Below are 60,948 nucleotides of genomic sequence, written 5' to 3'. Positions count from 1 at the left end.
GGCACGGGGTCAGTACTAGTACAATATCCTTGTTCCTGTCAGCTGCTTTATTGCATAAGTAGAATTGAGGATCTGTCTAAAGATACTTCCTCTTGTGAGACTGTAGACATTTTAAGACTGTAGGACTAAGGGAGGGGATTCAGTTTCTTTTGTCAGAAGACAGCTACTAAGTAGCTGTTTTGCATGATTAATGGTTAATAGATGGATGGTTAATCACAAGTGCTCTGCATTATAGGGAAACCTGTACTTATGGCCACCTGCTATCTGCAGTCACCAGTGTTAATAACTGGTGAAATCTCAGTCCCTATGAAATTTCCTATGTTTTATGTAACACTTCACTCTCTAATAGGCAGCCACCTGCCTAACACACTCCTGGCCACCTGTAGACCTGTCCAGCTGTGTAAATTGCATTGCAATCAGCCTGCTAAGGCAGCTGGAAAGGTAAGCCACTTTGTGAATTATTTTGTAACACATTTTAAATTCTTTGACTTTTAAATTGCAAACATTGTTATTGTATTTGACCTTTTAAATATTTTGTTCTAAAACTTACAGGAGTGTGTTAGCAATAGATATATGGACCACCTGTTACATTGGCCAAAAAATCTGGAGTCCCTATCGTGTCCATTATTAACATGTTTCACCGTAATCCATTAATGGCGTCTCTGGCCAAATTCCCAGCAGATATATCTCTGAGGTTAGACACAATGACAAGCTTATGATTTCAAAAATGTATGTTTCAAGCATTCTGTGGGCATTCTATACTGCGGTGCAAACCCAGCACATGTGCTAGTATGAACTTTTTCTCTTGGCAGCTTATCCAGCACAAGTGATTAATTGGTCAATACATCATTCAGCTTCACTGGAGTGTACAATCTGAACACTATTCCCTACAGCCATTGTGGGATCTGAAACAAGGGGCAGCTGCACTAAACGTAATAGGGCTAAATCTTTTGCTGGAGGAGGGCCCCACTTTCCCCTCGCTGTCTTGGAACCAATTACAGGGATAACGTTTTGGTTTAATCAGATTTGAAGGTACAATTTGTCTCTCTTCTTCATTTGGTTATAACTCTTATTTTACTTGGCTCTCTAGTATGGGTCTTTGTACATTCATCCTGTTTCTACTGTCTTCATGACACTAAAAACAAGAAAATTGCCTTTGGTATCCACATGTACAGTAGTTGGATCCATCACTTTGAAAACATTCAGCTGACTAATGTAGTTACTCATTGAATATCTGGATTAAAATATGCAGTTCATGGCTAATTTTATTGCAAATTATGTTTCAGAATATATACAGTAGTTAAACAATGACTATTTATTTGCAAAACCTGGACGCTTAAGACATTTAAAATGCAAGCTCAGTCAAAGTTTTCTCTGTAATTGCTTCATTCATTTTTCTAAGGTTAACTTGGCCCTAGTTAAACTGCAAAAGAAAAACAACTTTTAATCTTATATGTTGGTGCCTCTGATATTACTGAAACGGAGCACAAGAGGCAAGCAATGCGTATGCAGAACAGATGTTGTACTATTGACCTTCACTCATCGAAAGCTTATTACTAGATTGTTCTTACAGGCACTAGAGTTTCACAGACCATGCAACTGGGTGACAACCGCTGCCAGGAAACCTGACTCCTTCAGAAAAGATCTGAACTCATTTTGAAAAGGAAAATGTTGCTTAAGGTGGCTTTTAATATTTGATACCCATAGAATTATTCTCTGCACTTCTTGCTGATCCGTTACTAGATGAAATTCAAGGTATGAGCTACTATTCAAAGAGATCAGAAAGAACTACAATTGCTTTACAAACTACCTTACCACATCCACCATACCACACTTACCCAGATCCTATGGGCCAGATTGTGATCTCAGCTATAGGGTTGCACAAAACAGAACACCCATGCCCTGCATTCACTCCATGCCCCCTCCCCCCATCATTTGCTTTCTCTGCCCTCATTCACTCATTCATTTTCACCGGCCTGGCTCAGACGACAAGGATGCAAGAGGATAGACCTGGGGGTTCAGAGTAAGAAACAGGGCTCCAGGCTGAGTCAGGTGGTTAGGATGTGAGAGGAGGTATGGGCTCTAGACTGAGGTATGATTTTCAGGGTGAGCTCAAAATGAGGGGTTCAGGGTACAGAAGGTTGGGGGTTCAGGCTGGGAGTGCAGGCTCTGATGTAGGGCTGGGTCTAAGGGGTTCAGAGTGAGGGGTAGTGTTGTGGTGGATGTGAGGACTCTTGCAGGGGCGTGCACACTTTGAGTTGGGGCTAGGGATGATGGGTTTGGGATGTGGGAGTGATGAAGGCTGGGACAAGGGGTTCAGAGGGTGGAGGGGGATCAGGCCTGGGACAGGGATTTGGGGCACCTCGTGAAACGAGGTGTACCGGTAGTTCGGAATAGGCACCCTAGTCCGAACTACCTAGTTCGAGCCCCGTGTAGCCGCGCTACACGGGGTTCGAAGCAGCGGGGATTTAAAAATGGCAGCTCCCCGCTTATGCTAATGAAGCCCGGGAAATTCAAATCCCGGGCTTCATTAGCAAGTGCGGTATGCCTACATTACCCTCCTAGTTCGAACTAGGAGGGTAGTGTAGACATACCCTTAGTCACTTACATCCCTAGTTCAGAGGGTAGGAGGGGAGTCAGGGCTGGAGCTGGGGCAGCAGGATGGGCACTGGGAGGCTCAAAGGTGCAGACTCTGGATGGCACTTACCTCAAGCAGCTCCCAGAAGCAACAGCATGTCCACCCTCCTGCTTCTATGTGGAAGTACAGCCATATGGCTCTGTACACTGCCCAGTCTGCAGGCATCACCTCTGCAGCTCCCACTGGTTGCAATTCCTGGCCAATAAAAACTGCAGGGATGGTGTAGGAGGTGGAGGTGGCTTGCGGAGCCCCCAGCTGTCCCTACCCATAGAAACCAGAGGGTGGACATGCTGACAGGTGCTACACAGTGGAAAGGCTAGCGGGAGTCCTGTCAGCTCTGCTGTGCAGTGTGGCCAACCAGAGAGTCAAAATCCTAGTCAGCACCACCAGGATCCCTTTTTGATTGGGGGGGTTCATTGAAAACTGGACACCTCATCACCCTACTCACTTACATTGATGTAAATGTAGAATAACTCCACATTTAAGCTGATATAGGTGACCTTTGAAATAAGTATTCCAACAGCGATGCTTTTGAGTACTGGAGGTAGAGTAATCTCAGTGGCAGGCCCACATTACCAGAATCTCTTCCCAGCATGATCCTTGACAAAGGCAGCAAAAAGCTCCTTTTTGCCCTGTTCTTCCCAGCAGATTAAGGTCTGGTTTCTCAGCTCACTGGTGAATCTGTGGAGAGCAAAACAACATGTCTCCCTTTATGATTTATAAGAAACCAGTCCATTACGATAAAGCCTTTTTATGTCTACAGATGTTAATTGGAAGTGCTAGGTTAAATTGCTGCTCTAAATGTTATGAAATTATTGGGATTATGTCAGACATGTTTATTGCTCATTAACATGCAAAATTTTCCAATGAATAATAATCATCATTTGAAATTAATATCTAGATAGCTTGGAGCCAGGCTTGCTTATTGGGGGAGAGCAAGAGGGAATCTGCCCTGGGACCTGGTGATTCAAAAGGGCACAGGGATCCTGGCCGTCGTCATTGTGACAGCACTGGTGATTGGAGCCCTGGGCCTTTTAAAACACTGCTGGAGCCCTGCTAAGAGTTAACAGGGGGGCATGTTGTAGTACAGATGGCACTGAGTGCTGGTTGCCCTAGCCCCTCCCCTTCTTCCTAAGGACCTGCACCTTCTGGGAGTGCTGAGCTAACCCATCCACTTTGCCCAGGCGCCCAGCAATTCTGTTGTCTCCCCTTCATGGAACCCTTTATTGGAGGTCAGATCATGAAATCTTTAGTCAGTCCTTACAATGTCTCTGATAGTGCAAAACTGTACATATTAAAACTAGATATAACTTTGTTCTGGTTTATTCAGACCAGAGTTGTACTTCAATAGCAGTTTTGTTTGAGTAAGGATAGAGTGAAGCCTATGGCCAAAATATTAAATCTCATTAGTTAGTGAGGGTGCCTCAACTTTTGGTTGCCAAATTTGGGACCTTTTGAAGGGACCTTATTTCCAGAAAGTGTCAAGCTACATATGCTTTGAAAATCAGATCCATTTGAGGTGTCTCAAGTTGGCCACTGAAGACCACTGGTCACTTTTGAAAATCTTGACACATGTGATCTGGCCCTTTGACATCTAGGATCTGAAAATCTTGACATATAGGATTTCAGTTTATAACTGTATCAACACTCCATCCACAAGCCAATACATTGCTTGATTACAGACTGTGTCAGTACATACATGCTGAAAACTCACACAAAGGGGAGAGAAATGGGGATGGCAGTCCTTAGTTTGCCATAAAACTCCACCCAAAAAACTTTGCCCCAGCCACACTAACTGTATAAATCTTTAGGTATTGTCACCAAAAAATAACACTGCAGACAGTTCAATCAATTTTTCCCTAAAAAAGCAGTTTTCAGCAAAATACTGACAATAAAGATAGAGTTAGCAGACAATGTGCAAAAGAAAAAAAAGAAACTCCAAAGAAAACATTTCCCCAAAGATATAATTGGCACATATAAACAGCCAATAATCCAACACTGTGTAGCCTAATCTCTGGCTAGTTTCAATTGGTTAGTGATGCTTGGCAAATTTCAGGGTGGAGCCCTAAAAGACCTAAACTGATAGACAGAAATGTGGTTTTTTTTTTAAATCACTGACAATCAAATCCTCAAGCTGTCATGGGTTTGAACAACTGGAGGACTTTACAATTGTTCATGATGAAACAGGGAGCCAGTGAAGAAGCTTCATGACTGATGTAATATATGTTCATTTCTAAAGGGGTCAGAGACCACTCACGCGGCGGCTGCATTCTGAACCAAATGCGTTTTCTGTAATGATGATGCTGGCAGAACTGCTAGCAACAAATTATGATAATCCAGGCGAAATGTTATTAAATCATGTATAACTGTTTTCAGATCAGCAAGGGGCCTGGCCAGATTTAATCCAAGCAATGCTTGTGAGATAGTAAAAAAGTGTTGCCCTCTTGGGGGGGAGGAATAGCTCAGTGGTTTGAGCAGTGACCTGCTAAACCCAGCATTGTAAATTCAATCCTTGCAGAGGCTATTTAGGGATTTGGGGCAAAAATTTGTCAGGGATGGTACTTGGTCCTGCTGTGAAGGCAGGGGACTGGACTCAATGACCTTTCAAGGTCCCTTCTAGTTCTAGGAGATAGACAATCTCCATTATAAAAGTTTCAATAGCATTTTAATATGTTGGGCTTTGAGATCTCTTTTGACAAGCATAGCTTCCTGACTCTTCATAGATGTAGATTATGGGAGTAATCGATCATCTATGAAATTGGTTTTTAAGTAACTAATGATTGCTTTTAAGGGTAAACAAAAAAATCCTCAGTTCTGCTTAAACTCAGATCTAGCCCTCAGAATTCCCTCTGCCTTGAAACAACTTAAACATAATGGTCTGACAAAGGAGTGATACAAAAGAAAAATGTAAAGAAGTGATGTGTTATGTTCTTAGAGGTTCCACAGTTAAAGTGACACCTTCAATTTCAAAATTATACTTCTCTCTGCAAATGTTTTACCCACAATTGCTATAAATAACACCTAGGGTCTTCATAAAAGAAAGAGAATAGAGAAATATATTTTTCTTTTGACAAAGTATTCTGCATTGCCATTTTCATGGTTTCCACTGATTCTCACATAGGTCTTGAGCCTGCAACCACTTATGCACCTGGTTCACTTTGCACACATCGAGTAGTCCCATGTAGTCCAATAGGACTATTTATGTGGCACAAACTAAGCTGTGTGTAAATGCTTCACGGGATCAGTGCCTTTGTCATATCCCCTGTTGTTTATGCACATCACACAGCAGTGGGGGATAGAAAAACTTCTTTTAAAATAGTAAAATTGTGCCCATACAGCATGAAAATCAGCAGGAAGATCAGGCAGCAGCTGTAGTATCTGAAACTACTTTAAATCTCTTTTGTATTTGACGAAATTTAAAGTTGATGGTATGTCTTTTAGAAATTTGACTGCTAAAGTGTATTGTCAATCACAATTATCACTACAGATTGAATCTCTCTAGTCTAGCACTCACTGGTCTGGTGGCATCTGTGGCCCAGCATGATTTTAGTTAGCTAGATGGCCATTTTTCCTGGGTGTGGCTAAGTTTCCCACAGGCTCATAAAGATTGTTTACAGCCACCAGTCTGGGCTCTGTGTTCTGTGCTGTTATTTAGCTCTAGTTTACCCCAAATGTCTCCCAAGAGCCCAGCAAGCAGTGGAAGTGTTGGTAATGCTGCTGCTAGACAATATTGACCTTCCATTATTCAGTAAATTCTATGATTAGGCACCAGTCAGGTCCTGAGGATGCCGGATTAGAGAGGTTTAACCTATACATTATGGCTAGACAACTGACTAGATTATCTTCAGATAGTGACCAGAGAAAACCTGTGTAGTATTTTCCAAAACAGCAAGTGCTTCCTATAATGGAAGATATGTAAACCCTACTGACATTGACAATAAACTAAAACACAACCTTATACCGTATTTTCCGGCGTATAGGGCGACTGGGCGTATAAGACGACCCCCTATCTTTTTAATTAAAAGATAGGGTTTCATCTTACACCCCAGCGCCCCGCCGCCTCCTTTGCTCCCGGTGTCCCTGGTCTGCTGGAGATGGTCCCCAGCAGACCAGAGGCACCGGGAGCAAAGCCGCCAGGAGCGCCTGGGCTCCCCCCCCCCCCCCCGCCGGAGCCCCTCCGCGGTTTTGAAAGCCTCGGGGGAAGCCGGCGGCGGGGCATCCCAGGCGCGCATAGGCTGCCCGCCCGCCGGAGCCCCTCCGCGGCTTTGAAAGCCTCGGGGGAAACCGGCGGGGGGGGCATCCCAGGCGCGCATGGGCTGCCCCCCCGCCGGAGCCCCTCCGCGGCTTTGAAAGCCTCGGGGGAAGCCGGCGGCGGGGCATCCCAGGCGCGCATGGGCTGCCCCCCCCCGCCGGAGCCCCTCCGCGGCTTTGAAAGCCTCGGGGGAGCTCCGGCGGGGGGGCAGCCCATGCGCGCCTGGGATGCCCCGCCGCCGGCTTCCCCCGAGGCTTTCAAAGCCGCGGAGGAGCTCCGGCGGGGGGGCAGCCCATGCGCGCCTGGGATGCCCCGCCGCCAGCTTCCCCCGAGGCTTTCAAAGCCGCGGAGGGGCTCCGGCGGCGGGGCATCCGGCGTACAAGACGACCCCCGATTTTTGGGGGATGTTTTTTAACTTCAGAGGTCGTCTTGTACGCCGGAATATACGGTAATTTGCACAGTTTCAAAAACACCTATGACACATTTCAGTGCTGGATACCACATGTAGTAACCTTGTAAATGAGCAAAAACTAGATTTTATGGTTTGGTGACTGGCACCAAAATGTAAACAAGCACACAAACTAAAGAAAATGTAGCCAGACATGAACCCCATCTTGTTTCTCCCCCCCCAGAGAGCAAGAGAAAGGCAGTCAGCCTTTGATGCCCTGGGAACGCAGGTGTGCTGCCTGTCCCTGACTCTACCATAAACAGAAACCAGACAGTAAATGGGCTAGCTGACGACCCGGGGCCTCCCGTCGCCCTGATGGCTAGTATCAGTAATTGACATGCCTGCACTGTCCCAGGAGAGGAATCTTAGCCCATCACATACCAGAGGTGCCCATTGTCTGCATTTTCCCAGGTGTGAATTATGCTTTGCACCCTTCGTGGGAAATTTGTCATTCAAAGCCATTTTTCCTAATTGGCCACTTGAGACCAGGAAGAAGCCTACGTGACCCAAGGGGTATAAAAAGGGTTTAGTAGCCCACCCTATTTGAGCTCCAATCATCTACACCTGCTGGCAGGTATTGATTGTCTCCTGAGGTCTGTGGGACTCCCAACCTCGCCCTACTTCTTCCCGAGGGATTGAGAGAAAGACGCTGGCCACGCCAAGTCTGGAACGCAGGGGTGAGAATATATACCTGCTAGGTGTCTATTTTGCATGCATTTAATAAGAGCTCAGAGAACCAAAAGGGTTTCATGGTACCTGTAAGTGACTTATTAGTGTAATTTCTGTCCTGTCCTTTGTAGTGGCTGTGTTATCTGTAACACAGCAGTAGCATTTAACAGCTAAGTTTACCCTGTAACAATAAAATAGTAACTGTTAAGCTTTAACCTGACTCCTTCAGTTGCTGTAACAGAACCAAGCACAATTCTAAAAGAACTTCAGCTGGTCATAAGGGACAAGTATAGGAAGAGCTTGGGTGTTTTGGATTGTGTCACTCCCAGGTGACAGATCCGTTGGGGCATCTCTCAGTCTTTCCTGGACTGCCTGCTGCAAAGGGGTCCTGTATCCTAGCAGCTAAAATCGGAGGTGTAATAAGCTCTTCCTATAAACTCGGGGCGTCTGAGAGCCTGTTGGCTGCCCTCTGCGATGGGACCCTGGTCCTAGCAGTAAAGTCACAGACGTTAAACTCTTTTTCGGGGTGCCCTCCAGCCTCCTAGGCTGCCCACTGCGACGAGACCTTGCATCTCAGCAGTTGAAGACTTGGGTGTAACACACACGCACACACTGCCCTGACCATCGGCTGACAGAAGTAAAACTTAAACTACGCCTATGCAGTCCCTGAGGGCATGTCTACACAGTAAGGTAAAGTTGAATTAAGCTACGCAACTTCAGCTATGTTAATTGCATAGCTTAAGTCGAAATAGCTTAATTTGGCTTTTAGCACTGTCTACACAGCAGGAAGTCAAAAGAAGAACGCTCTTCCTTTGATTTCCCTTTGACTTCCCTTATTTCATGTAATATGAGGGTTACAGGAGTCGGAGTAAGAAGTTTTCCAACTTGCCATTATTTTGAAATAATGTAGATGCGCTCTTTGTTATTTTGGAATAAAGTCAATTATTCCAAAATAATGCTGCTGTATAGACGTACCCTGAGTGATCAAAATACTCTTTCACATGAAGACCTCAAACATGGGTATCCTCAGAAACGTGTTAGAGAATCTCAGCCTTTTATTTTTTAAAACACAAATTGCTTGCTTTCCCCATCACAAAGATCGCTTTGATACTGATAGGCATGGCTGATACGAGAAATAAAGTGGAATCAATTTCTGCAAAGAGAAGTGTGATGAGGGAATTGAGAGATACACCTCCATGCACTGCAAACTTTTATTTAGATACACAGGTATGTGTGCACACACACAATGTAAATAAGTAATTTATAGCAAAACACTTAAAGAATCAGCTCATTCAAACCAATTTTGGCTGCCCCTCTAAGGGTGTGTTGACACTGCATTCTTAGCTTAAAATAAGATATGCAATTTGCGCCATGCAAATTGCATATCCTATTTTGATTCTTTTTCAAAATAGGCTATTTCAAAATTTGGTGTGTCCATATAGTGCCAAATTTTGAAATAAAACACTATTTCAAGACATCCCTTATCCCTCTTGCAACAAGGTTTACAGGGATGCTGAAATAGGACATCCGCTATATTTTGCAATAGCGTACGCATTCAAAGGATGCAGGATAGCTATTTTGGGATACCTCTTTTCTCCCAAAATAGCATTGCAGTGTAGATGTATCTAAGTGACAATTTGCTAATGGTGGATAGGATACATTTGGGTAGCAAATTTTGGTAGCAAAATTTGTTCTACGTATCCAGACTTAGAATGTCTTCTTTCCTGCTTGCTTTTCCTGTCAGGTCATGGAGGGGGAGGGGGGAAGAGAGAGGCGGGAAGAGGGGAAAGAGAGAGACAGCATGTGAGTGTGCACAGGCCCTTAGAATTGTTCTCAGTCTTTGCCTCCCATTGCCCAAACTCCTCTGCTTTCAACTGACAGAGAAAGCAAGCAGAGGTGTGGACATGTTAAAGGGTTTGTGGCACAATATTAGCCACCAGGCAGGTGTCTGGGTTTGGGAAATAGGGCCATGAAATTTCCACATTTGCAAGTTATTTTAGCTTGTTTATTTGGTCAGTGTCTGTCTATACAGTGGGCAGCTTGTGTTTGTCTCAGGGTATTTGGGCTTGTTAATCTGATCAGTGCCAGTCCATTCCTGGCTTCTCTGTCCACCTGCTGACTCCCTAGGTGCTGCCCTTCTGATGCTCTGTCCATCTGTTAAGAATTTTCCAACAAAACACATTAAATAAATCATTTTTAGCTTGTCTTTGTGTGTGTGAGGAGGGGAGAGGAAGCCTTGATCCTCAGATTTCTGAAATAATAATTCATCAAGTATAATACATAATAATTAATAAATATCCCTTTAGAAATTATTCTGCTGATCTCTGATTTTATCTTTTGTTGACTTACTAGCTATTCAGAGAATGCGTAAGTCACTCAAAATGCAGCATCTCGAGATTCAGATTCTGTATTTTTCAGAAGTCATTTTATTATTTGTTGAAATGTTATCCTGATATCAGGAGTCAGAAGCAAATCGTCAGAGTGTGTGAGTGTCACAATATCTGACCAGTCATTGCAGAAAGAAATTCGGACATAGAATCTAACAAAATCTTCTACTTAAATATCACTTGTTTGTTAAAGAAGACAATAACTTATAGAACTGGTTAGAAATTTTGTTTCCTGGGTTGAAAAAATGCAGTTTGGGTTTTCTTGCTTCTCTGATGCAAAAATTAAAAAAGTTTGAGGCAATCAGACACTTTATTAACATTGCTGTTTAGCTGAAAAGCAGTGGGGGAAAAGTTTAGAGGGGATTTTTTTGACCAGTCCTAATAAGTCGGGTGTTTGGGGCAACAAACCTGAGAGGCTGAAATGAGGGATCAAATTTGGGTTAGATATAAATCTTGGCAGAGGACACTAGTAGTTTAGTCTACATATGTTCAAAGGAAGTAACTCAAATACAAGGAGGCCTAGCCCTCTTTTCCCCACATCTTTTGGCAGAAGGGAATATGGGGATGGAGAGTGTAAGGAAGGCAGGAATTCTCAAATACGGTATAGGCTGGTGAAACAACTCATGAGTATACTGCTCCATTGCAATCAGCCTGTCAAAGACATTGTGGAGGGTGGGGGGAACCAGGGAGCAAGGCTTGACAGTTGCTGGAGGCAGTGTTGATTCACATGTCGCTTGGAAATGGTGCTAGCCTTTGGGGATCTCTCAGAAACATGTGGTTTGTGTAGACTGAAAATTAATGGGCAGTTCCAAGGTAGAGCAATCCCAGTCTCTCTAGCTCCTTTTGAATGATGTTCAGAAACTCTTTAAAGAAATAGACCTTCAGCTGGTGTAAATTAATATAATCAACATCAATGGAGCTATGCTGATTTACACCAGCCCCTTGGAATGTAAAGGCACTGTGTTTCCAGTCTTTTCTATGAGACTAACCCGTATAGAGACCAGTACAGTCTACTGTGTAATAAAAGGCTAATGCAGTTTTATCTTCACATTGCACATGCAGAGGCTGTAATTTGTTTAAATTATGCTATTACCTATAAAGTATCAGTAAGTTCCAGACAGTTGTAAGACAAAAACTTAGCTTAGTTGATGAATGAATTCAGAAATCCCTTAACATGGGTCCCAGAGAGGAAGTAATATGATTAAAATGGAGTTCTAATTCATCTGACAAAACTGGAGACAATAAGACCTGAACAAAACCCAAAGGATGCTGAGACTCCTAACCTAAATCATAGATCAGTGTTTTTAAAACTGTGGTAAGTTAATACTCTTTTTGAGCAATTAATCTCTGTTTACCAACATGCTCATCAGAGAGAGCAAGTAAACAAAATACTGTAGAAAATTCCTCAAAGCTAAAGGAAAATCAATCCCTGCCAGTAGCTATTATGATTATTTTATTTTTTTCACATTGGGACTGAAAGGGAAATTGTATGTGTAAGTCAATCAGTTTCCTCCAAAAAGTTTTTATTTTATAACAGCGTTACAAGAGAAGAGATGATACAAATATAGCATCCAGTTGAGGGTGGAGTTGAGGTCATTGCTACAACAGAAATTGTATCAGGATCTGCCTCAAGATACTTCTATGTTGCCAACTTTTTTATCTCTTGACATTTGCTGTAGACTGACAAGATAGCAATGTGAAAACTTGGGTTGGGGTGGTTGGTAAAAGGTGGCTAAATAAGAAAAAGCTCCAAATATTGGGACTGTTCCTATACAATTGGGATATCTAGTCACCCTATTTCATCTTTTTTCTTTAACCCTAGCTCCTGAAGTCCTGAGATTTTTTTTTATTTTAGAAAAAAGTTTCTAAATTTCTAAAAACAAATCTCATGATTTAGGTCACTCTCATGAATTGAGAGCAATGAGTGAATCACATACTTATGTACTTTGCTGAACTAGAGCTAGAATGTTAAACAAATTGTAGCTTACTACCAAAACAGAGTTGAGAAGAATAAACTTTTTTTTTGCTGTTACTAATATGAGAGAGGTAAAATGCTCTATTAAAATGTATCTAAATTTACAGTTTTGTATTCCTCAGCAAAGGTAAGCAATAATGATACTGTACACATCAGATCATTTATTTTATATTGTAAAAAGCAATTATCTCAAGAAATATCTTCCAAATGTTAAAGTTATTCTTACAGAAATAACTATAATTATTGATATTTATCTTCTTATAAGAGCTTTTGCTAAGAAAGAAGCACAAAATGTAATAAGTAGGATCTTCTCTAACTACTGCAGTATATCTGCCTTATTGTCAGAACATGAAACCTTCATGTAAGATGGATTTGCCAAACAGAAGTAGACTACAAAACCTGAAATCATGTACATCACTTGATAATGACCTTGTTTTCTCTCATATAAAGCAGAGAGTTACTAGTGTTTCCATACTGTAAATCAACTTAACCTCTCATGAAACAAAGAAAAGGGACCTTTTAGATTTGCATTGTGTTATCTATCTAGAACATTTTTTTTAAATGGCTCACAGCAAAACTCTCAGAAGTGGCAATGTGAGCTATTGCATACAGCAGCTATTTCTGTATAGAGCTACTGCAGCCCAGAGGGCTTACAAAAGGGCTTTGATCATTTAGTGCTTTTGAGTTGCAAAAGCTTTCTCCTACCTAATACTTTTGTAACTGATAACTGTTTCATGGTTTCTCCTTTTCTGAATGATGATCATATATAGCTGAATGTCTGAGGGTAAATGGATTAGTTTGTGATATTTCCTTTAGATCTGAAAATATCATTGATTTGCATAAAAATAAGTCTACATTTCACATAATGGAAGACACACATCAGAATGTGTGTTGTCCATATTTGTGGACTCTTATCATAAAAACATCCAGATCTTTTAACCGGGCACTAAATATAACTTTAAAGTAATGCTAATTCAGGAGAAAAAAAAAACAGTACGCATCATCTGTCGACAGTTTGATACTCTGTGATATGTGTAACCAATTGTTCTTATTTACATTAATTTGCATTGTGAAAAGCAATTTTACAGTTTCAGTCAGGCTTAATAGGCAATTTGCAACTCAGCGCCTAATGGCATAGTTACTTAAGCCTGCCCCAGGGGTGCTTTCCAGACTTGATATGAGACTAAACCTTTTAAATGTTCAATTGAACATCTTAAAAAGTCAAAAAGTCTTTAGCTATTAGACCTGGTTTGTACTTGCCTTGTCATATTTAATACTATTGCCAGAGATGCCCTTTGATTCAGATTCCATTTTGTTCCACATTGCAGAAGTGCTGATTTGATTCTGCAAAACATGGTGACACAAATGAAATATGTAATCCCTTCCCAAGATATATTAATGAAACAAGGAGGTGTTAGGTAACATTGCACTGGCATTATTTACAGTAGTATGTCTGGAGTGGAAGAGGGCTACTACCTTCATTTTATGTCTATGACTATTCTCTAAGACAGATGAAAACATAGTTGTATACTTTCATATTTTTGAATGTATAAACTTCTCCCATAGGTATGATAAAACCACATGCTAATAAGTCTGAATACAAGCAAATGAGCTAGATTCTACACTCACTTGAACAAATTTTAACTCGGTGATAGTCCATTAGGCCTGAAGTTTTTTAACCAAACCAAACCAAACTGGAGAATCCCAACTAATGAGTATTCCTGAATATTTGATCAATGTGTGGGGAGCAGCAGAGGTCATGTCATATCATTTCTAGAGCACTATTTCACAGGCACTTTTTGTCTTCCACAAATTACAATCCAAGCTCATCAGGATTCCAAAAGTATGGTATTGCTCCTGGAGAAGTACTTCTGGAAATGGCAACAAGCAAGATACTGTATTGAACCCTGCAGATGCTGATATCTGTTAGTCTAGCAGATTAGGAGTGTTTGAGTAACATGAAATCCCAAAAGCTGTACCATTGTAAGAAGGAATGTAATGTACTGAATATATTTCCTTAGCCTGGTTATAAATAACAAGTGGGAATCAGTGGATGCCTGGAATAAAGTTTGATATTCTAAGGTTATCACTGTAAGTGACATATTTCATGGGATTAACGGTATTTACCTATCATGAATCAAGTGAAATGATCGTCAATACTGATTTTTAATAAAAAGAGATAAAGCCTTGTTCTCTTTTCACCATAATGGTGTTAATTATAATTGAAGTTATTGGATATTCGGGACTATACATGTGCTTAAAATTTATCTGCTTACACGTACTTGGCTGAATCAAAGCCATTATTAATGTTCTAGATCAAAACCATTCTCCTTCATATTCTGTAGTTGCAGGCTAATTGATTCCCAACAACTTTTCAGATCTTTTGGGGTATTTTTTTCTTAACTGTCTTGATATCTCCACTATGGAACTTATGACAGGATTAAGAAAAGCAATATAAGTGTGTAGGGTATTGTTAAACTTAAAAATCAACAAATAGTCTGGTAGCATTTTAAAGACTAACAAAACATGTAGATGGTATCATGAACTTTTGTGGGCACAGTCTACTTCTTCAGATGACCAGAGTGTTGGATGTCCAGAACTAAAATAAATAGGGTAGAACGGGGGTGGGAGGGAGGAAGAAAAAATAGGAGGAGGGGGGAAACAAGAAGAGGCAGTAGGTATAAAAATATAAAGGGGAAAGAGGAGCTAGAATGTAACAGGAAAAACAAATAGTCTATAAGCACCTAGAATAGTGATAGAAATGTAGCAGTGTTAGTCTGGTGTAGCTGAAACAAAAACCAGGAGGATGTAGCACTTTCAAGACTAACAAGATGGTTTATTAGGTGATGAACCTTCATGGGCCAGACCCACTTCAGGTCCTGCCCAGGAAAGCTCATCACCTAATAAACCATCTTGTTAGTCTTTAAAGTGCTACAGAGTCCTGCTTTTTGTATAAGCACCTAAAGACTGGATAGTCAAAAGAGGCAGATAAGAACCATTAGCAGGCAATTAGAGAAAAAGAGAACTAATACCAGATACTATACAAACAAAGAACCATTGGAACCTTCATTGTTTGGTAGGTTGATAATGTCCCAGCCATCAGATATCTTTACTTAAACCATTAACATGAGAATCAAGCTTGTGAATGAATTGTTGTGAATTCCAGCCCTTCCCTGTGTGTTAGGCTTGTGGAATTGGTCTGTAATAAAACAGCCACTTGAAGACCTGTTATGAATGCCCAAGAAGATTGAAGTGTTCCCCAACAGGTTTTTATATGTTCCCTTTATGGATATCTGATTTGTGTCCATTAATTATTTCCCATAAGGACTGTCCAGTTTGTCCAATCTATATTGCAGTGGGACATTGCTGGCATTTGATGGCATAGATTACATTCCTGGATGTGCAGTTAAATGAACCTCTGATTTGGTAGTTTATATGGTTGGCTCCAGTAATGAATTTGCTTGAATAGATATGTGAGCAGAGTTGGCATCTGGGCTGATTGCCGGGCTGGGTTCCTGGATGTTTATGATGTAGCTGTGTAGCATGGTTACTGAAGAGAATTTGTTTCAGGTTGGGGGGTTGTCTGTAAGTGAGAATAGGCCTTTCCCCCAAGGTCTCTGAGGGTATGTCTAGACTGCATCCCTCTGTCAGCAGAGGGATGCAGATTAGGCAGGTCGACATTGCAAATGAGGCAGGGATTTAAATATCCCGTGCCTAATTTTCATAAAATGGCTGCCACGTTTTGCTGACTCAGCACTTTGTCTGCAAAAAGCAGCAGTCTAAAGGGGGATCTGTTGAGAAAGAAAGCCTTTTTCAAAACAGATCCTGTAAACTTCCTTGCAGGAGGCATAAGGCATCTGTCGAAAAAGGCTTTCTTTCTTGACAGATCCCACTCTAGACTGCCCTTTTTTGTGGACAAAATGCGGAGTCGTCAAAACATGGTGGTCATTTTTATGCAAATTAGGCACTGGATATTTAAATCCCTGCCTCATTTGCAATGTCGACCTGCCTAATCTGCATCCCTCTGCTGTCAGAGAGATGCAGTCTAGACATACCCAGAGAGTGAGGGATAATTTTCCTAGGTTGTAGATTGTGGATAATGCATTGGAGGGGTTTAAGTTGTGGTAATGACAGGTGGAATTCTGTTATTTTCTCTTTTGGCCCTGTCTTGAAGTAGTTCATGTCTGAGTACTTTTTTGGCTCTGTCAATCTGTTTTTTTACTTCTCCAGGTGGGTATTTCAGTTTTAGGCATGTTGTATTTCTGCCTCTGAGGTGTAGAGCTATCACAAAAGATACACTGATTGCTGTTTTCTAAAATAGAACACTGTGCCATGCTCAAAATAATGGAACACCGTTACCCCTTGTTTCAGTTTCCTTTATTTCTGTAAGAAGAGTGTTATTTCAAAAGATGTCAAAATTCACTTCACAGTTGTATACAAGAGAGGTTCCAAATAAAAAATACTAGAGCTATGTGCTACAGGCATATCTAGTATTTGCAGCACTATGCAGCAAATGGAAAGATACAGTTAAGGAAAGTTGTATATCAAATCACCCCAAGATATAATGAAAAAAGCCTTTTATCTGTAATGAAGGCAACACATGCTAGTTTGTGAATATTCCATTAAGCTTGGGAAAAATAAAATAAAACAAAGCTCCTATGTTGGTCTTCAATAAGACCTGGCTTATAGTCCATCTGAATTTTGCATTGCAGTTGGTGTATACATTGAGCAGCAATCTGGTGGTTCCTGTGTATGTATCTGTGAAAATCAATGGGATAGCTTAATTTAGTTGTTTTTTATTTAAGTTGGTCATTGGTATAGCATCTCAGTGTTGCATAAAATTATAGAGCACAAAAGCACAGAACCCAAAAGATGTCATAAACTGAAAAGAGTCTTTTGAAATGACATATTAAGGGTGTTTCTCTACTTTATCTGCATTGGCAGCTATCTCAATTTCTTATCAAAGAGTAACCTGCAAAACAAATTATATTTTTCAACGTTATATCCTGAAAATAACAATTATGGTTATACACTATGTTCAATGTATTCTGCAATTCCATGGCTACATAATTTACCTCCTTGTTGCAGAACTGTGCTCCAGAAGATAAACTTTCATCTACTTCACTTATCTTAATAGGATGTTGAAGTCAGAAACCTTGATGGTTTAAAAGTCATCACTGTTAACCATTTTGTTACCAGTTATTTTAGCGGAAGCATCTAACAATCCTGAACAACCTCCTGTGTTTGACTGGTAGCATATTCCCTGCAGTTTTTTATTCTGCTGCTGGAACCTCATCCTTCCAGTAATAGCTTCTGTGAGGGAGTTATGTTCTATGCAAAATCAAAGTACAAGGAAAACTTGTAAAATTCAAAGAGAAGATAAATACAATATCAAAACAGAGAGTTTATTTTTCTGGTGTAGTATTTCATCTTTCATTCAATACAAACATCAGTTTGGGAAAAAATGGACTGGCATGTTATAGAAATGAGGTGACTTTGCTGAAGAATTTAGAGCACATGGTACCTTGATTGCATATGATAGATCCAATGCCCCAGGAAAATGTTCATGAGGGATTTGAAAATACAGTCTGAATGCACATATACAATTTATAAATGCAGACAGAGAAAATTGACTGAAAAGATAATGATTACATTCTTCATGCAAAATATTTCTGAATAAAACACAGGAAAATTATCTTTTAAATGGTCATTTAATTTGTTCATTACTAAGATTTTACGCCCATAACACAGTTGGATAAAATCATTTTCTCTTATAAACTGCTAGTGTTTAATTGTTGTTACATAATGCTACAGAGATAAGGGCCAAATCTAATCCTTTTGTTAACATGCACAATTTTTTAAAACTAGGATTTAATCTGGTTCTCAATCATTTGTTATATAAAACCTTATTTCAAACAGTATACAGATTTCCCATATAAATAGTGTTCTCTATAAAATTCATACTGATAATGTAGCATATTCATTACAGCATCCAGAATAAGTCAGCAAATGAATTTTTCCATTAATCACTTGCCTGTATAATAATGACCTTCATGCTTAGATCTGAGTGGTCAGCAATGACAGCCTGATAGGCCACACCAAAACAGATTAATTTTTAATCCTAAAAAAACACCATAAATCTAATTGTGGAAGGAATGGAGTTCCATGAAGAATAAGCATAGCATGCAAACAGAAAACTATTGATAGAGGTTGTTGCTAGAAATAAACAACTGTGGAAGAGTGGTTGGACATACACATCAGTGAGATATACAAGGAACCAACAAACCCCTCAATCTGACAAAGCAAAGCCATCTGAGATTTGGCTCTACAAACTTACCTCTTTCTACTGTCATTTAATAAAATGAAACACTGGGTTCCAATCTGCGTATAGTCCAGCCTCCTTTAAGAGGTTATAACTGTTTACTGAATTATTTTACAAGTACACTTCTGGAATACTTAGCTAAATGTCATTATCAAAATGAAAAAAAGGGATGTCATTTTTGCTTTAAATACTGATATCTACAAGGATGCAAATCTAATATTTTGACATATTGAAATTGCTAGCTACACATTGTTCAGAGATGATTTGCACGTGACTGTTTCATGTCCTGAGACCCCTTTACTAGCTAAGAACCTTCCTTGAGGCAAATTTTAAGTCAAATGAATAGAAACGTGCGCTTTAAATGAATACAGCAATCACTTAAAAGTGTTTTCAGAATAAAACAAGTGAACATTTTTCTTTAGTAGGGGTTACGTACAATACCCTGAAACCTTTTTTGCAAATAGTTCAATAACAGACTATAAAGACTTTTCAAAAAGCAAGACAAATAGCAATAAGAAAATGATCAGTTCAAGTCCACTTTTTGTTCTCCTGAACCTGATTGTCCTCTAATACTGAGGAAATTAGTGTAACTCCTTTGAAATCAACAAATGAGTGTAAATGAGATGAGAATAAAGCCCATTAGGTACATCAAATATGAAACATATCATTCAAGTGATAGGGATTTCATACTCTCAATACTTTGTTAACTGTGGATGTGACTCCTAAAACTGAGCTTTCCCAAAGCTCTGGGATTTGAGTATCTATTTCTGAAGGAGTATTATAGATATCCAAGAAGAATTGGAGTCAACGTGATTTTTTTTTTTAAAAAAAGAAGCCTTGCTAAAAGTTATTTGGAAAAGCAATATGAAACTTTTCATTTTGTCATTTTCATTTTTTTCCTAGCTAATGGAATTCACCAAATTCAACCAAATTTTGTGAATAGTTTTGATTGTCCTGAAACCATATTTTTCTGCAATTTTTTTCTGAAAATTTTCATCTAGCTTTATGCCTGACCTCTTACACATAGTTTTAAATTTGCTTTGTGCAGTTGCAGCAATCCAAGCCAACCTTGTTGCAGCTGAGGATCTAAACAGTCACCTATTTCCTACCTGCTTATTAAGACTTTTTCCATTTACTTCAATCAGAGCAGGGTCAAAATCTTAAAGCCCAATGTAACCTTATTTGTAGAACGTTTTTAAATATAATCCCCCAAATGACTGATGAACAGCTAGACTGTGGAGAGGAAATGGTGTGGAGCTCCTATGAAAAAAATCTGCATCATCATGGCTTGATGCCACTGGATTTTGCAGGGATGGTTTGTTGATTCAATGGTTGTCAGTTAAGAGTTAAGCCATTGTCTCATTTGACACTGGGCATGCATGTGCCATAAATGATTTACAAGAAGTTTTCAGAAAGCATGTAACAAACCTGGATATGTGTGAAGCAACATGTTTAATTAAATGAGACAATCAAAGATACAGAACAAAATTCCTTCATATGCATTTCTGGAGTTGCTGCTCTATGGCTGATATCAATTCTTAATAATTTCAATAAGGACTTTTATGTAAAACTTGCTTGTATAATATGGCCAGCTTAATATGTGATGGATTCATTTTTTAGACAAGTACTTTTCATTTGATTTTAAATGAAAGATATACTTTCACACTGGTGATCTCTGGATGTCATTAACTTGAATAGCTTTCAGATTATTTTTATCTAAAGAGGGAGTCCCTTAACTTTGGTCTACATTAGGGAATTATTTTGAAATAACTTATTTTGAAATATTAATCGGAGAATCAACACTACCAAGCCCGTTATTTTGAAATAATAACTTCTGCTTTCCACAAGGAATAACTCTTATTTCAAAATAGTTATTTCAAAATAGCATTAGTGTGGATGCTCTACTGCTGCTATTTTGATATAACTGCTCCCCAGAGTCATTCAGACTAATTACTCCCCAGTACTTCCTGGGGCTCTATGTCAAGGTAGCATGTCCACATTAAGTGAGCCTGCCTTGGGCTAATTCTGAGGCTTCCCTGTAGTGTGAACATGCTATTTTGAAATAGTTATTTTGGGAGTTATTATTTTGAAATGATTTCCTAGAGTAGACATGTCCTTAGTTATCTACCTTCTGAAATTAGACATTTAAAAATATATAGACAATATAAAAGCCTGGCCAATATTAGTTTTCCCTCCATCATTTGTATCATTTTAGCAATATATTCCTCAGTAGACTGTAATCGGTGGTTGTACTGAACTACAGGAAGGTTATTGTGAAGAAAACAACATGTAAATAAGGCAGATAATTCCAAGCTTTTATCACTGATCTTAGAACATTTGCATTTGAACAGTTTATCCAGGTTCTGTAGATTTTATTTGGTAATTGCTTGGGCAGTTGTTTTTTGACAACGCTATGATTAATGATTGCCTTTCTTTGCCTGTCTCTTATAAATGATTTTTTAAAATGTCTAAAGGTAAAAGACTACATTTTACATCAAAATCAACATACTCAGTGATATATTTTAGTAGATACGTGAGGTCAAAGGCTGTGCCTTTGTCATTTATAATAAAAGCTTTTCACATTTTATTTTAATTAACTTGCAAAGCTATTAGCACTCTTATACAGAGAACAGCATGTACGGTACACCTCAAGAAATGCTTTCATACCCTGATGAGAGGCGTGGTTTAAGTGCCAAATGTTTTTTTAAAGAAATTAATACCAGTCAATAGTATACTATAGTGCAATACTATACTACTTAGTAAAGTAGCACTACTGCTTGGTACTTAGTACAGAAAGAATGAGAACCCAATACACCTGTGGAAAACTAAATTGTAAATTGTGGTACTTCCCTTTGTAATTTTAGTTAGGCCAGATCCTCAGCTGGTGTAAATTAGCATAGCTTCCATGAAGTCAAGAAAGCATTGCTAATTTACAGGCAGTGAGGGTGTGGGATCTGGCCTTCCAAAATGTTTCTGTCTGAGTATTTCTCTCCTTATGGCATGTGAGTGTGTGGAGGTAAGGCTATTCACCCTTTTATATATTCTGCATGGTTATACTGTACCTTTGTGAATGGAATCCTGCATTTCACTGTGGGTGACATTTGACCCTCTGGAAGTCAATGGAAGTTTTGCCATTGACATAAATGGGGCTAGGGTTTTACACTGTGAATCTGCCATGCCAGCTGGTACATGTTCCCATTTGACAAGCAAGCATGTGAGTTACTCCTGACTGTCTTTGGATAGGTGTAGGTTTCATGCACAGAAATGACATTGAGCGTAAGGGGTTTAGTAGTGCCCAGATTAGTGTAAGGGGGTTAGTAATGCCCACATTAGATGAGGACATGCTAAGTATTAATCTATGAAAACTGATGTGTAATAATGGTATGAATCTGTAAGAGATTTGGTCAGTGAGGTAAAGTTATAATGGTGGGTTATTAGAATTTCCTATATGAATATATTGATCTAAATAGGAGTCTGAAGAGAAAACAGAAAAGGCACCCAATAGATTTTGATAAGCAGTCTGAAGTATGTAATTGGAAGGCAATGTGGGAAGTTGTGAGCTTTAAGGACCCCGAATCCTAACTCCAGCAAATTGTAAGCCTTGTTTTGGCCAAAGCTGGAAGCCTGAAAGTCAAAAGAACACTGCAAAATGCCCTTCCAATGGGAAGAAAGGGATCGCTTCTCAGAAGCTGTCTACAGGCTGACACAGAGACTGGCACTGTGGAGAGACAATCTAAATAAAATGGGTCTTCCCAGATCCTTAGGGAAAAAATTGCTATGCATACAGTCTGTTTGATTGTTGTTAAGATCTGCTGTCTCTCAAATGTTTTGGTTCTAAATATGTGATACTTTGCTCTAAGAAGGCTCTTTTGGTCACAGAATTATCATTGTTCTTGGAGCCTGAGGAATAGAACTGTAGTGTCAGAGCTTAAGTCAAACCTGTTGAAGTAATTGTGTTTAGTGTTTGGATCTGGGCCAAGGGTGGGCAAGAGACTGCCAGCTGGCCAGATCTGGCCTGCCAAGCCACCGGATCTTACCTGCACCTGCCTCACCAAAGCCCTTAGGCAGACCACAGCCTATACTTTAAAAAGCCAGATATGCTCCATTCTGCATCACTGGGGAGGACAGAGGGAGATTACTCATGCTGTTCCCGCCACCCACCAAACTCCCATTCACCAAACTCCCAGTTTCTGGCCAATAGAAGCTGAGAATTTTTGCTGGGAGCAGGGGCAGTGTAAGAAGCTTTCTCCCTCCCTTTTTGTCCCCCTCCCTCTCATGCCTGGAGTGGAGCCACTGGAGCAGTGAGCAGTCTGCACCAGACAGTCTGCCTCAGGTTTCTGCTGGTAAGTGCCTCTGAGCCAGTGCCTCTGAGCCAGTGCCTGCCTCTGGCACCCCAGCCCTCTGTCCTTCCTCCACATACCCAAATTCTCAGTCCCCTCATGCACACATCTCTCCTCCCATATATGGCACCCAAATCTCCTGCCCAGACCACAGTCCTCTATTACCTTAGGTTACATTCCCAAACCCTGCACCCCAGTCCCCTGCCTTAGGTCACAACTGCCTCCTTTACCCAAACTCCCTCCCAGACTCCATTCTCCTTCCTGTACCCCAATCCCTTATCCCAAGCTCCCTTCTGCACCCAGCCTCCATTAACCCTGGAATTTCTCCATTAACATCATGGAAGAGCAGGGCCCTCAACCACATTCCAAAGTCTTGGAGTGGTCCCCCAGCAAAAATTATTGCCCACCCCTGGTGTGGGCTGAGAGGGGACAATAGTATGATTCCATCTGGAGTCAGTGATGGGTTTAGCCCTGTAACTTGGGAGGAGGTGCACTTGATGGCTACGTCTAGACTGCATCCCTCTGTTGACAGAGAGATGCAAATCAAGCATGTCGAAATTGCTAATGAAGCGGGGATTTAAATATCCCACACTTCATTAACATAAACATGGCCACCACTTTTTTTTTAAACAGAGCTTTTTTGAAAAAAAAAAAAAAAAAAGGGGGAAGTCTAGACATGGTTCTGTCAAAGAATAAACCGTTTTTCGACAGATCCTGTATTCCTCAAAAAATAAGGAATACAGGATCTGTTGAAAAAGGGTTTATTTTTTGACAGATCCGCATCTAGACTGCCGTTTTTTCGAAAAAGCTCCGTTTAAAAAAAAAAAGCGGCGGCCATAATTTATGCTAATGAAGCATGGGATATTTAAATCCCTGCTTCAATAGCAATTTCGACGTGCCTAATCTACATCTCTCTGTCAACAGAGAGGTGTAGTCTAGAGACACCCGATGAGACCAAGAAAGGTCAGAGGTGCAGTTCACTGGTAAATGTGGCCAAGGCACTTCGTGTTCGGTGTGCTCCACAGAAAAATGGACAGAGGGTTTCCAAAAAGAATGTCTAGTTAAGGCTAACTTCCTTGCCCACTGTGCTGCTGCCCCCTTCCCAGCCTAATGGAGGGAGGAAAAAAAAGAGACCAAGATAAAGTTGTCTAAGGTGCCAGTTCACTCATTCATTCCTATTTGGCAAAGAATTTAAATACCTGCTTAACTTTAAACTCATACTGAATCCATTGAGACTTAAAGTAATGCAAGCTCTTAAGTGGTTTGCTGAATAAAGAAGCTTAACTTCCACTTCTTCCATTGCGCATAGGGGATTAAGGCAGATATTGATGGTGTTGAGGGGACTATTGCTTCTTTAGAGCCTTTGACAAATTGCAGCATTGATCACTGACACATGAACACCTAGCTCATTTGTTATTTGGATGTCAATATGGTTGCCTACAAACATTATGCATCTCTTGAAACATACGTGCACTGGGACGCAGGTTTTAAAAATTTAAATACAACTGAATATGAGGGCACTGTGATAGGTTTATCTCTGGATATGTTAGGTATTATGGATAAGATTCTTGTTCGCTTTTCCGTGTTGCTGATCTTTGTGATGGACGGTAACTACAGGTTGAACCTCTCTAGTCTGGCAGCCTGGGAACCTGACTGGTGTCAAATTGGAGAATTTGCTGAACCATTGGTGGTTAATATTGTCTTGAAGCATTATTAACACTTCCACTGCTTGCTGGGCTGAGAAGAAATTTAGGAGTATATTAATGCTAAATAACAACACAGATCACTGTGAGCCAGGACTGGTGGCTGTAAACAAACTTTATGGGACTGCGAGAAACTTGGCCACACTCATGAGAAGCGGACATCCAGATAACTAAAATCATGCCATACTATGGATGTTGGCAGACTCAAATTGAACCTCTCCAGTCAACCCTCTCTTGTTGAACCTCTCTAGTCTAAAGAAAACCCTGTACCAAGGTGTGTGTGTGGTACCATAGAAAAATTAGATCTCTTTGTAGCGCACAAATGAACAAGGCCCTTCATTTTCAGGTGGTTTGTCAGCATTGCTGCTTGGGAGAAGTGGAGACAGATGGCCTTAGAAGGTGACCTGTTCATTTCCTCAGTCCTGTGTTCTACACTGCTTAAGGTATCCAATTGCACCTATGTGATGTATCCCACACTGGCATGCCTGCTACACTAAAGGATGGGGGACTGGTAGCATACAGTAACCCATCTAGATGCTACATTGTTGCTCTGTGCAAATCCTTGTTTTTCTTGATTAGAATAGCGTTATCACTTTTTGTGCATAGCCTCAGCATTGCAAAGGAGTTAGAACAAGGGGCAAGGATTAGCTGATTGTGTGTGTGATCAGTTATTTCCTTGTGTTTTTTTTTAACAACTCACTGAGTTCACACTGAATGGTAACTTCTGTTCTCCGAGCTAGTTCTCTGCTCTCCTTATGTGCATGTAGGTCCACCTGACATCAATGCTTAACATCAGGGGGATGTAGGGAGACTAGCCATGCAGGTTTGAGGGGAAATTTTTGCATCAAGGTTTTCATAATGACAAATCTGGGCTCTTGACTACTGACTGAACATATTGAATTTTTATGTTCATTCTTGCTATTTTTACTGTTTTTTTTTCATTCAGAGTTTTTCTTGATGCAGTAGTCAGAGAAGATACAGACTTAAATGCCCACTGCTCACTGCCAAATTGTATAACATTTGCTTCCCACAAACGTTCACTTGCCATTTCTATTTAATTACCAGAGATTTCTTAGAATGCATAAGAATGAACTATTTAAGGATTTTTTAAAGACATATGAGTTCCTAAAGGTGATTATGTGACTGAAACCACAGAATGTCATTTGGAAAAGGGTCTGTTTGAAACAATCTACTGTCCAGTGGGCTTAATTCATCTCATTTGCACTGGTGTAAATCAGCAATAACCTGCTGAAGTAAATGGAGTTATATGAGGAAATGGGTTGATTTGGCATGAATCCTATAAAATCTACGTTTGTCATCTGCCTATGTCATCCATGTATTGTGTATTTTAGAAGGTCTGTTTCAATTGTATCTAAAAGGTATAAGTTTGATTATATTTTAATATACTGATATATATCTTCTGAGGTTTATGTATTTGCTCCATATACCAAAACAGTACAATGTAATGTTTCTTTATAGGCAAGGAGCCAGAACTTCTACTGGTGCAAATTGTCATAGCAACACTGAACTCCTTTGTATTTTCTTGAGTTTTCTGGAGCTGCTGAAGTATGAATGTCCTGCTTGTGACACAATGGGCTTATAGGCTAGTCACTGCATATATTTTTGGTTCAGTTTAAAACAAAATGGATGGTATACCAGGACCTCCTGATAGAATAAAACGTAACTGCTGTGTTGTCTATCTGTAAGAAAACACTGTCGTATTTCAATACTATTGTGAGGTAGTTGTGCATAAATGTTGCCTTTTACATGATGACAACTGTGGATTTGGCTTTTATTTACTGCTTATGGGACCAGAGCCTCAATTGTTGGAAACTGACATGGGTCCACTGATTTCAATCCAGTGCCAGGTGAATGTGTCAGAACTGGCTTCCAAATGTGGAAAAATACAAATAGGATAAGATTGAATATAATCTCAGCTACCCTGATGTAAATCAGGGATAATGTTAGAATAAACAGTGGAGTCACTCTGTATTTCCACCAGCATAACCAAGATCAGAATCCGATTCACACATATTAATATAGCTTGAGAAAAATATCAAGAAAACACTTTTGCTTCACAATAAATTTTGGACACAAGCTCTCAAAAGTCAGATGATTCTGCATGTCCTCAACTGGTATAAATCAGTGTCTCTCAATCGAATTACACTGAATTTTCACCAGCTCAGGAACTACCCTTGTTCTATCTTTTAACTTCACTCTGAAGATTGGTATTTTGGGAGCATGAGTTAAGTTCGGAAAGTAAGTTACCTGAACTTCAAATTTTCTGCCTTTTTATCACTCTGATTTGTGTAGAAACAAATGTGTCATTCTAGTTGCTATAAAATAGAATTGTCATTCTAGTTGCTATAAAATAGAATTGTAATAGATGTAATGCAAAGAACCAAACCATATCAAATGATAACGTTTGTTTGGTTGGTTTTGGCCTTCAGATCAGTATCCTCTTTGTAATGCATCTTCCTTTGCTACTTCTATTACTGTTAAATGCTGAGCACTATGACTTCAATAGAATTTTTAATAGCCAGGCTTCAAATATAAATTTGGCAGCTATCAGTAATTAGACTCACCAGAGTGCAATGTGGGGAGCAGGAATCTCTGCAGGAATCAAAGGTGCATAGTCAGGAAATAAAGCAAAGCTTTGTTTCCCCAGCTAAACAGAAGAGACTCCCTTGAGTTTGCTCTGCAATATTATAAAATGCTTAAAGGCAAAGGTCCATTATTTCTGACCTCTGTCTGCACATCCAACTGCAACTGTTGTCATTTGGGACTCTTTAAGGGCTTCAAACCAAGCTGTAATAACCAGCAAACCATTTTAGCATTGCCATTAATGGATGCTGCTATTTGTGTAGAATAGAAGAATACTTAACAGCAATTTCAAGTAAGATTCATTTAGTGTTATTTGCTGTTCCATTAGTTAATGCCAAATACTAATGTTCATTTGTTGTTAGACCATATATGATAATTAGATGATTTTTTTTCAGATTTTTCATCTTTCAGGCAACCAGAAAGAAACAAATTTACTTCATGCTGTTGTTTACTGGGAAAGGACTAATAATTGATGACAGTTTACTTAGATATTTGGAGCAACTGGCAAAATAGGGTGTTTTGATCAATGTTTTTAATCTCACCACTTTATTTTTTAAAAGTTACTTGTCAGGTGTATTGCTGTATTCAATTGACATAATTTTGCTCTGATACCGTAGGTGTAAATCAAGAGAAACTCCACTGAAATCAATAGTATTTCTGTCTTTGAAAGGAGTAAAGGAAAGTAGAGATTTTTCCTATATGAGTAAAAAGAGCAATAAGTAAGTATATAAATCTAAGGCACAGAATCAAATTTCATAGGACTTTCAAGAGTTTTAAAATTGTGAGTACACACAGTCTCAAAACTTAGACATCAGTGATGATCTGGATATCAATCCTATTCCCTTTCTGGACTGGACAAACTTTGTCAAGCAAGTTGGAAGGTTAATGCCCATCATGTTCATTGCTTAGGCACTCCTACTTCATTATCCCATTCAAAATCATCTTTGAGAAATATGTTTTCATTTGAACAATGTCATCTTATTTAGCATTGGTGTAATGCTGCTTGTCGCCTTTTGTCTTTGACAATTTGACAATGACACTGGTACTACTCATGGAAGTATACAGTTAAGGCTAGTGTATAGCCTCGTTTCCTAAGAAACATTCTGATTTAGCGTAGCGAGGATAGTATGTTGCCTTTTGGCATCCAGACTACTAGTCTCTACAGTTCATATTTAGTCTATATTTTATGTATGGGCCTGGCTTAATTCACAGAGATGATTGTAGCAGAGATCGAGGGTTAGGACTTGTGGATTACATTCCTCTAGCTACCAATAACTGTGGGTATGTCTACACTACCACCCTAGTTCAAACTAGAGTGGTTAATGTAGTCATACGAACTTGCAAATGAAGCCCGGGATTTGAATTTCCCGGGCTTCATTTGCATGTTGCCGGGCGCCGCCATTTTTAAATGTCCGCTAGTGCGGACTTCATGACCGCGGCTACACGCGGCACGAACTAGATAGTTCAGAATAGGAAGCCTAGTCCGAACTATCTAGTTCGTGCCGCGTGTAGCCGCGGTCATGAAGTCCGCACTAGCGGACATTTAAAAATGGTGGCGCCCGGCAACATGCAAATGAAGCCCGGGAAATTCAAATCCCGGGCTTCATTTGCAAGTTTGTATGGCTACATTAACCACCCTAGTTCGAACTAGGGTGGTAGTGTAGACATACCCTCTCTGTGTTTTCCTTTTTTGCTGGAGAGACCCTGATCCAGGGAAGTGCTATCTGTCTAAGAGCAAAGTATTTGTGTTATGAGTACTTTTTCCCCCTTCAACTGATGTTTCTGTTAGGAAATAAGTAGCAAATAGTTACATTTTGATAACACCAAAGGCCTCAGTTGGGAACAGGAGCCCATAGTGCTGGAGGATCTTCTTCCTGAGTATTTTCTTTAACTACGTTACAACTACCATCATAACCTTCAAAGTATTCTTAGTCCCATTCCCAATATCATAGAGAAAACAGTTTAATAGAAAATTTTCTGTAGAAACTAACAGCAGATGATTTCTCTCATTGTCTCAGGCGTGTTCTATCGCTATCCTCTGATCCTCTCAGACATGGGTCACTTAGTGGAAACTTCAGGTGTTTTTATTTACATTCATTACCAATACCAGTACAGTCCAATGCAACAACATTACAAATGTGCTTCTCTACCCTATAAGCCTTTCCTGCAGGGCCAGGGAGCAACAGACATCTCCTTCCCTGAGAACTATGCACAAACTGGACTCAGATAACCTTTGGTTTTCTTTTTTAACACACTTTCTATACAGAGAAAGGAAAGGAGAGAGATGATGATCTGTATCAATGATTTCCCAAACTTAGGGTCACGAGCCGACACTGGGTCAGTAGTCAGAGCTCGGTGTGGGATGTGGGTGGGGAGGGAGTTCCCTGGCAGCAGTGCAAGGAGCTCCGCAGGAGGGGGGGGCGGTTCTTCGGCAGACACACAGGAGCTCTGTAGGGGGAGGAGGGAGAGTGGGAGGTGGGCGGATTTGTGTCTCTAAAAAGATAAAATTATTGGGTCACAGGCATAAATGATTTTTCCCAACTGGGTCATAAGAAAAAAGTTTGAAAATCACTGATCTATATAGTACAATACAGTGAGACAGTGCGATATTAGTATGAAACAGATTAGAGTATGAGGCACCTAGAAAATACTGTTACTTTTAAATTTAGTTAATTTAGTGCTTATAAAAGATGGCAAATTGATAGTTCAGGAAATATGAAATCCTCCAATTATCCACGGTAGAATCGCAGGACAAATAGTTGCTGTGCAAGCTTCCCCATACTGTCTTAGTGATGTTTCATCCTTTAATCTCTAGCAAGAGGGCAATTCACTCACCATACCCAATTAAACCTTGGCTCTGCTCCTGAGAATGATAGCAAGGGTAGTAAATGTGAGAATGATTTTGTAAAATGGGCATATGTATTTGAATTGCTGATCAAGTGGAGAAAGGCTTTTTTCCTAATCATAAAATGATATACCATGACTTTCCTGAGCACCATTTAGACGGAAGGGTCCCCAAATACTTCACAATTAATAAAACATTTTTTACATAAGGTTCACTTCATCCACTGCTTTGAGTGAATTGTGGCAATTTATTTAATAGCAGCTTAGGAGATCCAGTCTGTCAAAGATACCCACACTACATTTTGTCCAGAACTACTGGTTAACATCCATACTCTTTGAGAAAGGGCCATGAGACCTTTGGTATCCACAAGGGGTCAGGTTATCAGAGTTACTCTTCATCCAAAAACCAATAGGTGAAATCCCAGTTCCCCTGATGTCAATATCAGAGACATCTCCAATCCCAGCCCAACCCTATTTAGCTTATGAGCCATCTACTCCATTCAGCCAGGTGATACTACACCTGAACTGTCTTCCCCAAGTATCAACATTTTCATTTCAGTCCTTCTTTCCTATCCAATCCCACCAAGACAGAAATCCTTTAAGACATTTTTCCAGCTCATTCCCCCCCCCCCCCATTTGCTTCATACTTCGAAGATTATAGTGTTAACTAAACCAAATAGCTATGAAGCTTGTTAAGCCCTTTGGTCATGTCCCCCAAAGCACTCGAAAAGATCAAGCTGGAGAGTGCAACTGTATTTCCCAATCAGACATATGGCACTGAGAGAAGAACTTGTTACTAAAGTTCTACAAATGTGCTAGCACATGTCTAGAAAAGACACAAACTGAGTACAAAGTGCCATGATCAAATAGCTGGACCCTGGTTGATATGTGCTAGTGGACGGGATGAATCTGAAGCTCATTGATGAATGAGAACTGCATTTCAAACAGATGAATGGCCTTCAGATGGAAGGATAAAAAATACTAATTATTAAAACAATCTAGGCCATGGAAAATACAAACAAAACCAGCATAGAAAAGATGCGAAAACTATGCTCAGTCAGAACTTGCATCTGAGTAATATTGACGGAGAGCATTGGGAACCTACAGCTGCCAATCAAATGAGGTGGTGAGAGAGCAGAAAATAATGTGTACGTGACTTGAAATCACCATTTTTTATGTGTGTAAAACAAAGTGCCAACTACATCTACAGTTGCGGGTGGTACATCAACATGAATATCACCTTTGACCATCTGGGGCAAGATGCATTAATTTTGAGAATACATGTACTCTTTCTGTAGCAGGAAGGCTGGTAGGATAAGGCTGAAGCTTAACAGTGAACCAGAGAGAGCTGTAGGACACATTATTAAAATATAGGCTTTTTTTAATATTAAAGATATTGATTCTTTGTCACAAGGCCTCAGTTGTACACACAGAGCTCTGCATCCAGGAGTGGATAGCATGCCACAGAACTCATAACCCAGGGAGACGAGGAACTTGGGTAGTTCAAAGCCATCTTTGCACTCTCCAGATTGAGGATGTAATCATGAGCCAGAGGGAGACCTGGAAGGGCTGCCAAAGTTAGGGTGGCTTGTTACTGGCTACTCAAAATGTCTGTCTTGCTTCCAGCCTTGCTCCTAGAATGGTTTCTGATGGAGTCCTCTGAAGATAGCAGGTAGGTGTCAACCTCACTTCCAGCACTGAGGGGATTCTCACACTGCTGGAGCTGGGAATTTTAGAGCTCTTTATGATACTCAGTCCTTTGATCAGAGGTCAGAGGGGGCTGAGATTTTCACCCACAATCTTAGCTCTTTGGTTACAAAATAGGAACCAAGAGCACCTTTGACTCTTTGGTGATTTACACATCAATATTTACTCTGACACTTGTATAACACAAAGTACATAGTATAATACTTAGAAGCTGCCTTGAGTCTTTATAAAAGCCACTTGAATCATTTTTTATTTTAATCATGGTTTTGCTCTACAGTTATTAAGAAGTATTATGCCATTTATAGTTGATTACATTTTCCAAATGAGTGTGTTTATTTTTTATCCACTAAAGTGAAATGCCTAGAGGAATTTTGCATCTAATCCCTCGAAATGAAATACTGGGAATTCCTCATATCCTAATGATGACTCGCAAAGAACAAGTATGCTTTTACCACAGATTTTATTCCAACAACTTAAGGTCATTACAAAGCTTTCTTAATTATTTGTACTTTCAGGGAACATTTCTAATATAATTTTAGAGTACAAAGGAAGTCAATGCATCTATTTTACGAGACAGCTTGAAGAAAACCTATTTTGTTCAATCATTAGGTCAAGCCAAATAAATTTCTGCCTTATTCAAAGAAAATTGCTAGTGAATGTCTAGGCTGAAGTGATTTTAACTTCCTTGACACTGAAGATTTAGTTACGTGAGATAATAATGAACAGCTGAAAGATATAATTTTAGATGTAAAGAGAGTGCAGCATCTACACATTTCAGAAATGAATAACTCTTACCACATATTGCCCCGTAAAATCATATATTTAAGGCACTAAATACGAGAAAGACTTGCAATGGATTCAAATGCTGCTTTCAGGTAGATTTATTACAATTGACATATTCAGATATTTAAAAATAAAACCCACACACAGAATTCATTCCTCCAACAATACTCTTTGTATTGTAACTCTTAAAACATTTTGGAAAGCAACGAAATGCTTTAGCCTGTGCAGAAAGTATCCACCTATACCATGAATGAATAAAGCAGCTATAGAAAAGGCACATGACAGTGATTTGCATTTTGCTCTGGTAACCTGTTTAATTCCAACGGCAATTCAAAGTGTTGGTTATTCTCTTTAAATGACATAAGTATCTGAGAAATCTCTTGTGGGGTCCTGCTGTAGCCGTAGTAATCCACTGATTTCCTCAGGTGGTCTAATGAATCCTGGGGGTTAAAACCAGAGTGCTCTCAATGGAGTTAAATGCCATTGAATGCAGGGCTTGTCTATGTGTGGACATTCCAGAAAATTAATCTAAATAAAATAAAGGTGTGAATTTGAAGCAGATTAATTAAACTCTATTTAGGCAATGTTTATGCTTGTACAATTTTAGGGAACTGAAGAAAGAAAAATGCTGACTTGTGTACATACTTACTTTCATAGGGGTCAAAGAGTTCTTATATTTGCAGCACTTCCACTGCTGATGAGACCAGCACTCTGGGGATGTCTACACTACACACTTATGTCAAAATAAGCTATTTCAGAATAGTAACTCCTGAAAGAGCTATTTCAAAATAGCACGCCCAAACTACAAATGCCCATCAAAATAGCGCAGAGCTATATCAAAATAGAGCATCCACACTGATTGGAGGATGAATTGCATTTAAGGCCAATCTGGGCAGCAGTCATTTCCTGGAGCTGCTGCTTGAGGCTATCTGAGGCTCCTGTTTAAAGGGACTCTGCTCTAGAGCCATGTCTCAGGCTCTTTACCTTTGCCTACCTCCTCAAGGGACAACAAACTCATCTCACTGCATGTTCTGGCTGCCCTTGCAGACACCACAGCACTCCGGCCATGGAGTGGGACCTGCTGCAAAGCACTCGCCAGCTCTTAGACCTCGTGTTGTGCCTCCTGTTCAGTTACCACAGGCTGCCCATGTGACTTTGCAGGAACAGAACCTGCAGCTCATTGTGGGGCACCACCTCACCTTTCTTCACGCACTGCTCATGCAGCACAGTCCTTCCCACCCTATCCTGCACACTGTGCACTGCCGCTTCTAGTGCCAGGACACCAGTTCTGACAGTGGGATGACCAGCAGTGACTCCAGAACTTCCACATGCAGAAGGACACCTTCCTGGAGCTGTGCAAGTGGCTCGCGCCTGCCCACCGGTGACAGGACGCCCACAGGTGACAGGACACCCACATGTGACTTGCCGTCCCTCTCCAGAAGTGGGTTGCCATTGCCATTTGGAAGCTCGCTACGCCGGACAGCTGCCACTCCATTAGGAACCAGTTTGTTGTGGGGAGATCAACCGTTGGGGGCTGTGCTCACGCAGGTATGACTCTTGTGCTATTGTCCCAAGGGTGGTGAACTACTGGAATGGAGATCCCTAAGGAAGTGGAGGGTGGACTCTCCAACCCTCGAGGTTTTGAAAGCCCACCTTCACAAAGCCCTGCAGGAGTTGTAGTAAGTAGGTATTGGTCCTGCTGTGGGAAGGGGCTTGGGCTTGGGGAATTCCTGAGGGCTCTGGCAACCCTGTGATTCTGTTTGTATCCTTTTATATGTGGTGAGGCCATCAACACCATCCTGCTACACACCTGAAATATTCCTGCTTCTAAAAAGAAAGCAATTGTCTTTTTTCCATTAAAACAGGTTCCAGCTCTAGGATGCCTGGTAATTTCCAAGGTTAACACAATAGTCTCTTGGTAATCACCGATGCTTTTCTTGAAAGATACATTTTTTATAATAGACTGAGATATGACTGAGCATGTACAATACTCAAAATAAATGTTAGAAATCAAAGGAAACCCAAATGTTTGGATGTATATTTGAAACTTATTGAAAGCTCTTAACTCTTTGAAATAGGTAATAGGCTATTCTGTTACTGCTCTGTGATAGGAAGTCTTGGCATATGAAGTCCCACATAATTTGATCCTCTTTGCTGTTAAACTGCATTGCATTTTCATGTCTAATTCTTTATCCAGTCTGGGTCCCAGGTCTCTTTCAGCCTTCGCTACCTTTCCTGGATATTATCTCCTACTCACTATTTGTGAAGGTTTTTGTATCCCTCTTCCCTAACCACTGCAGTGTGATAGTTTTTATTTTTTCAGTTGAATTTCTTTTGATTACAGCCTTTCTCTGAGTTACAAATGAGTTACGGACCAAATACTTGGCCATAACTCGAGTTGTTCGTAACTCGGGCCCCATTGAGTTACACGCGACCACGCTGTTCGTAAGCATGGGTCGCGTTCATAACTTGGGGACTGCCTTTACGATTGCAGCATGGGAGCTTTGGTTGTAAGTGCGAATGGTCGTAACTCAGGGAGCGGCTGTACTCAGAAATACAGGAATTGTACTAAAAAAACCCCACAGGTCCAAGAAGTCTGCTACAATTTCTCTGACATTTGTTATAGAAACATTAATGGTTAATTATTAAATCCTCTTCAATAGGAGAAATATTCCTAGTCACACTTGCTAACCTGTTTATGCCCTCATTTTCTTATTATTCTAACACGTCTAGTTTTTAAAAAAATTCTATTACAAATTCAGCCTCACTAATAACCAGGACAATGAGTTCCACAAGTTTATTATGAAGATTAATTGTTGCCTTCTTTCTATATTTATAATTGTTCTAGACTTCTTGGGATTATTCCTCTATCTGTGCTGGTGTTCACATCTTCTAATGTGGTGTCTATGAATTTTATTGATGTGATGTTTACCTGTCACCTAGCCCTGATCTACACAAGGGAGTTATTTTGAAATAACTGCCCCCTCCCCTTAGCTCGAATTAATAATTGAGTTTCCACCCTACCAGGCCCTTTAATTTTGAAATAACAGGCTGGTTATTCCAAAATCTGTGCTCCTGTATTATTCCTCAGGGAATAATAATTATTTTGAAATAGCATTAGTGTGCATGATCTGCTGCTGCTAATTAGAAATAATTGACCTCCAGAGGCCTCTCACAGCTGCAGTTCTGACCATTCTGGCCACAGTTGGCATTTCCACTGGTCCCCTTCTTCTGTGAAGCTTAAAACTCCAGGCTGCAGAAGGACTTATCACACATGGCCAGCTTTGCCAGCCCCATGCACAACAGCAGCATCCCAGGAACCATGTGTTACCTCAGTGCTCCCTCTGAGCCTCCCATGGCTGCCAGCACTCCTGCTGTTCCCTCAGCTGCTACTGGCCAGGGACGCAGGAGAGCTTTGGCCTGGACTGGTGTGGGGAGGAGACCAACATCCAGCATCTCCGCACCAGGAAATGAAATATGGACATCTACAGCTGGATCGCTGCCAGCCTGGCTGACAAAGGCCATAACCGGACCTTGGACCAGGTCTGGATGAAAGTCAAGGAGCTCTGACAGGCCTCCCACAAGGCCAGGGAGCAGAGTGGATGCTCTGGAGCAACACCATACAGTTGCTGCTACTTCAAAAAGCTAGATGCTATCCTCGGAGGGGGTGGTGGTCACCTCCTTTCCCATTGTCATGGCGAACTCCCACATGGCAATGGTGATGCACTTCTGCACGGGGATGGCAGGTCTCATGCTGGTGTCCTATCACCTGCGGGCAGGAGTGAGCCAGTCACAGAACTTGAGGAAGTTAGAAGTTCTGCACCCACTGCTGGTTGTCCCATAGCTGAAGGATGATGCAGTCTCACCAGTCTGAACTCATCTCCTGACACCAGAAGTGGTGCTCCATGGTGTTCCGAAGATTGAGGAGCATGTGCCAGGACATGGGTGATCAGGGGGGTCCTGCTGGAGCAGCATGCGGACAGTTTGGAAGTATTATGTCATGAGGTGAGGCACGAGGCCTGTAAGCCTTGTGCTACTTTGTAGCAGCTCTGGCTCCATGTTGTGAGTGCTGTGGTATCCACAAAGGCAACCAGAGCAGATTGCATCCCTTTTGTGTCCTGCAAGGGGGGGAGGTAGTAGAGGAGCAGCGTGTGAGATGTGGCCATAGAGAGGATCCCCTGAAAGCACACGCCACAGCTTGCCTGACCAAGCAGCCATAGGAAGTCTCTGTGCTGCTAGTGCCCTCCCCAGAGTGCTTCCAGGGGCTCTAAGTCCAAGACAGGCTCCAATCAGTGTGGATATGCCATTATTTCTCAACCAGTGGTACGAGTACCCTTAGGGGTACTGGAGAGAAGTCTGGAGGGGTACGTCAACACAACTTAAATTTGGAAAAAACTGAATTTTTGTTTTAAGTTTTACAGAATTTTATTATTTTTGTACTTTTGATACCCAAACATTTCATCGCCCACCCGACTACAATTAAGTTGTTTAAATAAATGTGTTGTAGAAATTTTTTTGTGTGTGTCTGAAAACTGTAGGTACTAGGGATACTTATATATATTTTTTAAAGGGATACTTTATAAAAAAAAAAAAGGTTGAGAAACACTGGGATATGCTATTTTGAAATAATTCTGACTAATATCAATGCTTCCAGTAGTGGGGACATGCTATTTTGATTTTGTTAAATCCAGAGTTGTTACGTTGATTTTAGTTCTTTTGAAATAATTTCCTAGTGTAGATATGCCCCTAGAGTTGGAAAGGAAGTGCCAAATAAGATGAAACTTGATACAGATCCCAGGACCTGTATTCTGAATTTATAAATGTGTGTCTGGCAACATTTGTGTTGTGGAATCTACAACTGGAATTATTGATCCCTTTCATTCTGGTAGACTGTATCACTGCTGTTTCTTGATAAGTGTCTGGGTAACAGATTTCCACTGTCTTATTCTCCTCTGTCTTATGAAGGGTGCAACACCCATTGTAACTATCCAGGTTAAACAGCTCCATACGTAATGCCCTTCTGCTCCCTCTATAGCTTCTAGTCTTTCTTGATGCTGATTCCTTGTACACCTCTTTCTTGATTAACAGAACCTTGGTCTCTTCCTCTGAGAACCACATTCAGCATAGCTTGTATTTATATTCCTATATTACAGAAAAAAAAGATATGTTACAGATTATACCAAAATTCTAAATGTAACATTCTTGTAAATTACTAACTCTAGGAAATCAGTATTATTTCATTCCAAATATAAAAGCCTTGTGTTATCTGGAAAATATGTGGTAGCATCCTACTGTTACTCCTTAGTCTGAACTTCCATTGACGTCAATGGAAATTTTCAATAAACTTAGGTGGCAGGATACGGACTCTAAATTATTCATTTGCAAATAAGATTTGAATGGTCTTCTCTGTCTCTGACTTTTTCACCATTATTTACACAAAATTAATGCAGCTTGAAGACAGTGTTCATAGTAGAGAGAAGAAATAGTACGTCACCCAGATAAATCATGTGAGTTCTGCTTTTGCACTGATAAGTCCTTTTTGTTTTCAGTGTTTATTTCACAATAAAAATTCATCTTACATGCCTGTACTTACCTGGCAGTTTGGCTGTTCCCTTTTATTTATTTATTTATTTATTTATTTTTAACATTATAGGCTTGCCAATTATGCTGGACTGGTGGGAGCTTTGAAAACGTTATTGGCAGCACTTCCTGTCTCTTATTCAGCTTTTTTCCTCCATTGTTGGATGTTTTTGATCCGTACTTGGGATTTATCAGTTTAATTAATCTAATCTCTGCAGTAGCATCCATGCTAACTGAAAAGATTTCCAACAATGTTTTGTTGATCCCTGTAATCGCTGAATGAGAATAAAGATATGATGTAGCATATAGCAGTATTTCTTATCTGTGAGTCTTACATTTAGTTTTTTACAATTTTTTTTTCCTTTTAATTGGAGCTGTATTTCTGTTTAGTTATGTGGTCACTTCTACATTTTTCCTCTTTGACAAAGCTATGTTTTAAATATTTACTAAAACCATAATTTGTTATTCAGGAGAAGATTTATGATAGAAAAATTAAACTGGATTGCTACAGTAAAATTTACAATAGTGGTGATACAGACATTGTTTGCTGATAGTATTAAACTTGCAAATTAGCTTAGACAACAAAACACCATTACCCCAGTATTTGCAGAAACAACAATGCTACTGAACAGCTATCCCTGCCTATATTACCCAGCGCTGTGCCCACTGATTTCAGTAGTGGAGAATCAGGCTTTAAATGACTTAAATGACAATATTCATGGACTTTATTTATAATCTACTATCTACAGTAGACTTCCGATAATCTGGAACCTTTGGGACCTAGGTGGTACCAGATTATGTTGGACTATCAGGAGGTACTGTAAAATGGTTATATATATACTGTATGCAGTATATACTGTAGATCAAATGTTTTTGACCCTTTTTATTGTACATACTGCATACAGTATACTGTAATGTTTTCGTATTTTTAACCCTTTTTTACCCTTTTCACTCCGTTCAGCTGATGCAACTACTGCCTTGTGACTCGTTTTTTGCCGAAGCTCATTCACTAGGCTCTTGCCATTTTGATGCTGGACTATTGGGAGTGCCGTACAATTGGATGCTGGACTATTGGAGTTTTACTGTACCTCAGCATAAGATGAAGCACAGCGAACTTCGCTGTGCAGTATTTACACAGGGATTTTGTGTAACAAACTAAACTTGTGTAGTTTGGTAATTGGTTTAGTTGTATTTTGTAAGAAGCAAAGTCTTAAAATTAACTAGAATACATCTCTGATGGATATCTAATGATGGAAACCTATACCTAATGCTCAACTACTTGGGAACAATCTACACTCATTGCCATATTTGCTTTCTGCAACCAACCTTCTGTATCACTTATCATGAGACATGTGCCTGAATATTTGGATGCTAATATCTAAATTGTACGATTAAATCTATCAATCTAAATTTGGGTTATTGCTGATGTATTGTATGACTTTTAAACCATATGTTGTACTTTTGGATAATTTAAGCTCTATGCTAACATGTACAGAAACTCTTTCCTTAACATGTGTATTATATAATTTAAGCATTAGCATTAATTCAAGGTTTGAAACATCAGACATTGTTTAAATGCAATACAATTTACAACTACATTGCACTTGTGTCTCTGGCAGGGGTTCTCAATCTACAGATCGCAGCCCCCTGGAGGTCACAAACAAAAGACAGAGATCATACTTGTCCTGCTTTTTTTCCCCTTTTGCTAAGTGGCAAAGAGGTTCTTGCAACATGAAAGAGGGGCACCAGGGAATTCCATTATGAAAAAGTTGAATGTCATTGGTAGGGTAACTGACAAACAAATATTTCACAAACAAATAAATGTTCTCAACTTTGTTTTAGTTATTTGTATTTTTAGTATTTTAAAATATAAAAACATGTAAACCTTTAATTTGTTTTCCCTTAGCAAATGGCATTTTAAGCAATCTTTATTAAGATTGCCCTATCATAAAAATACAGAGTATTGCACATATGTTGATAACTAGCAAGTCTTAAGAGTGTTCACTTTGACTCTGGACAGACTCCAGAGATGTTCTGAGTAGGGTGAAAGGGAAATCCTATGAAAAATGTTGAGATTTCATACAAGTCTCCTTTCTTAAATTGGGAAAAAAACAGTCAAATATTCTATAATTTTGGTGAACCAAAAATCTGATAACTATTTTGATTTGGGCCATAAAAAACATTTTGTTTTGCTAAATTCATTTTAAAATTGACAACTCTTTTAATTTTTTTAGTCTTATTAGCTTAAATTTCCAAGCAAAAAGTCATTTTGACCTGAAAGCTGGAATTTTTAAATTAAAAAAATGTTGAAACAAATCATTTTGACAATTGTGAAACTTTTTTAAATTTGAGAAATTTGTTGAAACGGAGCCTTCTTTCACAAAAAGCTTCAGTTTCAACAAATCAGCATTTTTCAACAAAAAAAATTGTTGTCAAAATTTTCCAGCCAGCTTCTGACTTCTTCTCCCTATTTTACACCAAAGAAACCCTTGACAAAGGCGGAATGAATCAGAGGGTTGGTTTTTCTGTTGTGTTTTCAACAAAGCTTTTGCAATCCTCTAATGTCCCGAATTCAGCAAAATGATCAAGTAAACTCAGAGGCTCAAAGGTGCTTCACAGAATGGCCTGTTCTGTGGACCAACTAGAAGTGCTCCTTGGACATAACTATGTATCAAAACAAAAATCTACAGGGTGGGATTTTCAAAGCACTTAAGTGGGGTAATTGCTGAACTCCCATCAAAATGAGTTGGGTACTTGATTCCCTCAGGCATGTTTGAGACCTCACCCTTTGTAAATATTGCAACATACACTATTACAATGGAAGGAAAGATGACAAGCTTCTACATTGCCACTGCCATCAATCTAGCTAACTACGCTGCATTCCTCAGCAAATACGATTTCAATAATTATGCAAAGTTCGACACCTTTATTGATGACATACCAGACAATAAAAAGGCACAACTCAGAGCTGTATAGGCAGCCTGCCAGCATTTCCTTCCCCACTTCACTGGAACCCATGTCAGAATATATACAGACAATACAGCCTGTATGTTCTACATAAACAGGCAAAGAGGTGCATGATCACTGGCCCTCTGCAAGGAGGCCATAACTCTCGAACTGGTGCCTCGCCCACGACATCTCCATAAGTGCACGCAACCTCCCCAGTGTCCTCAATACAATAGCGGACACCCTCAGCAGAGCCCTACCCCAAGACCACGAGTGGGAACTTGATAGTGCAGTTCTGACATAACACAAATTAGTTTGAAGTCATCTATTGTGGAGCACCCCCAGGGACATCAGTCTCAAAGAAGAGGAGGTTACTCACCTTCTTGTAACTGATGTTCTTCAAGATGAGTGTCCCTGGGGGGTGCTCCGCTACCCTCCCTTCCTCCCCTCTACAAAGAAAAGAAAAGCTGCTCTTACGCCTGGTCCTGATAGAGAAGGAACTGAAGGGAGGGTGGCTACGCATACATGATGTTTCCGGGTGGGGCCTGCATGCACCACATGCTGTGCATGCATGGCCCCAATGCACTGCTATCAAAAATCCACTCTGAGACACTGGGATGCACCTACACCTACTCAGGGGCGGCCCGTGGCTATAGGCGGACTTGGCTGCTGCCTAGTGCACCATCACCAGAGGCGCCCGATGATGATGTCAGGCGGGCGCCTGGGGCACCCAACGATGACATCAGTCCATTGACAGCCCTGCAGGCGGGGGCGTCAATTGCGCGTTCCACCTGAGGCACCAGCTGCCATAGCCGGCCTCACACTGCTCCTGCATCTACTGTGGAGCCCCCCCCCCCCCAAAGATGCTCCTCTCAAAGAATGTCAGTTACAGAAAGAATAGTGATAGAAATGTAGCTGTGTTAGTCTGGTCTAGCTGAAACAAAAAACAGGACTATGTAGCACTTTAAAGACTAACAAGATGGTTTATTAGGTGATGAGCTTTCATGGGCCAGACCCACACGTGGGGAGCGCGGACCCCAAAGGGCCACTTGCCGCCCCGGGCCCAGCTGAGCGCCGCTCCTGCCGGGCTTGCCGCCGTTTGCTGCCCCGCCGGGGCCTGGCAGGAGCACTGCTCACCTAGGAGCGCTGCAGCGTGCCACGCAGGGAGGGGAAGGGGGTAAGGATGGCTGGAAGGGGGTGGAAAGCAAAGCTGGGAGAGGATTGGGGGTTGTGGGGCTAGAGGGGAGGATGGGGGGCCAGAGGAAGGGGGGACGGAAGCAGTGCTGGTGGGGGGGGGTGTCCAGGGGGCCAGCCAAACTTCCAGGGAGGGAGGGGAAGGGGGTGGGGCTGTCTGGAAGGGGGGTGGAAAGCAGAGCTGGGGGGGAGGATGGAGCCAGGGGGCGGGGCCATGTACGTCACTGCTCCCCTTCCCCTCCCACTGTGGCACTCAGCTGAGTGCTGCTCCCCTCAGCCGGGCTTCCAGGGGAGCCAGCAGCACAAGGGGCTGTTTGGGCTCCCCCAGGGTGGGAGGGGAAGGGAGGGTGGTGATGTACACGGCTCCGGCCCTGGCTGTGTACTTCACCGCCCTGCCCCCCTCCTTTGCGGCAACCCGGCTGAGCAGGCAGCACTCAGCCAAGAGCCACGGTGGGAGGGAAGGGGAAGGGGAAGAGGAAGGGGGGCGGGGAGAGACGGAGGGGAGAGAGAGGCAGGAGGAGGAGGAGAAGAGAAAGGGGGAGAGAGAGGCAGGAGGGGGAGAAGAGAAAGAAAGAGACGGAGAGAGCGGCAGGAGGCAGAGGAGATCAGGGGGGGGGGAGGCAGTAGGAAGAGAGAGAGAGAGAGAGAGAGAGAGCTCAGGATAGAAGACCTGAAAATTCCGTCTTATGATGGGCTAATTGGCTAGTTATTTTAGATCAGCAGAACTGACTTCCCACTGCCTTGCTCCTTGGGAGGCATTTATATTTGTAAAAAGTAAAATAAAACTTTCCAAAATTATGGCATTTTATAACTCTTTGCACTCAGTTTTCACAGTTTTGTAAAGGAGCACACAATGGGCTCGTCTACATTGGCCCCTTTTCCGAAAGGGGCATGGTAATTTTTGAGATCGTAATAGGGAAATCCGCGGGGGGATTTAAATATCCCCCGCGGCATTTAAATAAAAATGTCCGCCGCTTTTTTCCAGCTTTTAGAAAAGCTGGAAAAGAGCGTCTACACTGGCCAGATCCTCCGGAAAAAAGCCCTTTTCCGGAGGATCTCTTATTCCTACTTCAAAGTAGGACTTCAAAATAGGAATAAGAGATCCTCCGGAAAAGGGCTTTTTTCCGGAGGATCTGGCCAGTGTAGACGCTCTTTTCCGGGTTTTCTAAAAGCCGGAAAAAAGCGGCAGACATTTTTATTTAAATGCCGCGGGGGATATTTAAATCCCCCGCGGATTTCCCTATTACGATCTCAAAAATTACCATGCCCCTTCCGGAAAAGGGGCTAGTGTAGACGTAGCCAATGTGTGTGTGTGTGGGGGGGGGGGAATCAAGCGCACTAATTTTAATGTAATTATTTACTGGATTGAGACAATTTCTCTACGTGTCTCCTTTTGAAAACTATGAGGATCCCCACAATGCTACATCCTGACATCTTGTGATAGAAACAGCTTCCTTTACCCTTTGTACTGAAATGTTCCAATAGCTCTGCAGTGCTCAGCCACCATTTTGAACAGAAGCTTTTGTACCTATTGGATCCTGAGAAGGTGATTTGATGGACACTGCTAGGATGGAGCAAATTATTAGCCTGAGGGCAGAGTGAGTGTAGGGTTTTTGTTTTGCATAGAAAACTTAGAATTGCCTAGATCTCAATTAACCTTATTGAATTGACCTTCCCTTTGTACATATTTTATATAATTATATGGCACTAAAATGGCCTTTTTTCACTCCTTGAGTAAAGGCCACTTGCTGCTTTTCTTTTTTCCAGAAATACTTTATGTTGTTTTGTCAACTGTGTTACCCACAATGGTGATTAGAAAAATGGATGAACCATTTCTTGTTGCCACTCAAATTTTGCACTTTGTTTGATCTGACTTAGTTTTGGTATGGAAAGTCTCTGCTTGTGTAAATTAGTGAAACTCCAGTAAATTCTGTGAAGGAGTGCCTATTTACACCCACAGAAAATTTGTCTTTCTTGATTATCAAAATTAAATATGGAAATTTAGATGCATGAATACTTTTAACATAAATGGAATTCGTACAACCAAATCCTCATCTATCATGTTATTAGTGTAACCATCTTTAGGATCTATTCTGCTATAATTACAAATAGTAATCTCTTTGAACTCTAAAGGAGTTAACTTTTACTGAAATTAATGCAATGTTTTGGTTGGGTGTGTCCAACCACTGTCAAACAATTTAAGTGCCAAAATCTTGATGAAATATTAGGAGGGATAGGCGGGGGACGGGGGTGTTAATTGGGCTTTAAAAAAATGAACTGATTTTTACATTTTGGTGGTTTTTTTGTGAATTTTTACAAGTTAATTATCTTTTTTTTATCTAAAATGTTATTGAAAGAATTATCGAAATTGTTACATTTTCCAGATCTCAGAAAGGTCAATAAGCATTGTGATAGCTTCTGTATTTTTGATAAACATGAGATTTTTATATAATATAATGAAAAAAATCATTTTTTAGATTTTTTTCCACTTTTTTTTAAGTTTTAAACATAGCTCTAGTATTTACCACCCACAAGTCAGTAACATTTCAAAAGAGCATGGCCAATAAATTCAAAATTAGGCTTACAGTTGGGTGCCTTCTTCCATGCTTAGGTCTGCTTTTCATTTGTGGATTTTCAGCATAACTGAAACTCCTCAAAGTTCAAACATCCAATTTCTGAACATCTACACATTAAAAAAAACAAAAAACAAAAAAGCTTTTATAGAGCCCTATGTAGTACTCTTAAACTGGTGCCCTTATGCCCAATGGAATGACAATTTTTTAGAGATGCCCCTGCTCCTCCAGAGTCTTCTGGCCTATGCTTGCACCACTAGCTGGTTGCTGGTGAGCAGGGACTGACTACAGCCAATGGGGAAGGGGGGAGAGTTGGTTAAGGGATGGGGCTGACCAAAGAGTGGGTGCAGAGCCTGTCGGGGAGGGGGGAAGGGTGGGCAGACATGGGAGGCCCAGAATTCCCTTTCAGAATCTCTACCTTCCTCCTCCTCCTCCTCCCATTAAACCTGCCATTCCTCAAGCATGAGCATTCAAGGTGAAATAAAAAAAAAACTTAGATTGTTTCCATTGCAAATATACAGTATTTCAGCTACATTATGGGTTAAATAGGCTTTTGTGGGCTAGTCTGGAAACCTAACATCCATTTGTAACATTGTTTCTATGGGAAAATGTGTTCTGTGTTCCAAACAATCAATTCCAAATGTACTTTTGGAACACAACCTGTTCATACATCGGGGACTTCCTGTACTTCTGAAAATCAGGTCAATTATTTAGACATCTATTCTGGATTTACATGTGTAACTTTAGGTATGCATTTAAAATTCTGACTTTTCTTTTAAAAGACAGAGATATTTTCATAATCACCAACTACCATACATAATTTTGTTGAAAGCCTATCACCTTATCCATCAGTTAGGTCCTACAAACTAAGCCTATTACCCTGCACCAGTATTTGAAGTAGGAGATAGCCATAGAACACCTAAGTGGTGGTAATGATGAATAGTTTTGAATCAGTTTTGAACAAATACCCCCGATCACTGCTAGAGAATGCGGGTTGGCAAGGCAGCATCTTTTATATAAGTTCTAAAGCAAGGTTTTGATTATTTGTGGTTATTAAAAAGCCTACTTACTGTGAAAATAGGTGTGTCACCTCTACTGCCTTGGCTCTATTGCAGCCTGAGTAATTATATTAAGAAAAGGTGGAAACCAGAGGGGAACAAATAAAAATGTTTAAAACAGTTTTTCCTACCCACTTCTTTTTATTGGCAAAATATCATTTTTATCAACATTTTTCCAGCTGGCTGTGCTCATTAAGCTGAAACTGTCACTAGGCTTCATCAATGGTCAAGAGAAATGGTCACCTTAACTCATAAAAGTAAGTGTGTACTCAGGAGGCAACATACCTTCTCACAATCTCATATCCTCACAATTCTTAGGTCCTGTGATAGGGTATAGCAACCTCACACTGAAGATCAGGGAGTTGACTTGGCCCAGCTGGCTGAAAGGGCCCCACTCCACATCCCTGCTGGGCATGCTCCCAGGGGAGGCAGACTATAAAAGCCTCTGGAGCAGTTCAGTTTGGGCTGACTGCAGAAGAGGAAGGAGCCGCAGAGAGAGCGCTCTGGATCCAGGTGAGCAGACGCAGCCAGACCTCCCAGCAGCAGCCGGGGCAAGACAGGCAGCCTGAGGAGCCACAACACCCAAAAGAGACAACGAGGAAAAACAGTGGCCAAGGGATGCTAGGAATTAGCCCAGGGTGGGGAATTGTTCTCCGGGCGCTCAGCTTGTTGCAGTAGGATTCCCCACTGAGCAAGCAGTGGATTGTGCCACCACCAACAGGGTTCAGAGCTTGGGGCCCAGTGGAGTGAGAGGGGCTGGGTTCTCCTACCTTCCCCCGTATCTAGCCTGTGTAGGGGAAGTATTCTGGCTCACCTATGGACGAGGCCTCGGGGTCGTATTATCCCTAGTAAAGGGGACTCGCCGCGGGTTAGGCCTCTGGGCCATAATACCCCTAAGAAAGGGGACATGCATATAGACTCTAACCACCAGGTCAGTTTAATGCTAGTTGTGGGAGCTTGCGAACAGCCTTGGAAAAAGGCCCTTAAAGGGGACTAAATTTGAGGGACCTCCAAAGATAGGACACCCTTCAACAGGTTCCTTGGCAGGTAAAGGACCATTTGTTAGGGATATTTTGTCTTCTACTTTTGTTTCTTAGAAAGCTAAAGGGGAAAAGAAGCATAGTCCAACTGCAAAAACCTTTTCAGGGTGTGTCTTCGTAGCAAATCTGCATTGACTTGCAACTGCTGGGTGACAAGTTGAAAGCAAGACAAGCCCAAATGGGAGTACAAAGTGACTTCTTCAAATGTAGGTAGGATCAGTGAAGGCACACTTCCACGGCATTGGCTCATGCCAGCTGTACAAAAATGAAAGTATTTACAAGTGTGCCTGATTCTGGGTTCCCCACAGCATTTCAAAGGGTCAGTGCCACATGGAATCTGGGGGTCAGCTGGGGACTCAGAGTTCCCAGCTGACCTAGGCTCCATGTGGCACTGCCACTTTGAAATGCCATGGGGAGCACAGGGCCAGCAGGGGACTGCTTGAGTCTCCTGCTGGCCCTGTGCTCCCCAAAGCGCTCCCCAAAGGCAGGGGTGCCCTTATTGACTAATCGAAGCAAATTGCATCGACTATTCAATTAGCCAATTAATCTAAATTTAACATCCCTAGTAAGGGGTGGGACTGGGGCAGACAGCCCTCTGTGTCACCCAAACCCCAGCTCAGGCTGTGCTTGCCCCTCCCACCGCAGCTTTAAGGGCCACATGGACTGCGCCGGGTGGCACTCCGGTAGCTGCTGCCACAATAGTAGCAGTGGTGACCAGGAGCGCAGGACCTCTTTGAATCACCAGGGGTGGGCAACTGTCCCTTTGCTTCTTAGTCAGTGGACCTGACACCAGCACAAAGTGTGTGCAAATCATTACCATGCTGGCGCGGCAACATTTTACACCCAATTTGGAAAAATTAGGGCAATGGAGAATCTGGTCCTTAGAGTCATTAATTAATTACTTTCTCGCTTTAGCTTCACTGAGAGCATAAGCGGGCCCTTACATTCTAAGAAGGAAAACTGATTTGTTCACTCTGCAAGACTGCCATAATTGCACACTAGCAAGCTGCACCGTTGTCTTGGCTCTGTGACCAATCAACATGTCAGTTAAAGTAGATTTGATTTTGGAAAATCCTACAGATCCCAATAAAGATCAGCAATCATTAAAATTAACCACATGGTGATTTAATCAACATATAGTTTTGTTAATTACTAGCTCTTTCTTCATGTCCATCTGTTTTTAGGGTTTAGTGAACCTGCAGCAGATGTTCATGTAAATATAATAAGCTGGTTGCCATGTAAATATAACATTTTCAAGAGTGTTTGTGTAACAACCTTTCAATTTATGTATGCTGTTCTCAGTACCATGTCATTAGTGGCTTAAATGCAAAACTGATAACTTTGTTAAAAGCCCCATTAGTCACAGTTTCTGCTTTAAGGCTTTTTCACCCCAATTTTTTTGTAATTTGTTCTCAGTTAGACCAGACCCTTGGGAGATGCCATCACATTTATAAGTGTGTCCTGAGAACAGCAACACAAAAATGAAATAGAACTATTCCATTCACACTCAGTTCAAGAGCATAAAAATAATTACCAAGATCATAGTCAATATGATTCATTCATCTTGAATTGTGTAAGTGAAAAGTGGTTTGTGTGGATAAATGTTTCAGCTTTGGAACAATCAGTGCTATTTAAACCATTCAGTCTCTCAAGGAAACTAATTCACTGAGTCAGAGTAGTTAATAGAGTAGATAGCAGGACTAACCAGTTTAATTTTTAATGTGGTACTGCTCAAGTAACTGTTGGAATTGATCAAATGCGCTATCACTGAACTGGGCAAGAGTCAAGTATCAGAGGGGTAGCCGTGTTAGTCTGGATCTGCAAAAGCGACAAGGAGTTCTGTGGCACCTTATAGACCAACAGATTTATTGGAGCATAAGCTTTCATGGGCAAAGACCCACTTTTTCAGGTGCATGTAGTGGAAATTCCAGGGGCAGGTATAAATATACAGGCATAAGAAAAGAGTACCAATCAAGAGTAAGGCTGGAATATATATGCCTGTATACTTATACCTACCCCTGGAATTTCCACTAGGCTATGTCTAGACTGCAGGCTTCTTTCGAAAGAGGCTCTTTCAAAAGCATCTTTCGAAAGAGCCTCTTTCGAAAGAGCGCGTCTAGACTACAATGCGCGGATCGAAAGATCGATCCGCTATTTCGAAAAAGAGCGTCCAGACTGCTGGACGCTCTTTCGAAATTGAAAGCCACCCGGAACTGCTTCTGCCAGGGCATGGGGGCAGCATTTCCTTCCGGGTGCTGCCTGCCTGCCCTTTGCAGAGACGCGTGGTTAAAGGGACGCCCCTGAACACCCGTTGCTCTGCTCCTGCAGCTGCCTTTGCTGTCCCTCGAGGAATTAAGCAAGGCATTGCAGTGCTGGTTTGGAGTGCTCAGCTTCCTGGGACACCCCAGCAGGTTTTTTCTTTTGAGGTTTTTCTGCTTGCAGACCCTTTTTTTTTTGGCATGGAGCCAGAGCTGCCCCTGGCCAGGCGATGGCCCCACACCACCATACTGCAGTTGTTGCTGCATCTGCATGACACTGTCATGAGGCTACTTCCCGAGCTGCTCCCAGACCAGAGGTACGAGGGGTTCCTCCGTCAAGCAGCCGCACTGCCCTTGCCTCCAAACTTTTTCGTGGACAGGCGTGTTTGGAGGTTTGACACCAGCTCTGACTGGTGGGACCGGCTCGTGATGGAGATCTGGGATGACCAAGACTGGCTACGGAACTTCCGGATGAGAGAGACCACTTTCCAGGAGCTCTGTACCTGGCTCGCCCCTGCTCTGCAACGGCAAGACACCCACCTGTGGCCCGCCATCCCCCTGGAAAAGAGGATCGCCATTGCCCTCTGGAAGCTGGCAACCCCCGACAGCTACCGCTCCGTGGGACACCAATTTGGCGTGGGGAGATCTACTGTCGGGGCCGTCTTGATGGAGGTAAGTCATTGTCTGGGGACAGTCACAGTTTGGGGTGGGGGGAAGGGAGACTGTCAGGAAGGGCCAAGTGGAGTGGGAGTGGGAGGGAGCTCCTCCACTCACCCTGAATTGTGGAGGGGGGGGGTTCTGAGGAGGGGATTCCCGGGGTGTTTGAGAGGGAAGGTGGGCGGTGGGTTCTCCTCCTAAGAGATAAGGCACCCCTTCTAACATTTTGTTGTCTGTCTCGTTCTGCAGGTGGTGAGGGCCATCAATTCGGAGCTGCTCAACAGGCTCATCTGTCTACCAGATCTGGACAGCGTCATGGCCGGCTTTGCTGCCCTCGGCTTCCCCAATTGCGGAGGAGCGCTCGATGGGACACACATTGCAATCCGTGCACCGCCCCATCGAGCAGCCCAATTCATCAACAGAAAGGGCTACTTTTCTATGGTCCTCCAGGCCCTGGTCGACCATCGTGGCCAGTTTTCGGACATTTGTGTTGGGTGGTCAGGGCGGGCAATGTTTATGTACTGTCCTGAACAAAGAGGCCTTTTTCAATTGGAGCCTTAATGAGGATTGACTATAATTAGAACCAATATTAACTCATAGCTTCTTTTCAACCTTAATGACAACTATCACTACAATAAAATATGTACAAGAACAACTGGAGTTGTACCTACTACACCTAAAATTAAGTTGCAAATCTCATGCTCACTTATCTTTTTGTAGTTGCCTACAATATTCTGAAACAAATTCATTTACGGTAAAATGTACCATACTTGGTCTCATCTCAAGGATATCTTTTATTTAAAGTTTATTCAAAATTTGAAGAATATTGGTAGAATATTTTACATATCATAGAATCATAGAATAATAGGACTGGAAGGGACCTCAAGAGGTCATCAAGTCCAGCCCCCCGCCCTCAAGGCAGGACCAAGCTCCACCTACACCATCCCTGACAGATGTCTATCTAACCTGTTCTTAAATATCTCCAGAGAGGGAGATTCCACCACCTCCCTTAGCAATTTATTCCAATATTTGACCAGACAGTTAGGAATTTTTTCCTAATGTCCAATCTAAACCTCCCTTGCTGCACTTTAAGGACTCCTTGTCCTGTCCTCAGAAACCAAGAGGAACAAATTTTCTCCTTCCTCCTTGTGACACCCTTTTAGATATTTGAAAACCGCTATCATGTCCCCCCTTAATATGTCACTGTGCACTGAAAAGCAATCTAAGCTTGAGAGGAAAGGTTTATTGTTTAAAGTGATGTATGATCAGGAAAGTTCATATTTTGTGCATATGATTAGCATTTTCCTATTGTGAGTTTATAAAAGCATGTTAAATATCCAGTTAATAACATCCATTTAAGGATGTCCTGCTCCCTGGAAAAGTGTATTCCGCATGCTGAACTCTACCAGCTAGATAGTTCTGATTCAAGGAACCTGAAAATGGCTTCACATAAAAAAACAAAGCTCAGTCAGGATGGCTCCATTCAAGTCAACTTTTGTTAGATTTAGTAGGAATATTTAACATAGGCTCAGCATGAAAGCACTCCATCCAGATAAGGTACTTCAGCACAGACACAAGCAGAATAGCTCTGAGACAAGCATATTAGGGTATGACCTGGTCAAAAGGGACCAGGAGGGCCACCATCCACATGTACCGTCTCACCAGGCGGGGGAAGGGAGGAGGTCTTGGTGACTAGCTGTGCTGGTACCAGCAGCAAGGGTGTGCTGTACCTCACCACATCTGATGAAGTGGGTATTTGCCCATGAAAGCTTATGATCCAATACATGTTAGTCCACAGGACTCCTTGTCGCTTTTGCAGATCCAGACTAACATGGCTACCCCTCTGATACACTCACCCCTTTCTGCACTCACCAGCAGTGGCGGAGTAAGCAGGGCAAGGTAGCCCCACTTGCTTTGCTCCCCCAGCTGAGGAGTGCGGGGGTGGTCTGTCCCCTCCCCTAGTGTGGCATGGAGCTGCCTTGCTCCACTTCCCTTGCTGATGCCAGTGAGTAGGAGCGTTGACCCCTCCTACAGAGCCAAGACCCCTACCCCTCTAATGTCCCTACTGGCCAACCCTTTTAACCCTCAGAATGGGAAAGCGTGTGACCCCCTGTGACCCCATGAGTCACCTCTGCATCTGCACTACACAGCTTTTAGTGACAAGGCTGTGTCCACACAATTGTCTCTCTAAAACTCAGGCAATATTTGTCTGCTCTTTTGTTGATGAAAAACTTCCACCCCATGAGTCATGTTTTCTTTGTCAGCAGCAAACAATTCATTGTTTACACTAGAACTTGCCTGGGCAAAGCTTTTGTTGTTCTGGGGCGAGGTCGAGTTTTAGCACCTGTGAACAACACAAGATGTGTCTCTCAATAGTGTAGACAAAGCCTTCCAAATTTTTCTTCCAAGGTAGCAGAGACTGTAATTTTGCAAAGACAGATAGATGCGGATCACCCTCCTCATTCTCCACATTCCTCCCTTTCTTATAAAAAAATACAGCACAGGAAAATTAAATACAAGAATTTTTATTAATGCAATGTAAAGACTAATATACCAAGTGTCCTGACATCTTTGATTGTCAACTTTGAGGGTAGAGACCTTCTTTTTGTAATGTGTTTGTACAGTATGTAGCATAAGAGAGTCTTCGTCTATGACTGGGACTCTTACGCGCTACTGTAATACAACTAAATAATAATAAAGAGAAATCAGGATAGTCTTTCCTTTGAAGTTACTAGAATTAGTCTGAACTTAATGTAGTGTACGTGTGTGCAGAAACTGGCCCACTATCCTTACACTGGAACATGACAAATAATTTCCTTTGGTCTGAAACTTTACTAAATGACAGAAAAGGCAAGCTTGTAGCTCCAAATACTTTTAGAATATAGAAACACAAGATATTAGATTCCAGGCAAAATATTTTCCACCCAGGTTATAGCTAATATTGATGATATCAGAGTCAGTCAGGCAGCTATAAGGGCAAAAAGGACATATTTTGTTACCAACTTATGGGCAAGCGGTCAAACAGCTTTCAGTTACAGCACACCTGAATAGCATTGAGAAGGTTGTCATTACTAACACTACTTTATGAGGCTAGCATTAGTACTACAACCATTGCCACTGGAAGGAGACAGCAGGTGCAGTAACAACATTTCCCGCCCCTCCAATTCCAATCTTTCAGGACTAGTCTCTCTTTCTCTTCCTCTACATTTTCCTTTCTCACTTTGTTGTGTTTCTATTACTTTAAATTAAGAGCAGTGGGTGGTGGGAAATCATTGTTCTCTGTGCATGAGAACCAATTTGCAAACTGGGCAGTTAGTTTTCTTCTGTTTGAACTTGTTTTGATTAAAGTCATTGAGTTTATTTAATGCAAAGACAGCGGGGCTCAGTTTTCCTTTATGAGAGTGACAATGCAGTTTGATCTTTTGCTATGAAGCTACAGTAGGTTTAAGCTATTTTTGTACCTGACATAGACAGATCAACCAGATGCAAGGAGAGGTTCAAAGTTTTAATGGAAGAGATCTTACTTTGAACAGAACCCTGAAACCTTTCAAGTTTATCTAGCATTCATTAATTTCAATATGTTCCCTTGACCAACTTAACATCTGTTTTCTCTGCATGTATCTTTTAAGTCCATGTGCCCTTGTAATAATAAGACTCAAATTATTCATGATTTCTAATAAAGTTAAGTAAAATGTAAAATAATCTAGCACTCTTTCCAGTTTAAGTAGAATAGACTCCAATGATGCTTTTTTTTCATTGTTTTGGTCTTTGGTTACAAAGGTAACACTGCACATCATTCTCATTATAGTAATGTCAATATGGCATAATTATGATGCATTTTGTACAAGATAAGTCATGTGAGTTGTCATCGAAAAAAGTTATGATTTGTTGGATATGATAATCCTATTTGTATGCATGTATCATTTTTATATCTGAAGTTATTAATATTGACTATGGATAGGTAATTTAAATGGGCTTACTCTGAAAAAGACTTTCAGGTATAACAGTGAAGGAGCCAGACAGCGATGATGGACCATCAGTAATACAACAGGCCCTGGAATAACTTAACCTTCCTATAAATGTTCCAGACAGCCTGGTTGCTATGGCTCAGCAAAGTATGTAAAGGCATGTGACTAAGCCACATGACTCTGGACTCCATCTTGGGATGTCACTGTTTTTTCCACAAACTGAGTTTTGGAACAAGGGTTCCTGCCATCTGCTAGAGCTATATAAAGTAGGGGGAATAACATTGTCTGTCACAAGAAGACTCCTGGAAGGGACAAAGACTGAACTGGGGGAAAAGCTGGACCCAGGCTAAAGCGATTTCTAGCCTGTGTATGAGAACCTGGGGATTCCAAGCTGCAAAGCAAGTGTAACTTGTGCCTGATGAAACTGCAGCCTCCTTGTATCATCAGCCAGGGTGAGAATTTGCTAATTCACATCCTATCTTTCTAGTATCCCAGGCTTAGGCTGTATATTTGTTAATTCGCTAGGTAATCTGCTTTCATCTGATTGCTTTCACTTATAATAACTTACAATTTATCTTTTGTAGTTTGTGATGGTGATGATGGCAAACTTGTTTTTGCTTTATCTAAATCAGTGAGTTTGAATGAAATGGATGGGGAATCATAGCACAAAGGTCAAAGGCTGTTGCATTATTCCTCTCCAAATTGGGAGAAGGCAAACTTGATGAGCTTACATTCACAAATCCCTATGCCATACAAGATGGTATAATTTTGGTTTTATGCTCCAGAGGAGATGCGTGCTTGGGAAGCTGAGAGTTACCGTGGCTGGGTAGACTTCCTATTGTTGCTTCCTCCAGTAGCAGGCAGTGAGCCTGCATGTAACTGCACCTGGGTGCATCCCTACTTGTGTGTATGCTGGTGAAAATGTAATTTGCAGCATATCACAGCAGCACAGTGAGAGAGGGAACCCAGGCTGGTGGGTCAGAGCTTAGTGGTACCCCATTTCCAGATGACACCTCAAGGGAACTCATCACCAAGAATGCCAGTATCACTGAAATAAAATACAGGACTAAAGTGCTACATAGTCCTGTATTTTATTTCAGCTACACCAGACTAACACGGCTACATTTCTATCATTAGTGTCACTGAAGAAATTTTACTAGGGAGTGAATTCTCTCTGAAGTCCAGCTGTTGAGGGCAGACTGTGAGAAAAGATCCATTCCAGCCCAAGGAGAGCCTATATATCCTGGAGATTTACACTAGATTTTCCAATAGTCTAGGGAATGTGGGCACAAGTGTCCAGAATAAGCAGGGCTCTTTCCTTCTCCGGCCTCAGTAACTACATTAGCAATCAGCTAAGGAGATTTTTAAAGTGACACTGACTATTGTTCATGTTTTCCCTAAAGACTTAGGGCCCACTTCTGCAATAGTTTTGGCATTAGTGGGCTGCTCCTATGCCTGAAATTCAGCATGCAGGTAAATGTGTGTAGGATGAAAGCTTTAACAACCATTAAAATTATTCTACTGATGGGTGAAGAACAACCAAGTGCATTTTAGGAAAGCAACACCTCAAGCACACCCTCATTCTGCCTGGCTGTTCTATTGCCATCCATTCACAGGCAGTGTTCTGTGATAGGGATGCTCTAGGAGGAGAGGCTCAATAGCCAGCAGTAGATTTTGGATGAGCAGAGCACAGTGAATATGATGGTCTGGCAAGGGAAAGGAACTCCCTTTCCCTTTTTGCAAAAGTAATAGCAGTACATCTCAGGCACAGATCAGCCTCTTCACAAGAGACACCACTGATTCTAAACTGCTAGACATATTAATCTCATTTATTTAGAGTGTAAACTCTTTGGCGGGGTCCAAGTTTTACATCCATCTGTACATTTGGCGACCTGGCCCATGATGGATTTCTAGGCACACACAATGCAAAGAAATATTATTCATAATAATCAATAATTTCTCAGGAACAAGGATAAAATTCTGGCCCCATTGATGTGAACTACAAAACTCCCACTGATTTCAGTTTAGGAGGGATTTCTCCCCAGGAGTTAACATATTTACAGGAGGAGCAGGGATAGCTCAGTGGTTTGAGCATATTTACAGGAGGAGCAGGGATAGCTCAGTGGTTTGAGCATATTTACAGGAGGAGCAGGGATAGCTCAGTGGTTTGAGCATTGGCCCGTTAAATTCAGGGTTGTAAGTTTAACCCTGAAGGGGGCTATTTTAAGGATTTGGGGCCAATCTGTCAGGGATGGTACTTGGTCCTGCTGTGAGGGCAGGGGACTGGACTCAATGACCTCTTGAGGTCCCTTCCAGTTCTATGAGATAGGTATCTCTCTCTCTCCATATATATATATATAGCTGTAGTTTCATCAAATAATCCTGGAATTGTAGCTTCAAGAGGAGGAAAAAGGCTTCAGAGTTTCTGTATTACACTTTGCAAAAATCAGATAAAATGTAGAAAAGTCTGGTTCACAAATTTCACTTGGCAATGGCAAAGATAGAAAACTATGCACCCTTTCTTAAGTTGTTTGACCTCCAAATCAAAGCTAACAATCTCTTTTTGTGATTGACTGTAACTAGAGTTACATCTGGAAAAGCTAAAACTTTAATAGAGTTCCACAAAATAAAACATTGGACCATTCTGGCTCCAACCTTAACATCCACCCAGGGTCAATTTCAAGAGGAAAGTTACAGTCAAAGCTTTATTATCTCTTGGAACAGAGATGGCTCAGACTTCCCCCTATATCTATAGGTGTCAATACAGAATGTGCTGCCAAAGGAGATCACTAAAAGGGGTTGCACATCTGAACTACTGGTGGGGCAGATTTTTAATTCATTTTCAAAGGCTCTTTTAAGAGGGATTTTAAAGCTAGTCGGAGAAGATTTTTTCTGTCACCCACTGATATAATGGAAAAATTTACAAAAATTTACAAAAATTGCATATTCATAATCATTTTCTAAATATTCTATCTGTCGTCTTCTTCTAAAATATTTCCTCTAATAAATACTAGATTTTCAGCCAGGGGAAAGGTTTATTATCTTGTCCTGTCAATAGAATTCCTCCAATACCTGAATTTTATTCTCCAATCCTCACATGCAAGCAAATATTTAAGGCCCTCAAAACAGCCTCCAAATTTGAAGGACCAATTACATACGTGCACCATATGTTGTGGCAATAGATTCTGAGTCTCCAAAAGTCTACCCTAACAGGATAGATGGGGATTCCCTTTGTACAGGGACATTCCCTGCTGATGTAGATCCAGAATTGCTGGCTTGACATCCTTGCTTTTATCCCTTAGGCATAGGAGTGGGAAAGGTGTGCTTGCTACCACAATAACCCTTGCGGGGGCTAAGGCACTGGCACATGTTACAGCAGCTCTGAAGCCTCCATAAGGTGAAAGAAGTGGGTATGAATTTGATGTTGGTGAGAAGATGAAAAAGGAGACAACTGTAGGGGAAAAAGAGAACAAAAGAGAAGGAAGAACAGACAGGAAAGAAAATGGAAAGAGCAGATAGATAATGTGAGAGAAAAGAAGAAGGTGACATGAAGGAATAGGAAAAAAACAGACTGGAGAAGGAATATAGATTGAGAGAAAGAAAACGATTAAAATAAAGAAAAATACATATGAAAGTAGGCAAAGAGTAACCATAGCCTAAAGAGAAGGGAAGGAAGGAGAAAAAGATAGAGGAAGAACAAAAAACAGGGAAAGTTGAGAGGAGGTATAGAGTAAATAAATTCTTGCTGTGTGATAGATGAAAAACCATGCATATGTTTGGATTTAAGACAGGCTTTCTGTGGTACTGTACTAATGGTTGTAGCTGGTAGCTGCCTTGACCTGGGATGCATGTGATGAGTGGTGTGTAGACCTCTGCTTCATTTCCCATTGTAAATATGTCAGTAGAAGCATTGACAGTTACAAAAATTGCAGCACCATTTCACACCTCCTAGAAGCGTTGTTTGTGCATTTCTCATGATATTACAGATGCATTTGGTTTATTTTATAATGTATTGATTATACTTCGCAATTGCTTATCTTCTTATCTTCCACCAGCCCAGTTCTCAAATGCTCCATGAGCCACCCCCTTCTCCATGTGCAGCCTTTGTCCCAATTACTCTGCTGGAAACAGAGTGCCCAGCACAGTTCCAGAAGGGATGAAGTATAGTTACATCCCAATAAAGCAGTGATAACACATCTTGAAGCCATGACGTATGGTTTGTTTATCTTACTTATACTATTATTTTGGGGTTCTCTGCAACCCATCTCTGTTGTATGTATTGCAGAGATGATCCCAAACGAAAGCCATATATCAAAATACCTTTGAACTTTATAGAAAATGACAAGAGTTTTCAAATCCAATTCCAGATCTAACTGTTGCAAATATCTTATTCTGACCGCTGGCTGACCGCAAATCCTAGCTCAAAACAGCGTGGTAAGTGTGCCCAATTTCCACATACAGTGGTTTAGCGGGTATAATTCTCTTCCCTTCTAGTGCAGGGGTCTCAAACTCCCAGCCTGTGGGAAATGTGGGGATGGGGCTCACTGCTGCACCCACATGGCACCAGGTCCCCTTGGTGATGCATGCTCAGGGGACAGAGTACCTTGTGGGGGAGAGGGCCAGGAGATGATGGCAAGGGGTGGGGTTTGGGGGCTGGTAACAGCCAGGCCCCCTCCTGTCCCACTGGAAGTCCCAGGCTAGGTTGCACAATAACTCCAGCCAGGAGTGGCCTTAGGGTTGAGAGTTTGAGACTCCTGCTCCAGTGGCTGGTTCTATGCCTGGAACAGGCAGCTACTTTTTCTCTCATTAAAATCTACAGTAATTCTTTTGCTCAAATGCTAGCTGTTTGTGTGTGGGGGGAGAGGGGCAGGAGGGTGAAGGAGGGGGTTGCTGAAGAAGTCCTTGGTTTGATTCCTACTAATGACCATCTCCCTGGATATATATGGTCATAATTCATTAGACAGTGACATGCTGGATGGGACTTGCAGTCTTATGGATCTAGATGCTTGTGATAAGCTTCTCTGACAGAAAGTATATATGAGTCACTGCAGCTAAGCATGCATGTAACTGCATGTACGTGAGTAATTCCATTGAAGCCAATACAAGTTTTGCTAGACTGGAGTTTAAATTCGGATTTAGTGCTTGTGATCATGTCCACCAACCTACTGGCTTTTCCCCCAGCCTACCACAAACTCCAAGCCTACTTAAGCAGTGAATAAGTAGCAGGTTTCTAAAATCATATAGTAAAGCCTCTCAGGCAGACAAAATCACATGCACTAAACCAGTGTACTACATCAATATGCCCACATATTGTGTTTCAATCCAGATTAAAAAAAATTGAAACCTGAGGTTCATCTCTTATGCTGAGACTAGGTGAATGTATTTTTATATGAGCATTCACAAGCAACTGATCTTGTACATCTATTGAAGATGAGTTGAAAAATAACACTTTTATTCTGGTGGGACAGGAGAGAGAAAGAATCATTACCCAGAAAGTACCTTCTGGTTTGTCCTCTTATTAGCTCTGAAGATTTTGGTCTATTTCAGATATGTATTGGCAGTCATTTGAGGGACCAGGAGAGGGAGACAAGGAAGTGAAAGCAGATCATTAAATAGCTCAGTTCACACTTCTTTAGGTCTCTTTAGTTCCTTCTCTCAGATTGGCCAGGTAGGCTAGTACTGGCAAGCACTACCTTAGCAGGTCAGAACATCTTCAGTTTGTAAAGGAAAGAAACACAAGATGCCAGGAAACTATCATTAGCTGAAAAATCCTGAAAGCAAAGTCTTGAATCCTTAACGTGGATTTTTTTAGGATGTACATTTATTTTTTTGAGTTGAACTGGAGGAGCATCGAGGTCAGCTTCCACCACAGAGTCTCTCTTTTTTTCCCCTAAGAAGACTAAATCAACTATACTAGAAAAAATGAACACTCATAAAACAATCATTTTAGTTGAGCAGAAGTTCATCTAAACTAGATTCACGTGAAGATCAAGCTATAACTGTATTTTTAAAATTTATAGCCATTTGTGAATCCATTTTATTTACATTTCTGTTACTTTTTTATTACTGAAAAAGATCCCTCTTTTGAATATGAACATACCTAATAATATGAATGTCTCTGTTCTCCTCCACCACTGAGTCTTACTGTGATAAAATTATTAGATTCAAAAGGAGAATGGAAATTAATGGCAAGAATGAAACCTTATAATTGAAAATGAAATAAAACTGAAACTTGTAGATAGAACACTGGTTTTAATTTCAATCTGAGTGTTTAAGGAATAATTGTGCCTTTTAAGAATTCATTGGTTCTATTTCATACATATTTTTGAGGTAATATACAATTCATTTTCATTATTAGGCATGCTAGATTTTGTTATATTTATAGGCTAAATCTTGAAGGTCTCTCCCCTTTGATAAAGAAAAGTCCACTGGCACTTTAGAGTAAATAAGACCATATCCAATAATAATTATTATTACACATTGTCTTATTTACAATCTTTCAATTATATCTGAAAGATGACATAAGAGCATGAAACCTCACATATGTTTCTGAAGTACCTAAGTATGTTCACTCCACTTTGGCTATGTGTCAAATAAGCAAGTGTTTAAAAAATGGCTCTCTCTTAAACATCAAGGAAGACAAGGAACAATTTTTTTTTCTGATCATTTTTTCAGGATCAGTATTTAAAACATTTTAGGATGTTCCTAGCCCTAGGAGTAATTAAATGCAAGATCTTAAAATATGCATGCTGATTGCAATCTTTATTTTCTCTACACATTTTTAACTTCTGACCTTTTGTAGCCAACTTCTTGTCATTTGCTAGAGCAAGAGAGAAAAAGAGGTTAATGCTTTATAATATTTACTATTACTAATACCAATTGAAAGAAAAGACAATCAGATTACATGAAACACTGGTTTTCACCATTACCGCTATTGAAATACTAGATGTTAAAATCATGTCCAAACCGAAATGGGGAATTAAAATAAGCAGGCAGTCTGAA

At 41.1% G+C, this 60,948-nt stretch overlaps 1 long non-coding RNA gene across 1 annotated transcript; it reads left to right on the top strand.

The window, feature by feature from the left end:
• The first annotated feature begins 21,616 nt into the window (after positions 1-21,616).
• LOC142830657 (uncharacterized) lies at positions 21,617-26,499 on the top strand. Its single transcript, XR_012906095.1, has 3 exons — positions 21,617-21,707; positions 25,081-25,177; positions 26,214-26,499. It is a non-coding gene; the product is annotated as an uncharacterized LOC142830657 (long non-coding RNA).
• The last annotated feature ends 34,449 nt before the right edge of the window (positions 26,500-60,948 follow it).

This window comes from Pelodiscus sinensis, chromosome 9 (assembly GCF_049634645.1).
Source record: "Pelodiscus sinensis isolate JC-2024 chromosome 9, ASM4963464v1, whole genome shotgun sequence".
NCBI classification, from domain to species: Eukaryota; Metazoa; Chordata; order Testudines; family Trionychidae; genus Pelodiscus; species Pelodiscus sinensis.
Note: the sequence above shows the minus strand (reverse complement) of the source record. Positions and strands in the feature narration are given on the sequence as shown.